Source organism: Camellia sinensis, chromosome 2 (assembly GCF_055761805.1).
Source record: "Camellia sinensis isolate YWXY chromosome 2, ASM5576180v1, whole genome shotgun sequence".
NCBI lineage: Eukaryota > Viridiplantae > Streptophyta > Magnoliopsida > Ericales > Theaceae > Camellia > Camellia sinensis.
Window position 1 is genome coordinate 182839523 of NC_138962.1, and position 72089 is coordinate 182911611.

At 36.0% G+C, this 72089-nt stretch overlaps 4 protein-coding genes and 1 long non-coding RNA gene across 10 annotated transcripts in view; 4 read left to right on the top strand and 1 right to left on the bottom strand.

Annotated features, from left to right (window-relative positions):
• The window catches only part of LOC145819291 (uncharacterized), a 927-nt gene extending 250 nt beyond the window's left edge, over positions 1-677 (bottom strand). The window contains exons 1-2 of the mRNA XM_082913262.1: positions 548-677; positions 1-304 (exon numbers count right to left, since the gene is read on the bottom strand). The exon at positions 1-304 is cut by the window's left edge and continues 250 nt beyond it. Of these exons, the coding sequence (XP_082769388.1) occupies positions 1-304; positions 548-677 (434 nt within the window). The remainder of the gene's footprint in view (positions 305-547) is intronic.
• A 13101-nt stretch (positions 678-13778) lies between these two features.
• LOC114295191 (disease resistance RPP13-like protein 4) lies at positions 13779-14834 on the top strand. The gene is made up of 2 exons (XM_082913263.1): positions 13779-14541; positions 14608-14834. Exons 1-2 carry the CDS (start codon positions 13779-13781, stop codon positions 14832-14834), a joined length of 990 nt encoding a protein of 329 aa, XP_082769389.1.
• A 6322-nt stretch (positions 14835-21156) lies between these two features.
• Positions 21157-29503, top strand: LOC145820489 (uncharacterized). Of its 4 annotated transcripts, none has more exons than XR_014362178.1 (5): positions 21157-21473; positions 24223-24352; positions 26375-26497; positions 27518-27619; positions 29145-29503. It is a non-coding gene; the product is annotated as an uncharacterized LOC145820489 (long non-coding RNA). The 4 variants fall into 4 exon arrangements; XR_014362181.1 differs by having other exon boundaries at positions 26375-26460; XR_014362180.1 differs by lacking the exon at positions 29145-29503 and adding an exon at positions 26191-26252 and having other exon boundaries at positions 27518-27620.
• A 6271-nt stretch (positions 29504-35774) lies between these two features.
• Positions 35775-39863, top strand: LOC145819292 (uncharacterized). The gene is made up of 3 exons (XM_082913264.1): positions 35775-36582; positions 39124-39264; positions 39697-39863. Exons 1-3 carry the CDS (start codon positions 35775-35777, stop codon positions 39861-39863), a joined length of 1116 nt encoding a protein of 371 aa, XP_082769390.1.
• Positions 39864-42990: 3127 nt separating this feature from the next.
• Positions 42991-45726, top strand: LOC114297045 (uncharacterized). Of its 3 annotated transcripts, none has more exons than XM_082916333.1 (2): positions 42991-43260; positions 43368-45726. In XM_082916333.1, the coding sequence occupies exon 2, from the start codon at positions 43387-43389 to the stop codon at positions 45442-45444; it is 2058 nt and encodes a 685-aa protein (XP_082772459.1). In that variant the 5' UTR covers positions 42991-43260; positions 43368-43386; the 3' UTR covers positions 45445-45726. The 3 variants fall into 3 exon arrangements, with proteins under 3 accessions (XP_082772459.1, XP_082772460.1, XP_082772461.1); XM_082916334.1 differs by having other exon boundaries at positions 43016-43260; positions 43379-45726; XM_082916335.1 differs by having other exon boundaries at positions 43020-43183; positions 43379-45726.
• The last annotated feature ends 26363 nt before the right edge of the window (positions 45727-72089 follow it).

Genomic DNA, 72089 nt, shown 5'->3' on the forward strand with positions numbered 1-72089 from the left:
ATAAGAGGATAACTTGTCGACTTTTTTGTTTTTGCCAATATTTGACATAACTCAGAAATGGTTGACAGCTTCTGAAACTCGGGAAGTGTGGAAATATCAAGCTTATAGTTTTCCAACTGATATTTCAAATGCAATTTTTCTTGCTCGGAGAAATCCATGGGATAAAATTTATTTGCAAGTTTGCAAATATCCTCAATTTTGAATGATCTATAACCATCCCTAGGATCCAAAGCTGAGCTATGAACAAGCAATTCCATTACATCTTCCTTAAACCTATTGTTTAATTCTTGTAACTGAGAATCAACTGTAACCATAAAAATATCAACTCAAAAATGATGTTCCATGGTGAGTTGATCTCTTTCAAAATGAGATCGACTTCGGCCTCCTTTATAAGGACAACTCATATTAGGAATCTGTATACCATGATCATTAGAAAATAATTTATTTTTCTCCAACAATGGAACCCATCCATATTCTCTAAATTTTTGAATAAGTATCTTCGTTGTAGACACCAAATGCATTGCATTTAATATATCTTAAGATTTACTTTGCAAAGCTTGGCAAAGATCATCAATAATCTCCATGATATCCCTCATAAGATATAAGATGAAGACAAACTCAAAAGATGTAATGGAATCATAAACTCCATCTGCCTCAGTTCGTTTTGCTTCTATCATTAATTATGTTTCTTAGGACTGCACAAGTAGCACTGAACATGTTTATCAAACTACAAATTGGGGGGGAGGGGGCTACTCTATATAATTTTGAAATTATCTAAAAAAAAAAATTAGAGGTGCGAACTCCAATAATTTTAAATTATTTTAAAATTTTTAGTATAATATATGATATTTTTCAAATTTTTGGGGATGTAACCGCCCCCCCTCTCCCCTAGATCCATCCTTGCTCTCAACCAGGAAAGAAGACACAGCCAACCAGCTAGCCCCATTATAAGAGAATGAGGATGGAGAATTAATATCCACCCCATTAACCCCTATTGTCATCCCTAATTTCTAATCCATCATAGTTTCTTGTAGCATTTCTGATCCACTCTTGTATTTCCTCTTTTGAAGTTTTGACTTTACTGCCCCTTTTCTTAACTCAGATCAAATCAATGGCATATTCTTCAGCACCTTCCACTGAGGAAATTCACCAACCACATGGACTCTCACCTTCTGATTCAGACTTAGTCACATCTCTTGAATTTCTTTCCTTCATGAAAACTGATCAGATCATACCATTCAAAAGCATCAACGATGTGATTATCCCAGCTTTGGTCAATAATCTGTCCGAAGGCAAGCACAACAGCAACAAAGATATTGCTCCAGTGCAACAGTTGTTTGACAAAGTCCAGGGAGATCTTGTTGACATCAATGGAACCTTCAAGAGACTCAAAAAATGGGAAGATCGTCTTAACACGCTTACGAAAAGCTTAATTCTCTACGACTGGGAAGGTTTCTGCAATGCTGAAAGAACAAAATCAGCTGAGGTTTTACAAAACGAACTTTCTAATATCAACAGGATGGTCTCAGATTTGAAAGTCCATACTTTCTCAGCTCAATCTTTAAATTCTAGCCCCTTCTCCCCTAACTCCACCTCCAACTCCAACCTTTCAATACCCGGTAATGAAATCCCAAATCCAAGATTGAGTGAAAATTTTTCCAACACTGCCTTCTTCATTGATTTCCAAGCACGTTATGATAACTTAAATTTGGAACAGAGACAGTGTTTGTTGTATTTCTCAATCTTCCCGGAAAGTTCTCTTATCAGGAAAAAGGTCCAGACTTACTTGTGGATTGGAGAGGGACTCGTAGATTCCACAACTACAGCTGATGGGCTATGAGAGGGTAATTTATATATAAATTGGGCCGAGCTAGGTAATGGGCCGTTCATTGGGCCACGGTAAGAAGGGATGAGTAAAAAGGCCATAAAGTTACTCCGGTCCAAAAGAGGCTTGAAGTTACTCCGGTCCCAAAGAGCTTACAGTAAGCTCGGTCGTCACACACAAAGTTATCTTGGTCGGGACCACGTATCAGTTATCCCGGTCGAGACATACCATGGTTAGCACTGGGAGAAACCAGGGTAAGAGCAGTGAATGGAAGAGCCGAGCTAAATTTAGCTCGATCTAGTCTGCAGCTTAGCACAGCCATGCTTACCTCGGTCATATTGGAGTCCGACCAGGGTAAAACCATCTCACTTGGTTTAAGCAGTGAGGAGGGTGTTGAAGGATAAGCATTATCTTTCAAGAGTATGACTCCTAGGAGGACTCTACGTGGAGGAGTAAGAGTCCTACTAGGATTGTGCCACGCGGAACCTATAAAAGCTTACAACATCACCTATGGAGTGGAAACACAACTTTGATTCTCGAATACACAGAGCTTTTGTCTATTTGTCTATTTTGCTGACTTAGTCATCGGGGAGGTATCCGGCACACACCCGCCGGCTAGCTCACGTTTGTGTTTTCAGGGAGAAAAGCAACGTCGTACGAAGGAGCGCAGACTTGATTAACAGGATTATACGAGAAGGTTTATTTCTTTCCCGTACAATTGGCGCCGTTTGTGGGAATACCAGACAAAGAACAAAACCTCTTGATCAAGTTTCCCTCGCTAATTGAATGGCGCACAACGAAGATTTACCGCAGTCCACCATTGACGGACAAACCCAGAGGGGGGTGGGAGGCACGAAGGGTTGCCCTCTATCCCTCCTATGGCGAACTTAGAGCCCCAGCGACAGAATCCCCGGAGGGATACAAGGGGGAGGCGGAACAACAGCCCCTGTCGCTCTCGCTCACGAAGTCCTGAAAGGCAAAGGCGAAGAATCGACCCTCAAGCTCTGGAGGATCGTGTAAAAGAGCAAGATGAACTAATAAGGAAGATGGCGGCGGACATGGAGGCCATGAAGCGCCAGATCAAAGGAAAAGAGGTGGCGACGAGAGAGGGGCGCAAAGGCAATGCACCGCCTCGCCACTCTGAAGATCGTGGTAGACATATCACGCCATCGCAAGCAGAGAGTAGAAGCCTTAGGACAGGCGACACTCAATCAAGGACTTCCAGAACTCGTTACTCCAGGTCTGAGAGAACGAGATCATTAAGGTCTTACACAAAGGGAAGTACCTATCGGCCCTCACACACGCACCATACATTATCCAGGAAAACGGAGTTGCCTATATCGTCCGACTTACGCACTGTGCTTGAAGAAAGGGCACGACAGAAGGAGGATGCTAGGACATGCGACCCACACAGAGTTTCAACCCTTCAGCGGTTGGCTCCTCGAACTCATGGAAGCGTCGAGGTTGGGATGCCAATACCGCACCTTGCCTACGAACCAACAGATAAAGCATTGGCAAGACTCCATGGCTCGCCGTTCGTTCTGGAAATTGAGAATGCACCATTACCCTCAGGCTTCATCCAGCCTAAATTTACTACGTATGAAGGGAAGACAGACTCTTACATGCACCTAAGTCACTTTCGTCAGGTTATGGCAGTATACCGACGGAACGAAGCTTTAATGTGCATCCTCTTCCCATCAAGCCTTGGTGACCTAGGCTTGACTTGGTTCGAAAAACTTCCAGAAGGCAGCATAGCCTCCTGGGCGCAATTGGCGGAGGCATTCGTGACTAGGTTCAGAACGAACACCAAAACCCCGGTGGAAATTGATCAACTGCTCTCCATCAATATGGGCGAAAAAGAGTCATTAAAATCCTACAATAGCCGCTACTGGGAGACCTTCAACCAGATTGGGGACTGCCCCACCAATCTCGCTATCGCACAGTACAAAAGAGGCATTCCAGTCGGGAACAGACTAAGGGACTCAATCACTATGACACCGCCTCTCACGATGGAGGCCTTAATAGAAAGAGTGCACCAACACATTCGGGTAGAAGAAGATGGCGCCCGTGCTAAAGTAAAGTCTAGCACGACCGCAGTACCAGATAAAAAGACCGCGACAAAGGTCAACGCAGTAGAACGTCCGAACAAAAACGGACGAGGCAGGTAGGACAATGGAGAAGACCAGGATAAAAGATGGTTGAGAGTCCGCACTGCCATTACCACGGTATTCAAAAAACTAATCTATCGGATTCTAAGCGAGATACACGATGAACCTTTCGTCAGATGGCCTGCCAAGCTAGGAGAGGCTCAGAAGGACTACGACGAAAGATCACGGTGCACCTTCCATAAAGAAAAGGGGCACCGCACTGAAAATTGTACACCATTGAGACAACATTTAGAGGAGTTGGTGGCGGTCGGTCACCTGGACAAATACATTGAAGGAGGGGCGCAGCCAGCCCCTCAAAATGACAACCACCTGAACGGAATGCCAATCGACGCCCCACCTCAAGGTGTAATAAACGTAATACATGGGGTATTCGAGCCTGAGCGCGTATGTGAGCTCAGGGGCATGATAAAGAAGGCTGAGCACTTAAGGGAGGTATTAAGTGCCCAGCCCACCATTAAAAAGGGAAAAATAGAAACCACGAACGTCATATCTTTTTCAGATAGAGACTTGGCAAGGATATACTACCCTTACAATGATGCACTGGTCGTCACTCTCCGAGTCAAGGATTTCGACGTCAAGCGGATTTTGATTGACCAAGGGAGCTCATGTGAGATAATGTACTACGACAACTTCAAACAACTGAAATTGGAGGACAAAGACTTGGCACCAGCTGTGTCCCCCCTGATCGAATTCAACTCAATGCCAGAGTGGCTAGTCGGCAAGATCATCCTTCCAGTCAGGGCAGGAAGCGCGACAAAACAAGTGGAATTTTGGGTGTTAAAGGTCTCTTCCACTTACAACATAATCTTGGGAAGAACATGGCTGCATGCCATGCGATCTGTAGCGTTATCCTACCATCAAGTAATGCGGTTCCCCAACGAAGCCAGGGTAATTGAAGAGGTCTTTAGAGACCAAATTATGTCCAAGCAATGCTTTGTCACGGTTAATGGCAGTCGCGCTGCCAAGGGATATGTTCATTCGGTGGAAGAACCTGAGAGCAATGAACTGTTCGCAGATGTCGACAAAGCAGCCGATCAAAAAGCGGTGGAAGACTTGGTAGAGGTAAGAATAGATGAAAAGAACCCGGATAAATTCTTTTTGCTCGGTTCATCGTTGTCCAGCACTGAGAGATTAGAGGTTTTGGAATTCTTGACCTCTAACATCGAAGTGTTCGCCTGGACACCCTACGACATGCTAGGCATTGATCCAAACTTCATCTATCACCAACTCAATGTCCACCCATCCGCCAGACCAATCATTTAGCGCACTCGCAGATCGGCACTTCACCACGCCGAGATAGTGGCGGAAGAAGTGGGAAATCTGCTAGAGGCAGGAGCTATTAGAGAGGTGCACTACCCCAGATGGATTTCCAACACAGTCGTGGTGCCAAAGAAGAATGGCAAATGGCGTGTCTGTGTCGACTATAAGACAGTCAACAAAGCATGCCCAAAGGATAGCTTCCCCCTACCACGGATAGATCAACTAGTAGATCTAACGGCAGGGCACAACCGACTTAGCTTTCTTGATGCGTACAGAGGCTACCATCAGATTGCCATATACGAACCAGACCAAGAGGTCACGTCCTTTACAACTCCAAGAGGACTGTATTGCTACAAGGTCATGCCCTTTGGCCTAAAGAACGTAGGGGCAACATTCTAGAGAATGGTCACCAAGATGTTTGAACCGTTGTTAGGCAGAACAATGGAGGCTTACATCAACGACATGGTGATCAAAAGCAAGGATGAGAACGACCATCTAAGGGACCTGGGTGAGATGTTCCAGATTCTAAAGAGACACAAGTTGCGCCTTAATGCATCTAAGTACGCGTTCGGTGTAGGATCTGGCAAATTCCTGGGCTTCCTGGTGAGCAACCGGGGTATTAAGGCAGACCCCTTCCAGATCAAAGCTATTCAGGATCTGGAGAGGCCTAACTCAGTAAAAGAAGTGTAGCATCTCACCGGCATGGCAGCTGCACTCAACCGATTCATTAGCCAGTCGTCAGATAGACTACGACCATTTTTTCTAGCATTGAAAGCCAAGTTCAAATGGGACGAAGAATACGACCGCGCTCTGGAAAACTTGAAGGAATATATGTCTTCTCCACCACTGCTTGTCACCCCAATACTTGGAGAAGAACTCTTCTTGTACCTGGCAATCTCTCAGCACGCAATTAGCGCAGTGTTGGTCCGTGCGGAAGAAATCCAACATCTGCCCATCTATTATGTCAGCAAGACATTGCTGGGCACCGAAAAGAGGTACTTGCCACTGGAAAAACTGGCCTTGGCCTTAATGATGGCCTCAAGGAAGTTGTCGCACTACTTTCACGCCCACACCATAGTCGTCTTCCCAGCTTTCCCATTAAAAGCTTTGTTTGAGAGGGCGAACTTTTCTGGACGAATCTTGAAATGGGCAGTAGAGTTGGGACAATTCGACATCAAGTTCCAACCCAGAACCGCGATAAAGGCCCAAGCTTTGGCAGACTTTGTCGCAGAATTTACCCCAAGAAGTCATCATATCTGGCCAGTAGACCTGACTAATGCAACCGAACTAGAGATGGAAGTTGACGCCGGAATAGCGCAACCCCTGGTGCAGGATACTCAGTCGGACCCCAAGGCAGACCAGAGTAAAAAAAGCAAGGCAGAAACGAACCATGCTACACCAAGCCAAGACTCACCAACAAATAAAGACTTGGTTCAATCAGATAGTGAGGGGCAGACAGCCAGTATGAACCTTGAAGAAAACACCAGCAACATCCTTGACCCCACGGCATCATCTGATCCCTCCACTTGCTGGAAATTGTTCGTTAGAGAGATGTGAAAGCTCTTTGTGGATGGAGCATCCAACCGGCATGGTGCAGGACTTGGCATAGTCCTCATCTCACCAGATGGCCTGGTTGTGGAGCAAGCAGTCAACCTTGGATTCCCAGCATCTACGAAACAAAGGATGACAGGATGGCCAAGTACCAAGAATTGGTCAGAACAGAGATTAAGAAATTTGAAGTAGTAAGGATAGAACAGATTGACAGGGAGAAAAACAGCAGAGCAGACGAACTAGCAGGCTTTGCTTCAATGGCAGACACATCGATCCCTCACCCACTGCTAATTGACTTCATACCAAAACCAAGCATTGAAGACCCCGAAGCATAAGAGGTATGTTGCGCCGAACTAGGCCCCTCATGGATGGATCCCATCATACTGTTCTTAAAAGACAGCGTCTTACCAGAAGAAAAGAAAGAAGCCAACAAAATTAGAGTAAAGTCGCAGCGATTTTGGCTCTCCCCATCTATGGCATTATACAAAAAGTCATTCTCGAGACCTTACCTAAAGTGTGTCCACCCCAGCAAAGTAGAAGCATTCTTGTTCGAGATACACGAAGGCGTGTGCAGAAGCCACCAAGGAGGAAGTCGTTAACCTACAGAGCCATTTCACAAGGATATTGGTGGCCATACATGCAAGCAGACTCGGAGAAATATGTGAAGAAGTGCGAGAAATGTCAGAAGTTCGCACACCAAATACATCAGCCAGCCAGAGAACTCCTACCATTGACCAGCCCATGGCCTTTCGCAATGTGGGGCTTGGACATAGTACGACCACTTCCAACAGCACCTGATAACAGGAAGTTCTTTCTCGCAGTAACAGACTACTTCACAAAGTGGGTGGAAGCAGAAGCATTGGCATCAATCAAGGAAAAAGATGTGAAGAAGTTTGTCTGGCAGAATATCATTACTCGATTTGGCGTACCTAAAGCCCTAATATCAGACAACGACACTTAGTTTGATGGCAGAATCTTTAGAGGCTTTTGTGAAGAATACAAAATAGAGTTCTACAATTCTACACCGGTATATCCCCAAGCCAACGGCCAGGCGGAAGCGTCAAACAAGGTCATCTTGGATGGACTGAAGAAAAGATTAGAAAGAGCAAAAGACAAATGGGCTGAGGAACTTCCTCATGTTTTATGGGCCTACCGCACCACACCTCAACAATCAACAGGAGAAACACCATTCTCCTTAGCCTACGGCATGGAAGCAGTAATCCCGCTGGAAGTTGGCCTCTCCACAATTAGAAGCGAAAATTTTGATCCAGACTTTAATGGAGAAGCCATAGCATTAGAGCTCGACCTCGCCGAAGAAAGAAGAGAAAAAACACTAGTTCACATTGCCTCATACCAACAAGAGTTATCCAGGAAATACAACAAGACAGTACATCCAAGGCAATTCAAAATTGGAGATTGGGTACTGCGCAAAGTGATGGGAAACACCTTGGTACCAGGAGATGGCAAATTAGGGCCTAATTGAGAAAGACCTTACAAAGCGGTCGGATTAGTAGGAAAAGGTGCTTACCACTTGGAAGACGAAGACAGCAAAACAATTCCCAGACCATGGAACACTGCCAATCTCAAATTATTTTATTTTTAGCTTTTCTTTAGAATACTTGTAATTTTCCTTTTCCCCAATAAAACAAGTAGTTTCCTTTTCAGCATACGCGTTTTTATTCTGTAAAAGTTATTTTTAGTAGTCTAGGGGCATTGAAAGCATAGTTGGCTAGAAAAACCAATCTAGCGATTGGCTGGAAAAACCAACACCCTTCCTAAGCTCAGGATAAGGATCCAGGCTGCAGGACGTTTGGTTGGAATAACCAAACACTGTACTCTAGGTTGGCTGGAAAAACTAACTCAGACGTTGGCTGGATTAAACCAACACCCCTCCTAAGCCTAGGATAAGGATCCAGGCTGCAGGACGTTTTGTTGGAATAACCAAACACTTTACTCTAGGTTGGCTGGAGAAACCAATCTAGAAGTTGGCTGGACAAACCAACACCCCTCCTACGCCCAGGATAAGGATCCAGGCTGCAGGACGTTTGGTCGGAATAACCAAACACTTTACTCTAGGTTGGCTGGAAAAACCAATCTAAAGGTTGGCTGGATTAAACCAACACTTGGCACTCTTCAGCCGAAGTAGGGATATCGGCTAAAGAGTAGTTGGCTGGATTAAACCAACACTTAGTACTCTTCAGCCGAAATAGGGATATCAGCTAAAGAGTGGTTGGCTGGATTAAACCAACACTTGGTACTCTTCAGCCGAAGTAGGGATATCGGCTAAAGAGTAGTTGGCTAGATTAAAGCAAAACTTAGTACTCTTCAGCCGAAATAGGGATATCAGCTAAAGAGTAGTTGGCTGGATTAAACAAACACTTAGTACTCTTCAGTCGAAATAGGGATATCGGCTAAAGAGTGGTTGGCTGGATTAAACCAACACTTAGTACTCTTCAGCCGAAATAGGGATATCGGCTAAAGAGTGGTTGGCTAGATTAAACCAACACTTGGTACTCTTCAGTCGAAATAAGGATATCGGCTAAAGAGTGGTTAGCTGGATTAAACCAACACTCGCCTACCCTTCAGCCGAAGTAGGTATCTCGGCTAAAGAGTGGTTGGCAGCCATAATTATATTGTAAGATTAAGACCAAGATAATTATCTCGGCAAGAAAATGTAATCTGTGTACAAAGCGAATGCAGGCATGGCATAGACCGAATAGAAAGTTGAAAGGTTTTTCATTCAAAAGCACAACAGAGCTACAATAGTTGGAGACTCACTCCGGTTACAAACTTTTTTCCCAACAAAAAAAAAGAAAATACCAAAAGCAAGCAACAAGAAGAGAAGCACAAAATCAGGCGAAAAGATCATCAAGATCAGCATCAAGGTCAACTTGGACCTCGGTTTCATTCGGTAGCACGGTCTCGATTGGAAGCATGATTTCAATAGGCAGCTCGTTGGTCAGGTCTTCCACCATTGGCTCCGACCGAACTGACTGATTGACAGGGTCATTGACAATCGGGGTATCGTTGGGCACGGTTTCTTCTTCATCATCTGAATCCTCTAGAAATTGTTGCTGAAGGGCAGCAGCATATTCTGCCATGGAGCTCGGTATGAAGTATGCAGGAGCGTTGAAAACCTCAGTCTCTAGACCGTGACCAAGCTGCACTACAGCCGCCCTCCACCCATAATTGAAGAAAAGATCCTTGGTAGCTTCACATTGTTTAATATAAGTCGCCTCCCCCTCCTTGTAACCCCGGAGCTCGGCATCATCTACACTTTTCTTCAGCTTCTCAATCTCGGCGTTCTTCTTTCCTTCGAGTTTGGCCAGCCCCCGCAGGTATTTGTCTTTTATCACGGCCGTAGCCTTTTACTTGTCTGCTTCGGCCAAGCTAACCAATCCGGTCAGACAGACATTCTCGGATTGAAGCTCGGCTATCCGCTCCCTGGCTTGTTCTAGCTCAGCAGTTTTTTCAGTCACTTCGGCCATGGCTTGCCTTGTAGTCTTGCGAAGTTCCAGCACACGCTTATGAGCGATGTGGTTCTTCTGCATGGCCTGCAAAAGAATGGGAAAACTTGTAACCAAACCGAGATGAAAGTTGTACAAATTAGAAAGATTAATAGAAGAAGCTACTTACGAGCACCATGGATTTTGTGGCCGAACGGATGGCTTTTAGCTCGGTCAAGTGGTTGTGGTGCTTGGCTAGAGCACTCCGGTTGTGGGCTCGGTAGAGGAGTTGATAGAGTGGTTTGAGGGACCACAGTTTCGTCTTCATCAACCAGACGTTGCTCAGTTGGAGTAGTTCGGGCACGCTTTCTTTGGCGAGATGATGAGGGTTGCCGAGATGGAAGGGCCACCACAGTCTCCTGAGGTTGACCGGCTGGAGGTACCTCGGTTGGGTTTGTTTCGGTGAGAAGGGCTCGCACAGCTCTCTTTTTGGCCATTTCTTATTCGGCAGTAAGTGGGATAAGGTTGATTTGAGGCAAGGATGGGTCCGGTTCAGGAGAGGCTTCTAGCAAGAAGTCAGTTACCCTGGTCCTTCGTTTTCCACTGTATCGGTAGGTCGGTTCAAAATTCAGCAGGTCAGTCCAACTCCAATCTGGATATCGCAGCGCGGCGCGAAGCACGTTCAAGTTGGGGTAGCTATATTGGGACTTAAAAAAGTTCCTATCTGCAAAAAAGAAGACAACATTCAGTACGGTTCACAATCAGAAAACCAAAATAACGAGAAGAATGCAGTAAAACCGAGGTAACCATACCGACTACACCCCCATTCCAGTTTATTCTATGGCCTGGGATCTGGGCTTGGTGGTCTTCAAAATTCCCAGATACCTAGAAAAAATCGTCATCGTTCAAGTCTTTGTCCGGTGTGTCCTTTATTATTTTTTCACGCCGGCGCTTTATTCGTAAGTAGTAAACCCAGCCATCTTCAACTGATCCTATGGAGTATTAATGAAAGAGCTCGGCTAGGCCAAGGTTAAGGCCAGCCCGGTGGTTTAACGCGACAATACCGTTTGTTATACGGTAAGAATTGGTGGATAGTTAGGTAGGGTAGAGTTTGGTTTGCCTAAAGAATTCACAGAGTAGGGGCTGTACAGGGAAACATAGACCGCACTCTACGATTGAAATAATGTTAAAAGGCACAAAACCTTGTTTTCCCCAAGGGACGGTGTCTAGCTTGGCTAGTGAAAGGTAGACATCATCTAGGATTTGGTAGTCCTTGCGAAATTCAGCCATTGCACCAGGTGAGTTAACTAAAAACCTATACTTTCCCATTTGTGGTTTAAGTTATGAATAAATTATACGTGGGTGTTAGCTCGATCGGAGAATGGTGCTGAGTAGCTCGGTTGAGTGCTCAAAGGAGTGCCTGGGCAACCTATGTCTGCAAAGTGAGAAACAAAGGTGTCAAGCATAGATCGTGGGACCGCGCTAAAAGAAACACAGGCAAGATAAATGAAGTCCTAGCTCGGCTATGTGAAGTGCTTCGTGTCTTAGCTCGGTTTGAGCAAGGGGTCTGTTAACTCAGTTTTAGCAAGGGATTTGTTAGTCCGATTGAGCCTCTAGGGGCAGCATTCTTAGTTCGGTCTGAGCTAAGAAGGCTGGTTTAGCCCCAAGTTGTAGCTCGGCCGTGGTTTAGGCTTTCAGGCATACTATTGCGCAAACCTAGTACGGATCGATAGCTCGGCTAAAGTAAGTGAAAAGATGGTTTGACTTGTTGAAACTACTTGTAAAGCAAGAAGAGTTAGTTCGGTTGGTTAGTCCGGCTAGACTGAGGTTGGATTCAAACAACTTCCTAGTCCGGTTACATGTTGATTTTGAATCAAAACCAGTGTTTCTCAGATTATTTCGTGAATTTGAGTGGGTTCTATTACAAGGTTTTTTCAGAAAACGAAAGGCAGAATGAAAAATGGAAGCAAAAGTGGAAAATATGTTTTGAGAAGCAAAACAAGAGCTACGTAACATGATTAAATCAACAGAAATGAAGCATCAAGCCACTTATCGGACTAAAGAAAGGAAACTGAAGATGAGAGTAATGGCAGCAAAACCACGAAGTTTCTTTAGTTGCAGAACAATGGAGGCTCGAAGAGAGAGAAGGAGATGAATAGTGGTGTGAGCGATTCAAAAGATAACGAAAAGGTTTGTTTTGATGGAAGGCCCAAAATTTGGGCGGGACTGTTCAAAAAAAACGAGGTACGAAGACGACGTGACAGCTACCTTCAGCCAATGAGAGTATGCCACGTGTCCTTGGGATAAGAAGGGATTCAGTTGCAGTGATTGAAGAGACACTTTGACCGGACAGATAGAACCCGGTGTAAATTTAGCTCGGCTGGAAAAGCTAAAGAGTTTTAAGCTCGGCTGGAAACACTAAAGAGTTTAGCTCGATCGTAAGGATAAAGTTTTTAGCTCAGCTAGTAACAGGTAATCCCTATCATGCTATGCAGATGGAATTAAGGGGCAATTGAGAGGGTAATTTATATATAAATTGGGCCGAGCTAGGTAATGGGCCATTCATTGGGCCACGGTAAGAAGGGCTGAGTAAAAAGGCCATAAAGTTACTCCGGTCCAAAAGAGGCTTGAAGTTACTCCGGTCCCAAAGAGCTTACGGTAAGCTCGGTCGTCACACACAAAGTTATCCCGATCGGGACCACGTATCAGTTATCCCAGTCGAGACATACCATGGTTAGCACTGGAGAAATCGGGGTAAGAGCAGTGAATAGAAGAGCCGAGCTAAATTTAGCTCGGTCTAGTCTGCGGCTTAGCACAACCATGCTTACCTCGGTCATATTGGAGTCCGACCATGGTAAAACCATCTCACTTGGTTTAAGCAGTGAGGAGGGTGTTGAAGGATAAGCATTATCTTTCAGGAGTATGACTCCTAGGAGGACTCTACGTGGAGGAGTAAGAGTCCTACTAGGATTGTGCCACGCGGAACCTATAAAAGTTCATAACATTACCTATGGAGTGGAAACACAACTTTGATTCTCGAATACACAGAGCTTTTGTCTATTTGTCTATTTTGTTGACTTAGGCATCGGGGAGGTATCCGGCACACACCCGTCGGCTAGCTCACGTTTGTGTTTTCAAGGAGAAAAGCAATGTCGTACGAAGGAGCACAAACTTGATTAACAGGATTATACAAGAAGGTTTATTTCTTTCCCGTACAGGTTATTTGAAGAGTTAATTACAAAGCGCTTCATTGAACCTGTTGAAGAAAAGGACATTGGGGACTTCAAATCTTGTAAGATAAATCCAATGATTCGTTCAGCGTTGATTACACTTGCCCAGAATGCTGACTTCTCTGATTTTGATTCTGACGATAACCCCACTATCGATTTCACCAGGTCTTGCAAAGCATGCTTGCTTAAAGAAGGATCTTTGCAGCAACTATCCACGTACGCGAATCATGAGAACTTGAAAGTGTTGTTCAATGTTCACGTGAGGTACCTTGACTTTCCAACTGAGTGATTTTCGAAGATGAAGAACACTATTGTTCTTCATCTGGGAAATTGGAGTTGCTCCGTAGACAATATCATCGAAGCAGAGAATGCAACATTCCTAGAAGGCTTAAGCAACACAAGACTTCTCAAGTGTTTAAGCCTCAATGGGATCTCAGGAATCACAGAGCTTCCAGGTTTCATTTGCAATCTCAATAGCGATCTGATGATCCTGGACCTGAAAGCCTGCTGGAATTTAGAGAAGCTACCCAATGAGATAGGCTCACTCACCAAGCTGACACACTTGGATATGTCTGGGTGTTACTTGATAGACTGCATGCCCAAGGGACTCGCCTTGCTCTCCAATCTCCAAGTCCTTAAGGGTTTCATTATTGGAGGCCCAAGGACTAAAGGTCAGTGCACACTTGGTGATTTGGAAAAGCTTAAGAAGTTGAGGAAACTCGGCCTCTATGCAGACAGAGAGACTACTGGTGAAAAGGGAGAGCTGAACTGCTTGTCAAAGTTCCAAGCATTGCGCATACTGACAATAGCATGGACTATAGTTTCTTCAGAACCCAAATCAGGAAAGGGTGTTGTGCATAAGATATTGGCAAACACGAAGAAGCACAATAGGGCAATCCCGACAGCACATGAGGCTCCTGCCAATGCAAAGTCTAGAGACAGTCATACAATTCAGATGTACACAGCCTTACCACCGAGTACTAGGAGTGTGACATCTCGATCATTTCCTGCTAGCTTAGAGAAAGTGGACCTGAGGTGTTGGCCTTTGTCGAGGATGCCAAGTAGGATGAAACCCTAGGAACTCAAAAGCCTAAAGAAACTCTACATTAAGGGAAGATCGCTTTCAGATTTGCAGATTCTACAACCGGAGGAATATGGTCCACCAGAATGGACAGTCAAGATTTTACGTCTTAAGTTCTTGAGAGAACTAAAGATGCAATGGCAAGAGCTAACCACAATGTTTCCAAGCTTGGTTTACTTAAAGAAGGTGGATTGCCAGGAGCTCTTGTCCTTTCCATCTGGGGAGGTGCTGAGGCTGGGTGAAATCAAATTTGAAGCAGGTACCAGTAGGTAAGAAGAATAAATCATCTTGTTGTTTGAATACCATGAACTCTTGATCTCAATTACGCTTTCTCAGTAGACTATGTACTTGTATCTTTTGATTTATTCTCTACTTCTATTATCTACAATTGGCCTATGTGTGTGTTTGTTTTTGGCTGAAGGCTTGGCAGATTTGGGTTTATGAGTTTCTGTTTCTGCAAACAACGCAATGTTGTTTCAAATTCTTTAAAATGAACTATGTAACCGTTGAGTCACATACCAATGTATTACATGTACACGCACGAAATTTATGCACTTCGAGGTTTTACATCTTAATTAAAGGAGATTTCATTCGGATCATTGAATGGATTGAGAAATCGACATTGAAACTTAAAGTTTTTTAAATCATTTCTATAGACTAATTCATGCATAAAATAATAATTTATTAAAGTAATTTGTCATATCTTAACGAGACCCACATCATTACTTGATTTTATTTTTCATTGAAAATTTCATTTTGATGATTATATTTGCTTGATTCTTTCTTCTTCTTCTTCTTTTTTTTTTTTTTTAGTTAAATCCCTCCAGCTCAGTACTCACATCAAATACACACTTTGTTATTTAAGAATACTCAAAATATTTGTGCAGTTTATAAAATTTTATATAAAATCTTGAATTAATTTGTTACTTTGATCTGCTATATAAATACATTCTACAATTTAAATTTTAATTAATTAAATATATTTCTGTGAATGTTTTGAATTAACTTATCCTTCAAATTGACATAATTTTTGAGAATTAATTATTTGTATAATTGTAAAGAACACCACCTTTGAACTGTGTCGCATTGAATGTTGAACTACTGTTAAGAATTTACATTTACGTAATATCACATCGCCACAAAAATATATAACATTATTACAAAATATATAATTTTATTTTTAAATCACAAATTATTGTAACTTTCAAAAAAAAAAAAATTTACCTAACATTTGTGATTAAAATGTGTAACTTGTACTATAAAAATGGATAACTAGGTGCATATGTAATGAAGGGATTTCCCAAACAAAAATTAAGCACTGCCACATCCATCCAAGTTATTTAATCCAAATTTGTCTGAATGAGTCTCTTCCCGAAAAGAAACTCATTTGGACAAATTTGAGCTAAACAAATTCGGTGGGTGAACAATTAATCAAAAAATTTATGCATTCTCATGGGTTGGTTTAGGAATTAGTATCAAAATCAATTGGAAATAACGACTTACATGGAAAGAGAAGAAGAGGGACAAGTCACGAACAACGGATCAAAATATCGCCAATGCACTTAGAGCATCAGCATCAACTTCTTCAAAGAAACAAAAAGTTAAAATATAGCTAATAAATCATTAAATTCTCCCTCCATCAATCTCAACAATTTTTTGTTAAATTTGCTACAGTAACTCCTCTGATTAAGTGAGAAACTGTTCATCGTTACAACACGAGGTTTGGGTGTAACCGGAAGTCCGCCCGAAAGTTCGGCCGGTCAATCGGTCACTGGCAAATTTTTTTTTTAGAAATTATTTGGTTGCTCCTCATTAATTTAATAAAAAAAAATAAAGAATAGAAAATACAATAACAAAATAATAGTTTAATAGGATTAAGTTAAAATAGAGAGTTTGAAGCAATGGGTGACTAGCTAAAATAGTAAAATACGTTTTTCAGCTTTAATTTGACTAAAATTTTGAAGAGACTGGTGTAGATGCTCTTACACATCACACTCAAATTAAAAATTTGGACAAATTATAAATATACCCTCTAAGATTTGCTTAAAATACAAATTATCCCTACAGTTCTAAAAATTACATCCCCCTGAAATTTTTAATTTTATAACATATAACCTCTTTTATTAATAAATCGTCAAGTCAATTAACAATTTTTAACAATGTCATAAATTTATTTCAATTAATAGTTTATATAATTTTATTATTGTATAAGAGAACGGTTAGAAATTTTATTTTTCTAATGAATTACGTTAAATAAAAAAATCTAACAATGGGATACTTGTAATTTTGTAAATCACAAAGGACAATTTGTATTTTAAACAAACCTCATGAGATGTATTTATAATTTACTCTACAAGTTTTGATTTTATCTCTATACATTCCACTATTTTATAAATAATACCAAATTACCCTCTTCTCTAGGAAACCCTAACGGTAACAACTGCCACCATCAACCGCCATCAAACACCTTCATCCCAACCCCTTCCCTTCAATCACTACCCCTCTCCCCTACAAACTTCCTTCCTTCTTGTTGTCACTATCAACTATCCGCCATGAACACCTATCCTAGCACACATTGTATATCCTTAGCTCTTGCTAATATCTATGATTGTTGCAACCACCATAGTCCCTCTTTTCCAACCTAATGGACCATTCCTAAACCCTTTGCCCCTCTTCCAGCCCCATCGTTGACCCCTCTGCCAGGGGTGATTTTCCGATGCTAAGGCTGGTTGGCATTGCTGAGAGGTGATTTGTAATAATCGAAAGTGATTGTCAACGATCAAAGGTGGTGGCAGTCGAACATGATTTTTGGCAAGAGGTGATGAGTAAAAGAGATCATAAGCAATGGTGGTCGATGATGGTGATAAGCAGTGGATAGTGCTTGAAATAAGTTAGAGAAAAAAAGAAAAAAAATTAAAATATATTTAAGCTTTTTTTTTTGTTTATAAAAATTTAATAAATTTTATAGACTATTTATAATTTTTTTGAAAACGAAAACAAATACCAAGCTTTAATTTAAGATTTTCAAAAGTTTTGTAAATATTTAATAAAAAAATTAAGGATAAATTATGAACACATCTCCTGAGATTTGATTAAAATATGAATTGTTCCGTGTGGTTCTAGAAATTACATCATGCCCCCTGAATATTTTAATTTCATAACAAATGGCTTATTTTATTAATAAATCATAAAGTTAATTAACAGTTTTTAATGATTTAATAAATTATTTCAATTAATAATTGAGGTAATTTATTATTGTATATGAGAGCACTTAAAAATTTTAATTTTTTAATTAATTTTGTTAAATAAATTTTTTTAACAATGAGGTATTTATAATTTTTTAAATCATAATGAGAAATTCATATTTTAAATAAATTTTAAAAAATATATTTATAATTTATCAATTTTTTTTAATTATAACCATAAAGGTTTTTAAACATAAGAAAATCATTATAATAGAGTTTTCTTTTCAAATATTTTGTGATACGAGATGGAATCTTGCTTTTATTAATGGGACACATGACCAGTTACCGGTCAACTTTTTTCTAGTTGGGAGGAAAGAAAGGATTGACATAAGAATATATTTTAGGGTAAATTGATTTTAGCTGGTATGACCCGTTAATTACGTGTTTTAGTTGAAAAGTTAAAAAATTATTATAAATTATTAAATTATTCTTTTTATTTTTTTACATATCTTTTTATGAAAAGTCAAAAAATTACTAAAATAACTTGTTTCCAAACAAGACGTTAATAACATTTTATTTTTTATCTTTTAAAAGTAGAAACATGCCTTACTTATGATTTTAGATTAAAATACAATCGTTAAGACCGTTAATTATAGATGTAAAATTATTATAATACCCTAAAACCTTATAGTTTTTTTGCTATTTTCTTTCTCTTTTATCTCTCATACATATAAATTATAATATCTAGTATTAATTCAATTAATAAATCACAATTAATTATAAATTCTTATTTATGTATTGTAATTCTTAAAATTTTATTCTAATTCTAATTTTATTATATTTTGTATCACAATTAATCCTAAATTCTTAATTATTTATTATAATTTCTAACATGTTAATTTAATTTTAATTTAATTACATTTTAGATCAATTCTTAATTATTGTTTGTTTTATATTTTATTTAATTATATTTTAAATCAATTTTTAATTATATTTTATATTAATTATAATTTAATTTAATTAAAATATTAATTTAATTTTAGATTTGGAGAAAATGAGAGAAACTTATCCTTTTGTTGTATTAATTTCATTCTAATTTTTCAGAAAAAAAAAATCCACTCTAAAAAATGATGTGTGTAATATACCTTTCGTTAATTTGAATGAAAAATCTAACAATAACACTTTAGTCCAAAATTACATGGAGACTTTACAGTTATATTTGAACGATAGAGGGGTAAAGTGCTATAACCCCTAATCATAAGGTGGTAAAATGAATTTAACCCTATATTTTAATGATTGAATTAGCCCATTATTTATATTCTTGTGTATAAAAAAATATTTAAAAAATTTTGATTGAGTTAATATATGCTCTTAAAGCACATGTTCAGAAGCTAAAAAAAAAAATTATACTCTTACATTGTATATAAAAGTATGTTGTAACAAAGGATGTATAATTTTTTTAAGAAAAATATCAATTAAGTGTATGTAATAAAAAAGTTTTATTAAATTGCAGCCTAGTGGTAAATTTTATAAATAGTAATAATTAAGTTTTAATTTTTTTTTTCAGAAATTTATAATTATTTTGTGAGATTGTCACCAAATTGTATTGTCACTATCATTTTAAGTCTCATTAACCTGTATATGTGTCTTAAAATAAATGTTAACAAAGCTATCATTTGTAAAGTACTGTATATAAATTTAAAAATCAATTTTTTTTTGGTACATCAGAAATAAAAGTGGAAGGGCAAGAGACACACATTGGCTTTTGATTACATCCAGTGGATCTTCCACCACCACCAGTTGATCTGTTTGGTCTACTCTCATGTTGGCAAGCTTGTCTACACACTAGTTGCATTTGCGCATAATGTGACAAATGGAGTAGTTGCATCTGCGAATTAGGTACCATGAGTCATCCACAATACTTCTGAAGGGGTAGTTCTGAGGAGGGCCTTCTCTGAGCAGTTCCTCAACAGTGGTCAAATATGTCTCAATGATAATTTCATTCAATCCTTTCTCTAGCACAATCGTGAGACCTCTGTAGATTCCACACATTGCAGATTCCAAGCAATAGCATGAGTGAAGCTTTCCAAAAAAACCACAAAGCTAAGCCCCTCTCTCATCTCTGAAAACGCCTCCAAATCCACCTTTACGTGGATCACCTCAAGCACACCCGTCAATGTTGAGCTTTATTTTACCTATAGGGCGACCATTTAACTATATAGTAGGTGTGTGCTTAACTAAGGTAACCAATGCATTTGTTTAGGCATTTTTAGGGAATTAGGTTTTTTATTTCTTTGTGTGTTTTTTTTTTTTTTTTTTCTTTGATTTTTTAGTTACAACTTATTTTTTCTTTTGTAAAGTGTTAAACTAAAATAGATTGTTTAATATTATATATAAAATCACATTTAAAATTTATTTTTTTTAAATTATAACTTCTAACTTTTATATTGTATTAGTAGCAGTGCCAATGACAATAGTGGTGGAAGTAAGGACATAATAGTGGTTGTGAGGATGGTAGGGATAATGTAGTGGAGGTAAAAAAGAGTGGCGGCGATGGTGTAATGATAGTGGTGATTATGATAATGATGATACAAAATAAGTGATTTGAATCATCAAAACGAGATTTGGGGTGGATTCCACGGCCTTCTCAAGTTCTCTTGTGTTAAGATGTGAACATGAGATAAGCCAAATCTAAATGTAAACGGAACTTAAGATTCTTTTGAGAATTGATTATTTTAGTTTTTTACCAAAAAAAAAAAAAAAGATAGAAAAATACGAAGAATATGCTCTTTTTTTTTTTTTTTTTTTGTAGATTACTTATTGTTAGAACAAAATGATTTATCCACCGAATTTGACTGTCTGAATCACTCAAATTTATGCATGCTGGTCGTCCTGTTGGTCATTTAGTGCCGACAACAAGGGTGACAACCGCAGTTATAAGGGTTGCACTGGTCTTCTAGGTGGTCGTTCGGACGGATGACTGACATGCAACAATTCGGATAATCTAGGTAAGCCAAAATTCAATGGAGGTAGAGGGTTAGGCTAAAATAGCCTACTAAAAGATCAAATAGACTAAAATAGTCAATAAGATAAATGTTTATTTTGAAAAGTAGGTTAACAATTAATTTTTTGACTTTTTTTTAAAAATGTGTAAAAAAATGAAGAGGTGATGTGACCAAAAAGATATTAAAAACCAAAATGTTACTTTCTAATCTCTCACATCTAATCTGTAATTATTTTATTTTTTTGATACAACCATCAAATCAATTTAAAAAAATTAAGCCTTCATTTGTGATAGATTTTTTGATTTTTTTAATTTTTGTAAGAAAAAAAATGATTATAATTTAGATATAACATTTTATCTTATTAATTTTTTAGTCTATTTTATCAATAAAAAAAAAAAAAAAATTCTCAAACCCTAACTAGTAACTCCAAATCAACCTTTCTCTTCTCAGGCATTTCCACCACCTACTATGGCATCGAGAGATCACTCTGGATAAACTCAATTCTATTCAACTACCGCCACCTCACCTTCTTCCTCTCCTGATTCTCTCAAACTAGGGTTTCCCAAACTCGATCCTGTTCGATCCTCTGGCTTCGCCTCTTCCGCCGCCGCAATCGATGCGTCTCCGTTGGCTGCTGCGTCGGTGTCGAGGGCTAGGGATGTGGTGGACTTGGCTCGCCATTACGGACGGTGTTATTGGGAGCTCTCCAAGGCTCGCCTCAGGTTAGGCTTATTGGATGATTTCAGTCTGTGTTTGAATTTTTATTGAGATTTTGATTTTGATTTCTCTCAACTGATGGAAATGTAGAATATTCACTACAAAATATTGACTAAGGGGGCTTGTTTGATTAGCAGGATTAATAGTGAGGGGATTAACAATCCATGAGATTAGTGTAGGCTTGGTTATCCAGATGGATGGATTAGTGAGATACCTAATTCCCTGAAATAGAAATATATAATCCCAATTATATGTATGTTTTGCGTTACTAGTTGTATGATTAAAAAATTCGTCATTTTTGTTGGATAGAATGACCATTGGAATCTAATCTGGATAATCTTTTTTAATTAATTAGGCTGTGAGGTAGAACTGTAGAAAAACAAGATAATCTTTTTAGTATATAATGACAATTTTAATTGAAAGGCTTAATTAGGATACCGTTATTATTATTTTGTTTTTTTGGGTGTAAAGATTTGGATGCACCTTGGAATCAAACTGTATTAAAAAAAATGGTGCCCCGGAATTTTGATTCCAGGGCGATTCTGTGTGAGAGGAATTCTTATTTTGGACAATATGTGATGACCTTTGTTTATGAACAAGTGTTCAAAGGATGCCTTGTCCAACAGAAATAAATAAATAACAAAATAGATAAGTTTCACCAAATGGTATAGCAGATGCAGATATCAATGATTATAGGACTAAATATTGTACATATAATAGGATCTGACAAGGCTAGACCTACTAAGCAACATAAGTGAAATGCATTTTCAATGACTAATTGATATATATTTCTCATTCAATTGCATTGGCACAAAAAAATCCTCTTCTTGTGGTCCTGCTGTAAACTCTTATTGTCTCTTTAATATCTTTAAGTTGGCTGGCAGCTTCTATGAATAGACAAGCTAGAGTACCTTGGGAGTAAGGGGGAGATTTTTGGAGTTATGATAATTGCCAGTTGTCTATGAAGCACGGGTACTCCAAAAATAGTGCCGTACGAGTACCGGGTACTTACCGGGTGCGGGTACGCGTACCGGTACGGCGGTACGCGTACCGGGTACGGCAAAAGAGGGTCCGGTACGTTTGGCTTATTCGGGTACGGCATGGGTACGCCACGGGTACGGCGTGGGTACGGCGTGGGTACGCCAAGGCCATTTTTTTTTTTTTTTTTTTTTTTTTTTTTTTTTTTTTCTGCCCTTGCAAATTAGAAATTATTATTATTATTTTTTATTTTTTTTGGTGCCCTTGCAGATCAGTAATTTTGATGTTTCTCTGTTGTCCTGTTTGTCTGTATAAATTGTAGAAGCATATCAACAAATGATTTTAATGTTTTTAAAAAGCAATTTGAACCAAAAAAAATAACAAGGCCTATAAAGGGTAGTTCTGTGTATGACTATGCATTATGCTTTTGCTTTAGATCCTCCTAGAATTTCTTTATAAAATCTTTAATCATAACAAACTTTTAAAGTTTATGCACAAAACATTAAAAATTGATACTGTATTAGTTGATTAGTAATTGTTGGGAATGATGCAATTTTATATATTATGCAAATTGCAATTGACAACCTGTACCAATTGAGAATTTTTTTCCTTTATTGTTGGTAATTAACTTTAAATCTTTCTTTGGTCTCCTGTTATTTCTTTGGTCTCACCCTATAAAAATAGCAAATTGATGAGCAAAAAGAAAGATTTTAAAAATAAATTATGATCACAAATTCACAGTGCATAACATATCAAAGTGAGAGATTTCACAAATATTATTTTTAACGCTTAATGGTTTTAAATTATAAGAAAATGAGTAGTTCTTTTTTTAGTTTTGATATTTAATTTTAATTTGTAGGTTGGATCTTTTAATCAAAATTATATTTAAAAAAAAATAAAAAAATATCGGCGTACCGTAGCCGTACCCGTATCGTACTTTTTTTGAGTTTTGCCGAATCGGCGTACCCGCACTCGTACCCGTACCGTACTCGTACCCGCACCCGTGCTTCCTTGCCAGTTGTGGTTATATAACCTATGTGGAAATTTGAAGTAATTGATTGATTGAGTAAATGAATTCAGAGTGCATCTGGACTTCTAAGCACGGATTGTGCTTAGATCTGACTTCTAGATGCTCAATGGCTGATGAGGTGCTCCTGATCTAAGGACATTCAAAGTACTGGAGTTACGCACATGCTCTGGGGGTGATTGGGGATGTTCTGTGTTATTGCAATACATGCTGCAAGTTTTGCCGGCTTTTTTAGTTTCAGGGCTAAGCCTTGTTTAGTCTCCAATTACCGTTGAATGAGGGTTTGGGAGGGGTATTGGATATAGACTTAAAACACTGACTGAGCTGTGTTTTAAACACTGAACTAGTGCCCCCCCTGTTAATTTCAGGGGTATGACTATTAATTGAATCTATGGACAAAATGATTTCAAAGGGCATGAAAAAAAAATCGCATTTCTTTTTCTCTTCATTTTATTTAACTGAGAATACAAAGGATGATGCTTTGATTTGATGTTTGATAAGTAGTAGAACATTTAGCAGCTGTCAGCTTTTTGCATTGCCAGTTTTAAATTTTTATTGATTTGTTCTCTGTATTAGTTGGATTGACCTTAGTACCTCTGCTGTCAGGACTAGTTATTTATGTACATACATTTCTTAAAACCTATCAATTTCGCTGTATGTTATATATCCTTTTAGAACTTCGGGATGCTGGATGTAGGGAATCATTTTTGGAACTTCTGCATCTGATATTTTTTCCACATTCTCTTCAGCATGCTTGTTGTTGCTACTTCTGGGATCGGATATGTTCTTGGGAGTGGCAATGCCATTGATTATGCGGGGCTCTGTTGCACCTGTGCTGGTACCATGATGGTTGCAGCACCCGCTAACTCCTTAAATCAGGTTTTTAAATGATCTACTTGAGAATTTCTAGTTTAATTTGTTTTACAATTGAAAGTTCTAAGTTATTGAATGGTATCTTTATTTGTCAATTTCTTTTATTTATTATTTCATTTAATTTAGTGCCAAAGATGCCAACTCTTTGGTGAAGGTATGTCTTACATATTGTAGCTGACCCTTGTGTTTCCTTTCGCTAAAGTGGGTTTGAATAGAAAATTTTATAGTTACTATAACCATAGTTGTCGAATCAAGATTTGAATTGTGAGTCAAATCGGAATAAAGATACCAATTATTGTTTTGGTATTTATACTGGATTAAATCAATGAATTATGACGAATCAACTGATTTGTGGGTCTACATTTTTTAGACTATAACCATTTCTAATGTGTTTTTTAGTTGCATTTGAAAGTAATTTAAGAGCGTTAATTTCGATTTTGCGTTCCTCTCCCTGTCTCTCAGCTTCAACTGGATTCTCCATGCTCTGTTTTGTTGTTTACTTTAGTTTTTCTTCTGTGTTTGGATCTAAGAAAGCATGTCATAATTTTGGTAAGGGAGAATTAGATCAAACATAAATTGTGAAACAAAAGCATGTAAGGTGTGAAATTCAAAAACTAAATCTGCAAACATAAGTTGTGAAATTTGAATCCTTCATCAACTACTAACATGAATACTTAAATGAGGAACAAAGCAAAAACAAATTTTCAAAAAAAATTAAGAAAACACAAGAAAAAACAAATCACAGGCCATTAAAAGAAAAAAAAAAAAAAGAAATTTTCTGGCTCTACTCTGTAGCATGATGCAATTCAAATTGATACAGAGCAAATCACAAAATCTTCTTCCATTCTTAGCCTTGCTGGAATATTGATTGAAATTCATAATTAGCAACCACATGACAAATTTGCAATTCATTGTGATAAGGAAAATCTGATTTCAATCAGCAACGAATATAATTAGAACAACCTTTTTATGCTCATTTGCCATACTATGAAAGAATAACTTACAATGGGTTCTCTCAATTATGGAGAGTAAACTTACAGGGTAGGTGCTCTGCAGTTTCCTGGCAAGTAGTGCAACGACGGGGTGGAAAGTCGAAAAAATGATTGGTCTGTCCTTAGCATGATCAAACATGATCTGAATTATAAAATTTCAGATGCTTAGCAAGTCCACAACCAAAAAAATAGTAAATTAGGCTTATAATACTTGAGCAAAGACTTGTCAATTACCTTCAAGTCTTCTTCAATAACATGAATGAAATCTTTTTGTTGATAGACAATGTAATCATCAAATTTCAATTTGATTTTGAACCCCAAAGAAGGGTTAATATTATTAAACGCTTCTTCAAGGGTGCAATGTGAGTCATCACTCTCAACATTCCAACTTAAAATCTTGCTATCTTTATTTTTTCTCAAGAGAGACCTGTCCACCTTACCAGGTTCTGTTTGAGGGGCATAACAGAGGAACTCGAACAGACTCAGTTTTGTCACCCTTTTCGCATATACAGCACCCTGGAATTCACAATTCTAAATTATATTAATTGACATCTTTTCAAAAATTACCACTAGAATTTATAAAATAATTGTGTATGAGAGAAAACAGATATAAGAGCTTACATAAAGCTTTCGTGTAAACATTCCTAGAATCTGGCAGAGTTAACAGGAAGTTCTGAATTTTTTTAAGAGAAAAAGACCTGGCTATGTCAAAATTGCAGATAACATTGTGAAATTTTCATACATTTTTTAATTAAGAAATGAGGGATTGCTGATATGCTTTTCTATAGCGTAATTTGAACCTTATAAACATTGAACTATATACAGCTCACACATTGCTATGTGTCTATATAGTTTCTGGGAGAGTTTGAGTTGTTGTAAGATTATACCTGCGAAATGCAGCAGAGTTGGCAGAGGTATTCCTAGCATCATTTTCATCATATCAGAGTCTGCATGAGAATATTAGAATAAAATACTTGTTACATATTTGGTGCTTCACAATAGTATTATAAGCTGTCATTTGTTTGCTCCATTGCAGTTCAAAAGGTTAAAACTTCGGAGAAACAACTGGGATTCAGATACCTATGAGTTTGATGAAGTGCTTACTAAATTTGCTTTACAAAAGTATGTATATGAAGTAGTGGCAAAGCCTGTGATTGAAGTGCGTTTGAATTATTTTTTGATGCTTGTGATAAATTTTTTGAAGCCATTTCCATATATTTACTGAGATTTAAGGGCATGACCTGTGCATGGATAATTGTTCCTTCACAAGTTGTTAATACTGATATGATATTCTAAAAATATAATCATGTCTGAGATGTAAATGGTACTGTTCCAGTAGCTATAATAGTGAACCATTTCACATGTTGTGTTAGAGGTCAATTTATGTCGAAAAATTCCCCCTTTGGAAGTAGAATGATTTAAAGAGTGTTCTGGATGGTTAGATGTCAATGCTTGCTTGTCATTTGTTTCCATAGTGTTCTGGATGGTTATAATGGGATGGTCATGGCATGTAGTCAGACTGGAACTAGAAAAATTTATACACTGGGGCGACTTGGATAAGAAGACACAGCTAATTGTGGGATAATGGTGCGTGCAGTGGAGGATATTTTAGCAAATTGATACACTCGGGTGACCTAGAGAAGAAGACACAACTAATTTAGTCTTGATACACGTGTGGGGGTCCAACTAGTACATACAAACACACACACACACACACACATATATAAGTTAGAATCACATGAAATATACAAATTAGTGAGTAATGCCTATAAAACAAAGTTCCTCCTTGGTAAAACGCTTAGAATTACCCTCATAATGCACCTGCACCCCACACACAAGAAAGCCATGTCTGCCCTTCGTAATGTCATTTGTGTTATTAGAATTCATATGTAATTTTCTTTCTTCACATTCTTTTTGTTTCTTTCGTAGATGATACTAATGTTTGTAATTGATTTCTAGCCTTCAACCCTTGAGGTGTGTCGGAGCATACATCCAGATTGATTTGATTTATGATTTCCTTATTTAGTTGCAAATTGATGCTATCAAATGTTTGGATGTGTAATTCTTTATACCCATTGTTACTATTATTGTTTCAAATGAACTTAAGGATCAGGTAATGTGAACTTCTGGTTTCACCTTTTTCGAAAACCAAGAGACATTTCATTGAGTTTGGTTTTAGATAACTGGAGTGTGAAGGCAATTTGAAGGAAGGCCACTGGAACTGGCCGTATGAGGTATCTCCTTAATGTTCCCCACAGGTTCAAGAATGGCATCAGAGAAGGTAAACCCTTTGCTGCTTTCTAGGGGCAATTAGACTTTGTTTTAATTAGTTACATTAATAGTCTTGAGATTAATCCTATCTTACAGTTTGGAATGTCCCATTTGATGTTTGTTTGAAATCATTAGACATGGATTACATAATGTAAAGCATAGATAAGGGTCATTTTGGTCTTTTCTTGTGTTAGTCCAGATTCCTCTCTTCCTTAATCTCCCGTTTTGTATGTCATTCCCACATGGGGATACCATGCCATGCCCCTAGTCTCATCGTATGCCCAAATGGAATTTCTCAAGGAATGTGTAGTTTTCTTTTTTTATTAAAAAATATATATATATATATATTAGTGGAAGTATCATGGAAGTTCATATGCCCTAATATCCGTTTGTGAAAACTTGTCCTTTAAAACTCTTTTTCGAACTGGTTGACACACTAAAATGGTCAGACGGCATCAAATGTCAACGAAACTTGACACACACGACGAACTAGGCACAAATGAATTGTAGGAAAAGACGGGACTCAAAACTGATTCCCGGTTTTGAATCCAGAGCCTAATGTTTGTTTGTGAAAACTTGTCCTTTAGAAACTCTATTTCCGAACTGATTGACTAACTAAAATGGTCAGACGGCGTCGTTTGTCAACGAAACTTGATACACATGACAAACTAGGCACAAATGACTTGTAGGAAAAGACAGGACTCGAAACTGATTCCCGGTTTTAAATCTAGAGACTAATGTCCGTTTGTGAAAACTTATCCTTCAACTCTTTTTCGAAACTAGTTGACATACTAAAATGGTCAAACGGCGTTAGATGTGGACGAAACTTGACACACACGACGAACTAGGCACAAATGACTTGTAGGAAAAGATGGGACTCAAAACCGATTCCCGATTTTAAATCTAGAGCCTAATGTCCATTTGTGAAAACTTATCCTTTAGAAACTCTATTTCCTAATCGGTTGACTCACTAAAATGGTCAAACGGCGTTGGATGTCAATGAAACTTGACACACATGACGAAATAAGCACAAATGACTTATAGGAAAAGACAGGACTCAAAACCGATTCTTAGTTTTGAATCTAGAGCTTAATGTTCGTTTGTGAACACTTGTTCTTTAAAACTCTTTTTTGAATCGATTGACACACTAAAATGGTCAAACGGCGTCTGATGTTAACGAAACTTGACACATGAGACGCACTAGGCATAAATGACTTGTAGGACAAGACGAAACTCGAAATTGACTCCTGATTTTTAATCTAGAGCCTAATGTCCATTTGTGAAAATTTGTTCTTTAGGAACTCTTTTTCCGAACCGGTTGACTCACTAAAATGGTCAAACGGCGTCAGATGTTAATGAAACATGACACACATGACTAACTATATGTATCTGTATTTAAGCACAATTATTTGGCTGGATTTCTTTTTTTATGTTTATTCGATTATTGTTAGATTATAGCGTAATGTGTTCAATCACTACCTGATTTTAATAGTATTATCATTATTTTAAAATTTAATTAAAGTTTATTTGGATAGTTCATGTATACCAATATTCCAATTGGCAAAGGGACTTCTTATTAGCGACGATCCATTGTGTGAAATTGATGGAGTTGCAATTGGTCCAAATATTGCAAAGTCTTTGTCTTAAAAGCGAAAAAGCCGAACGATCATTTGGAAACACCATCCCGAGGTCTAAAAACAGTTGGAGAAGTTGTTGGAAGATACATTGTGTGGTGCTCGATTCATGTATATGTTACAATCTTATTTATATATTTATTTATTGAAATAAATACCAAATGTTTTACATTTTCTGTAAGCTTGAAATTAATTATATTGTAAATGATTTTGTATTATTTTATTTTTGTTTCCTTTTGCAAATGAAACCATTTTGAGTACGTGATGATATCTTCGCATATCGATATTAGAGCTTACAATCTTATTTATTTATTAAAATAAATATCAAATGTTCAACATTTTCTGTAAGATTGAAATCAATTATATTGTAAATAATTTTTTTTTTTCTTTTATCAGACATTATTAGTATTGTTGGAGGATGTTTTGTATATTTTTATAAAGAATGTTTGGTTGATAGTGTTGTTACAGGGTATTTATATATATATATATATATATTATTTATATGATTTTTGTTGATGTACTTTATTTTATACAACATTAATAAGGGGAATTGACCAATAAATCCTATATTTTGATCTTGTGATCCATGTGGTCCTAAAAAGGTTTTTTTGTTAACTGTGTAGTCCTTGGGGCTATTTGTTTACTAATTTGCCATTGGTGAGATCACTGTCAACAATTGTGTATTTAATTTGGGAGATGAGGGGGTGTGTGTTTTCCACGTCCCCTAAAAAAGCACAGTAATAGTATTTAGTTGTTTAGAATGTTTGAGTTGGAAAAGGAGGGGGGGGGGGGGGGGGTTTGTGATGCGTATGGTGTATCTTGTCTGATCTGAGTGACATCATGACATCATTTAGGGGTACACGAAACACCATGTCACTATTACAACATAATTTTCTATATCCTCCACCCACACCCCACTAATACAATCACAGCAACATCCATTACTCAAATGTGTGGTCCCCTGGATTCAATACGCGGTGCACACACAATCCATCTTTACAATATTGAAAACCCACAATCAAAATAATTAATACAACACATCATATACAATGCTACACATACATTTCTTACTATACCCGTCACGTTATCACATTTAGAAAAAGTACATTAATGAGTTTTTTGTTTTTTATAGTGTCTCATCATACCCTGTCATGTTGTCACATTTGAAAAAAGTATACTAATAAGTTTTTAATTTTTTTAGAATGTCATATCATACCCGTCACATTGTCACATTTAGAAAAAGTACACTAATGAGTTTTTAGTTTTTTTGGAGTGTCACATCATACCTGTCACGTTATTACATTTGAAAAAAGTACACTAATGAATTTTTAATTTTTTTGGAGTGTCACATCATACATGTCATGTTGTCATATTTGAAAAAAGTACACTAATGAGTTTTTAATTAGGTAAACTACCAATAGATCCTAATAGTTAGACTTAATTTCCATCAAATCCTATTGAAAATAATTCTTGATAAAATTCTTGCTAAAAATATTTTTTGTGATAATTTTTTACATACGCCGTTAAAAATTGACAATTGGTGACTTTTTTTTGTAATTATTTTTATAAATTGTTACTAAAACTTATAATTAGTGACATTTTTTAATGACAATATTTTTTCATAGGACCTATTAGACAATTCCACTTATTAGGACCTACACATAAGTATCCATTTTTAATTTTTTTGGAGTGTCACATCATATCTGTCACATTGTCACATTTAAAAAAAGTACACTAATGAGTTTTTAATTTTTTTAGAGTATTATATCATACTTGTCACGTTGTCACATTTAGGTCACGTTGTCATATTTAGAAAAAGTACACTAATAAGTTTTTAGTTTTTTTTTTTGAGTGTCACATCATACCCCCCACGTTATTACATTTGAAAAAATACTAAAGAATTTAAAATTTTTTTGGAGTATTACATTATACCCGCCACGTTGTCAACCCCTTCGTCAACGGAATATCACCTCCTCCCTCCAATTGTGTGATCACGTATTCCAAAAATAAAATAACCTTCCCAATTAACTAGTAAGGATATGTCAATCAAACATTCCAAACGTGGGACCAAATGGTACAAAAGTTCCCAAAATAGGACTTTCCAATAAATTTCCCTATTAGGATAATTTGTATAGCGAATAAATTAATAGAATATATATTTATTTTATGAAAATAAATTTATTGCCACAATAATAATCCATCGCTAATGTAGTCATCATTTTCTTGCATTTTATTAGCGACGGGTTAACCTGCCACATATACGTATTAGTTCAAATCTTTTGCGACGATTTAAACTGTCGCGAATATAGTTTTAATTTAATTCTATTTTTTTGACGACGTTCTAGACCGTCACTAATAATACTTTTCACGACACCACACACCGTCTCTAAAAAAGTTTTTGGTGACGGCAACCTAAACCGTCACTAAAAGTGAAGTTTTTTCTCCCTTTTTTGTGTCAAATTATACTGTCTCAAAAATCATTAATTTGTTGTTGCTACAAGAAAGTGACGGTTTGTAACCGTCGCAAATATCTTTTGTCATGCCTCCTTCTGTCACCCCCCATTCCCCATCGCTATTCCGTCAACAAAAGTCTTCTGCGATAGCATGTGCACATTTTACGATGTTTACGACCATTGCAAAAGTTTTAGTTATTAGCAGTGAAAGTTTTGCTCACTTTATAAATCCAATGATCCATCTCTTTTACACATCATTGAGTCTTAAAGTAAGTCTAGAAAGTGGTTTTTTATATCATCTTTCTAGACACAAATATATGCATAGTAAAAGAAACCCACATGTCTAATAGAAAAATGTTATATTTTCTTTCTTTCTTTCTTATTATATAAGAATTAATTTTATTTTTTAATCATGTGTCCAAACTAGCCTGTGCGCGTCTCTACTAACTCCGAGACTCTAAAATTAATGACCAGACAAACCTCTAGTGGCCCATTGGTGGGACTCAAACTCGAGAACATGAATTTTATCCTCAAGTTTTTACCGTTTGGCCAATTCCTTGGGATTATAAGAAAATCTGTTTATATATAACACTTGAGAAATGCTATGTAATTATGTATCACTTGTTTTTTGTTACCCTTTTGTATCATTACCTATGTGGATACTTGTGATTGGTTTTTTGTTTGGAAACAATCATTAAGGAAATACTAAAGACAAATAATATAGTGTCATGTATCCGTGATATAAAAGAGTGGGAAAAAAAAAAAAAAAAAAAAAAGAGTAATATATAGCAGCCTTCATAACATTTACTCTATGTATATATGCTCAACCTAGATCAAGCAACAAATATTGAATGCAATGGTGACACATGCTAAGAAAATTATTAAACACACAAAATACTATGTGACATTATCTATGTGGTATCCCAACAAATGAAAATCCAACACACATCAAATAAGCCATCTTTTATCTCTAAATTACCTAACAACTGTAAGTCATTATTTCTTACATGTAGAATTTTTATCTACATAATTGATTTGGATCACCACGCAAGTATTGTCCCATGGTATTCTGGGACCACCAAATAATTATCCACCAATGTCATCAACCAATGAAGTACTATAAATGGGATTAGGCTACATGGGAAAAAGAGCATATATACAATGTTTGGGCTCTTTATTTTTTAATATGACACGTCCTCTAGGTACATGTGACATTTTTATTACATGGATCCACAAAAGAAGTAAAAAAAAAGTTAATTTTATTAATAGTTCTCAAAATATGCAATATATTATACTATACCAGCAATGATTCAGAGGACTAATTTTGATATTTTAATGGAACACTAATGACATGACAAAAAAAAAAAAAACAAACAAACAAACAAACAAACCAACCAAGACTAAAACATCACATCACAGTAGGTGGGATCCACTGCTAATTCATTAGAACTGATTTTAGAGCTCAAAAATTAAAACTCCAGGGCATTTTTCTATACTATACTCAATTTTTCAATTTTTCTACTCTAAACTTCAAAGTATGCAATTTATTATATTTTAATTCTTGGTGTCAGAGTGGTTTGAAATTAATAATGGGAACTTTACAAAAAAACAAAATTAAAAGATTGGAGGCTAAATGCAATAAAAGGTGCATACTTTGAAGACAAAAATAAAAATTATACAAAATACATATTTGATAGAGCAAACTGTAAAGAAATACATATTTTACAGATCATATGTATATTTAATCTTTGGGAGATTTTTTTCAAAAAATGCTATTTCTGGTACTTATGGGAAATAATAAGGTAACATTTATGGAAGTAAGAGAGTAACTATAAATTTCTTGTGATGGGTCGTATAGATCTCGTCCAAAGTAAATATTAGATACAACGGTGATATATTATTAAATTAGTAAGAGATATTATTTATCTACTTAATTCTTTATAATTTTTTATTGACCGATAAGTTACAATGAATATTTCTTTTTTGGCGTAAATGGTGTAGTCAATTATAAACTACTAATTCTGACAATTTGCACCTAAAATATTTAAGGAAAAGTCTATTGGTTCTTGGAGGGTCGTTGGTGACTCCCAATCCAAGTAATGTGGGCAAAAGCAAAGCTAAGAATAATATATTAGGGACAAGTTTATATAAAATATGGAACCAAAAAATTGTACGATAGAGACACCAATTTGGATTGTGAAATGATAATTGCATTAGAACCTAACAACTACAAAAAAAAATGTTTTTTTAAATATACAAGGGTCATTTAGCTAATTAAAAATTTTCTTCTTAAAATGGCAAATAATAAAATATATTAATGTAATCAATAAAATATAATGGTAGTATAGATTACAACTACATTATGGCTAGAACAATCTAATTGTAAGAGATTTTTTCAAAAAATCATATTTCTAGTATTTATGGGAAATAATATAGTAACCCACATAGAAGTAAGAGAGTAGCTATAGATTTCTTGTGATGGGTCATATAAATTTCATCCAAAGTAAATATTAGATAAATGGTGATATTACGTTACTGTATTACCATTTAATAAGTAATTTTGATTTGTAATAGACACCGCAATAATATTAAATTAGTAAGAGATAATATTTATCTACTTAATTCTATATAATTTTTTATTGACTGATAAGTTACAATCAATATTTCTTTCTTGGCGTGGGTGGTGTAGTCAGAGGCGGAGGGACGTGAGGCTCAAGGGAGTCACGTGCTCCCCCTGACTTTTGAAACTTTTTTTTTTTTTTTGTAGTGGGGTCTGGCTTTTCACACTGTGCAGTGGCCCTCCCAAATAGATCTCAAACCCGCTAACACACACACACCACACATGCCCATGTTTGTTTTTTTTTTTTTTTTTGGAATCCCAATCCCAACCAAATACTGATACACAATCTTTTTTTTTTGGTGAGTGCATACAACTCCAATTACAGCAAGTCTAAAACTCTAAAATCCTAAAAGTGTATGAAATTTTTTATTTTTTTATTTATTTACAGTATTTGTTAAATATCTTCGTATTTTCTTTGTCTCCTTTTGTTGCTTTGCAATTTACCGACTCGCGATTCACCAAATTAATTAGGATCACACAACATAGATTTGGGACTACACTACAGCCTTGGTATCTTCTCTTCATTGTTTACAGGTAACTTTATTTATTTATTTTACTTTTAAATAAAAATTATGGTTATTAATTTATAGTTATTTGTTTAGTTTTGATTTGTAAATTTTTTTTATTTGTTATTATTTATGTTAAAATAAGAGATTTTGATATGCTAAAATTATGAATCTTAATTAGTGGTGATTTATATTAAAATTAAGATTTTGGTTTGTTGTTGTTTGTGCTAAAATTAAGGATTTAATTTGTGCTAAAATTAAAAATATTAATTTTCAATGATTAATATTTAAATTAGGGATTTTGATTTGTTATAATTTGTGCTAAAATTAGAAATTTTGATTTGTTGTGATTTGTGCTAATTTAAATTTTTTGATTTGTGTTAAAATTGAAGATTTTGATTTATGGGGGTTTGTGATTTTAATTATGAATTTTTATTTTGATTTTCAGTTTTTTCAAATCAAAGTTGGAATCATCTCTTCTTCAAAAAGAATATGATAATTATTCTTCCACAAAACAAAGTCGCATAGAAATCAACTTAGTAGACCTTTCTGCAGATCCAGGACTACGGCCTCTGATTATGGACTATAATGCTAATGATCAAGACCAAATTCGTAAGGCATATCTACAAAGAGGTCCTTATCAACCTCGTGATCATAATTTTTCACAAAAATCATTTGGACAAAAACTGCAGCAATTTAACCAGGCTTGGTTTAGTGAATTTCCTAATTGGTTGGAGTATAGCATAACAAAAGATGCAGCATTTTATTTATGTCGTTATCTTTTCAAACCCGATATTGGAGATCAAGATGGTGGTGATTCTTTTGTTGGTGAGGATTTCTCAAGTTGGAAAGAAAAAAAAAATTTCAGACTCATGTTGGAAGTCCTAATAGTGCTCATAATCAAGCTTCGAGTAAATGTCTAGACTTGTTAAACCAAAACCAACATATTCAAATGATTTTTTTCAAACAATCTGATCAAGCTCGAATTGAGTATCGAACCTGTTTGAATTCATCGGTTGATTGTTTCAAATTTCTTCTAAGACAAGGACTTGCGTTTTCTGGGCATGATGAATCTGAAAATTCAAGTAACCAAGGAAATTTTCTTGAACTTCGCAAGTTTCTTGCTGATCATAATGAAGATGTCAAAGTGGTTGCATTGAGCAATGCTCCACAAAATCTCAAGTTGACATCTCCTGATATTCAAAAAGACATTGTAAATGTGGCCGCATTTGAAACTATTAATATGATTATTAGAGATCTTGGTGATGCACTTTTTTCTAGTTTGATTGATGAAGCCCGTGACATATTAATCAAGGAGCAAATGGCAGTTGTAATACAATATGTTGACAAAAAAGGCCAAGTGATTGAGCGCTTTTTGGGTATTGAGCATGTTGCAAATACGAATGCTCTCTCACTCAAACAAGCTATGGTAAAATTATTCTCCAGACTTGGATTGAGTATTTCCAAATTGTGGGGTCAAGGATATGATGTGGCTAGTAATATGCAAGGTGAGTTCAATGGTCTTAAAACCCTTACACTGAAAGAGAATCCTTATGCATATTATGTTCATTGTTTTTCTCATCAATTACAATTGGCACTTGTAACCGTGGCAACGAATCATAATCAAATTGCCTTACTTTTCACTTTGGTTTCTAATGTGGTGAATGTTGCTGGAGCATCATGTAAACGCCAAGATATTGTTAGGGAGAAGCAAGCTGCAAAAGTTTCTGAGGCACTTAATACTGGTGTCGTGATGGCCAGTAATCCGAGATTACCAAAGGCCAACTTACAAAGGTTCACACACAATTAGAGTATACATATGGGGCTTACATGTGCGGAAGCAATATATTTAAATCTAATTAGTCCATAAGAGCTGTGCATAGATTAAATGAAATAACATACATTTTAACATGATTTACAACTTGGATACAAATAAAATAAAGTACATATTACATCTTGATCAAAAGGCTTCTCAAGCCGACATATACAAAAGAAGTGAATTAAAACTAAGAAAACATAATCTTCAAGAGGCTAGCAAAATGAATCCAAAACAACTTGCAATTAACATCTAGGCGTCACCGCCTTCTTGCTTGCCACCTACATATATATAAAGGGGAGGGTGAGCTTGGGTACTCAATGAATGATATAATTAATAAAGGTTTGAATGAATGATATCCAAGATCTTTATCAAAACAATACATATCATAGCTTGTAACAAAACATGGGATGAATCGAGTTCATCAATCAAATCTTTCAAATCTTCTTGGGATGTTTAATAACATCTACATAATACATGGGGGATGACATTCCGAACAAAACAAGGGAATAATCGACTCGGAATCGATTAGACAAATCCACCCGCACAAGGCCGTCAGTGGGGCCATCCGTACAAGACCGTCGATGGCAGAGATCTCTCAAACATGGTGCTACATGGGCTTAAAGTCCCCTAGCATGGGAGGACTTTTCAAGAATGTCATCAAAACAAGATAATACTTGATACAAAAACTAGGGATAATCATTCATGCTTGATCAAATACTTTTCCGAAACGAAACCAAGCTTTATCAAAACTTTATAACATAGCTTTATTAAAAATACCACTCACATAGCTCTTCGGGTGTAGGGATTAAGGCAAGGATCCAAGACCTACAAATACATAATAAAGTCTACTAAATGCACTTCAAGAAGACAAGAAGGAATGCTCAAAGATGGTTGTGCAATGTATCCTTAAAACAAGCTTTACATGACCTAGCTGGGTGAACTCAGGAGGTCTTGGCCGAGGTCCCACACCTCTTGGCCGAGGTGTGGTTACCTAGGCTTCAGTGTGCAGTTGCCTACCGAGGTGTTACAAGGTGCCGGCAAGGGTGTATCATGGTCGGCCTAGGTGTGCAGTAGTTAGCCTAGGTGTGCATGCAAGATAGGCTAATGGTGCAAGTAATCATGTAAGGTAGGCCAAGGTGAGATACGATACTTGGCCTAGGTGTGAGATCTAGGCAAGAGTGGTTTCGGTGACCACACCTAAGGAAATAGTGAAGTCTGGAAATCTGGGTTTCCTTCCTTAAAGAACATGAAGAACATGAATACTAAAATCACAACTTCTATATTCAAAATCTGAGATTTCATGAGATGAGTTCGAAAACATAGACTTGGGTACCCATACTTGAAGATCTTATGAAAACAAACACAAAAACATGGATCTTGATACAAACTTTCAGATCAAAACATAGTTTTATTTCAAGAACACAAGAACATTATTTTCTCTTTCTAAAACAAGCTTTAAATCAATGCATGGCTCATGAATCATGCTAGATCATGCAATGTGATCGGATCAACATAAAGAATAACAAAAGTAGATCAAGAATCTAACATCAAAACACGGATCTAACGGTTCAAGGTGTGAAGATCAAGCTTGGAAATCTAGCTCTCTCACTCTAAGAACTTCTTCCTCTTCCCTAGAGCTTCTCTCTCTTCCCAGGACAAAGATATGACAAATGATATGTTTTCTCTCTCTGCCGGCTGACTTAACCCTCTGCTGGGACAAGTGGCAACGACTGGTTGGCTTTCCTAAAAAATGTGACAGAATGACAAGACAAGAGTATGACAAGGTGTATACAACAAGTAAGGTGGCATGGGCACTCTGGCAGGTAATGATCTCGGATTAGGACATAGGCTTTGGCAAGTAAGGTCTCAATGATCTCGACTAGGAAGGATAACACTTGACCTAGCTGTGCCACACCTTGGCCTAAATGTGCCACACCTCGGTCTAGGTCATACCAGTCCAGGAACAAGATCACTAGGTGCAAGGATCAAGGATCTAGGACGCCTAGATGATAACATCTCGGCCTAGGTGATGCACACCTCGGCCTAGATGATGACATCTCGACCAATATGCCTAGGTGAAGGTGGAGGTCAACCAAAGTAGTTCCAAGATGGTCCTAGGTGTAAGAGGTTCAAAGGTGTGACCTAGGCTTAAGATGACATCGGCTTGGCATGACCTAGGCTTAAGACAACAAGAAAGGAATAAAGCATGCATACAACACTTAGGCAAATCACATAAGCACAAAACAAGACAGAGACTTTTACTTAGGCAAAACAAATCAAAGTCTACAAATGCAAGCTTAACAAGACAAAATCATGCAAATGCTCATGAACATGACTAAGGCAAGAATGTGGGTTATTACAACTGGAGAGCTATCTAGTGGGCAAGGCTTAAATCAAGAAACTAATCTTAAACGTGCTGGTGATACATGTTGGGGTTCACACTATGGTACTTTAGTCAGCTTGACTAGTATGTTTTCAACAGTGATTGATGTGCTTGAAATGATTTCAGAAGATGGTTCAAATTCAGAACAACGAGCAAAAGCAAATGTTTTGTTGGACTCAATTCACTCATTTGAGTTTATATTCAACCTTCATTTGATGAAAATGATATTGGCTATTACAAGTGAGTTATCGCAAGCACTACAAAGGAAAGATCAAGATATTGTTAACGCCATGAATTTACTTCAAATTTCTAAACCATGGTTCCAAAAGATGAGGGAGAGTGGGTAGACATCTTTACTTGATGATATTTTTTTTTTTTTTTTTTTTTGTGAGAAACATGAAATTGCTATTCCTCAAATGGAAGTTATGTTTGTAACTCGAGGAAGAAAAAGGCGCAATGCTCAAGAAGTTACAAACTCAAATCACTATCTCGCTGAGTTATTCTACATTGTTTTGGATATGCAAATTCAAGAACTAAATACTCGTTTCACTGAGTCGAACACTGAGTTGTTACTTCATGTGGTACGTTTGAATCCATCTAACTCTTTCTCTAATTTTGACAGGAAAAAATTAATTCATCTTGCTGAATTTTATCGCAAATAATTTTCTTCAGTAGAGCTCATGGTGCTTAATGATCAACTTGACACATATATTATCGACATGCTATCCAGTAGTGAGTTCTCAATGTTGAATGGAATTGCCGATCTTGCTAGGAAAAAGGTAGAGACTGGAAGAAACAAAGTATATCTATTGGTGTATTTGCTCTTGACTTCATCATGAATCTTACCTGTTGCAACTGCTACTGTTGAGGGGGTATTTTCAGCTATGAATATTGTGAAGAATCAGTTGTGGAACCGAATGGTTGATGAATGAATGAATGATAGCTTGGTTGTTTACATTGAGAGAGATATTTTTGATGGCATTAACAATGATACTATTATGGAAAGATTTCAAAAGATGAAAACTCGTCGGGGTCTATTGTAAAAGTTTAAAATTAATTTTTTTTTTTTGTAATGAATATAAATTTTTAATGTTTAACATTAGCTCGAAAAATTATTATTATGTTATTGTTATTGATTGGGGAAAAAAAATTTTGAGATTGTAATTAATAAGTGCCCCCTATATTAAATTCCTAACTCCGAGACTGGGTGTTGTCAATTATAAACTACTAAATTTCTCAATATTTCTTTCTTGGCGTTGATGGTGTAGTCAATTGTAAACTACAAAATTTTTCATTTTAATGTTTGTCTTTTCTGACAATTTGCACCTAAAATATTCAAGGAAAAGTCTATTGGTTCTTGGAGGGTCGTTGGTGACTCCCATTTCAAGTAATGTGGGAAAAAGCAAGGCTAAGAATAATATATTAGGGACAAGTTTATATAAAAGATAGAACCAAAAAATTGTACAATAGAGACACCAATTTGGATTGTGAAATGATAATTGCATTAGAACCTAACAACAACAAATGTTTTTTTAAATACACAAGGGTCATTTAGCTAATTAAAAATTTTCTTCTTAAAATGACAAATAATAAAAATATATTAATGTAATCAATGAAATATAATGGCAGTATAGATTACAACTACATTATGGCTAGAACAATCTAATTGTAAGAGATTTTTTCAAAAATCATATTTCTAGTACTTATGGGAAATTATATAGTAACCCACATAGAAGTAAGAGGTAGCTACAGATTTCTTGTGATGGGTCGTATAAATTTCATCCAGAGTAAATATTAGATAAATGGTTATATTATGTTACTGTATTACCATTTAATAAGTAATTTTGATTTGTAATAGACACCGCAATAATATTAAATTAGTAAGAGATAATATTTATCTACTTAATTCTTTATAATTTTTTATTGGCCGATAAGTTACCATCAATATTTCTTTCTTGGCGTGGATGGTGTAGTCAATTGTAAACTACTAAATTTCTTATTTTAATGTTTGTCTTTTCTGACAATTTGCACCTAAAATATTCAAGGAAAAGTCTATTGGTTCTTGGAGGGTCGTTGGTGACTCCCATTCCAAGCAACGTGGGAAAGCAAAGCTAAGAATAATATATTAGGGACAAGTTTATATAAAATATAGAACCAAAAAATTGTATGATAGAGACACCATTTGGATTGTGAAATGACAATTGTATTAGAACCTAACAATTACAACAAATGTTTTTTTAAATATACAAGGGTCATTTAGCTAATTAAAAATTTTCTTATTAAATTGACAAATAATAAAAACGATCATATTAATTAGATAACAACTACAATATAGATTTATCGAACCAAGTAATATTGATTTCAAACAAAGTCAAATACAAATTGAATTCGAGTAATTTAATTTTTGTAGTGCATATAAATTTATCGAACCAAGTAATAGGTTTAAGCTTAATTAAAAAATTTAATGAATTTTAAATGTTCAAGGTTAACTTGTTACATAATGTGTGTTTTTTTTTTTTTTTTAATCGACAAAAGAAAGAATTTTATTGATGAAAATTAACTAACAATAAAATAATACATTAAAAAAAAGTATGAAATGTATCAAAGCATGACAGATCAATCCTTATTACACGATGAGTTTATCTCAAAGAAATTTTTAATAAGATAAACACAAAGTGAATTCAAATAATTTCGTTGGTTTAGCAACGTTAAATAATTTGACAGTCAACTCCCTACACTTTTACTCAGATTCCACTTTGATCCCTACACAAGTGTCAATGTCTCTCTTCTGTTACTTCATTTTTAAATCTTTAACAAAATCCAATCATGTGACAAAAATATGACTACGAAATGAGGGTAAAAGAGGAAAATCATCCATATTTTCCACCAATACACTTTGTCCTACATGATATGCACGTAGGAGTAATATAATACAATATGAATATATATGTCCGTATGCTAAAAATTGGGACGAAGAGATAAGAAAATAGAGCTTTTAAAATAATAAAAATGCAACAAAGAAATCATAGAGAAAGGAAAATGAATTGATAGAAGATTGGATTACCTTGAAAATAGAGTTTCGTGATTCTAATTTATGCAAAATTCTAATTTATCTTCTTAATCGTTCACAATTTGCTTTTTGTTTTAGCCTAATACAGTAATAATTCGATGTAAATTTTGGGACAAAGTGTGAATTGGTGGAAAATGTAGATGATTTTCCTCTCTTATCCCCATGTCGTGGTCACATTATTGTCACATGATTAGATTCTGTTAAAGATTTAAACAATTGATTAACAAAAAGGGAATATTAATACTTGTGAAGAGAGATTTGACCAAAAATACAAGGGGTTAATTGTCACAATTTCACGTGTAGGGACCAAAGTGAAATTTGACTAAAAGTGTAGAGAATTGACTGTCATGATTTTATATGTAGGGGTCAAAGTGAAATTTGGTGTAAAATATAGGGGTACAAAATGTAATTTACTCTAAATTTTAATACAAAATTAATGAGATTTCGAAGTCATACATATCATATGCACCTTTTTAAGAGAATTATATGGTAGTCATGTGACAAATCCAAGTGGTGCTCTAATTTGATTTTTTATTGATTAAATAAGTAAAATCTAATATCTTATATATATTATGTGATAAATGGTGTGGAATAATACTTCAAAACCACCAAATAACCTCTTTCCCTTTAGAGGTCCATATTGTAATTTGCAACATTTTCCAAACTCAACAAAGAGGTCGTACTCAAAGCCTATTTGGTGTAACTTATTATTATAAGATAAAAAACTATAATAAAAAAGTAGAAGCCAAAAGCAACTTTTTCCCAACTTTCATATAATTAATTTTTTTTTAACTTATTTAAGTTATTTCTGCCTATTAAATTATAAGCAAAAATTATATCAAACAATTTGGGACAAACTTTTAAAATAAAAATGTTACAAACAATTCGTATAAATCGCAGCAAACAGCACCAAAGTCTACTCTCTGACATTAATTAGCTCCACAAGACAAGACAAGACATCCTCCAAAGCACCAAAATTAAGCACTCTCAACCAGCGAGGAAGACACAGCCAACCAGCCAGCCCCATTACAAAACCACCAAAGAAAACTCAAAAACACCCTTTTCATAACTAAGACCTTCTCCAATCAGGTAATCAATCATCTTCCCAACCATCTATATATCCATTTCCAGATCCCTAAGCTGTACTTGTTCTTTCAGTTTAAGAGGTAAGAAAATCAAGTGGCAATTAAAAGAAAATTAGTTTTTGATATATGGGTTTTTTTTTGTTTGAAAATACATTGCTATGCTTATATATTTGTATATCTGTCTTTAGGAACTATCCAGAAATACACATGTTTGCTGCGAAGAATATCATGGAGAGGTCAATCTCTCTTCGTCATGAAATTGGGAAATTTTGGAATGCATGGGACATCCAGATCTTTGTTCTGCTGAGTTTGTCTCTGCAAGGGTTTCTAGTCTTGAGTGCATCCTACAGAAAACACGCAGTTAAGAAATGGGTAGTAACACTCATCTCTTTAGCTTATTTTTTGGCAGACTGGGTCACTCCCTATGGTCTTGGACTCATCTCTAGCAGACAACAAATCACAACTGTTACTGCCAATCTTTATGCATTTTGGGCTCCCTTTCTATTATTGCACCTCAGTGGCCCTGATAACATCTCATCTCTTACCCTCGATGAGAATGAGGGGACGACTAAGCAGTCGGTTCAGCTCATCTCACAAACCATAGCAATTTTTTTTATTCTCCAACGATCTTTTCAGCCCAACGACACCCACATAATTCTCTCAGCAGCCCTGGTGTTTGGTGCAGGATCATTTAAGTATGCAGAGCGTATTGTGGCTCGGAAGTTTGCAAGACAAAATAAACGGAAGAATTCCTCAGTACCAACCACGCCAATCGAGCCAAACCCCGGCCCTGACTATGAAAAACTCTCAGGGGCTCACTTGGCAATGAGAGAGGCACACCTGCCCATGGAAGTACGGAGTTTCCAAATGCCTCCAAAGAAATTCAAGGCTTCTTCTGAATGTGATCATCATCTGCCCAATGAGGAGGGTGACAAGTCATTGCTGAAATTTGCTCATTTCTTCTTTAGAAACTTCAAGGGATTCATGGGAGGCACTAGTTTCAGCCCTAAGCAGCGCCAATTCACTCGCCATTTCTTTCTCCGAAAAAGTGCACACGATGCTTTTAAAATATTAGAGATGGAGCTTAGCATCATACATGACGCTCTCCATACTAAGGCTGTTGCAGCTCAAGGAAAGATTGGATCCATCCTCCGGGTGTTCAGTGCCAGTTCAATCCTCGTAGCATCTCTCTTGTTCTTTCTACATGACAAGCGTAGGTTTTTAAAGATTGATGTCATCATCACCTATGTCTTAATCGTTGGGGCTATAGTCCTTGAAATCTTGTCCCTTTTAATGCTGCGCTTGTCAGACTGGTATCTAATTGCCTATAAGCAATATAATTGGGCAAAATGTATTGCTGCTGCTATTGTCAACAAGCGCAGGTGGTCAGAATCTGTCTCCAAATTCAATATCATAAGCTATAGTCTTCATAAAAATCCAACAGTAAATAGCAAATTACCCGGTGCTCAGCAATTTATGGGCAATCTATCGTTCTTCAGAATCATACAAACAACGACCTCTGATTCCGCTCCCAAATCTGTAAGGTATAAGATTTTTGAAGAGTTGAAAATGAAATCAGAAAAAGCAGAAAATGTAGAAACTGCCACAAAGATATGTTCACAAAGAGGTGATTGGGCTCTCATGCAAAGCTGTTGCTACCGTCAATTCAAATGGAGCCTAGGAGAGATTGAATATAGGAAGAGCCTCGTGCTATGGCACATTGCTACTGATCTCTGCCTTTACAGTTGCAGATCATCCCGTGATTACTATGACCTCAGTGAATTCTGTAAGACTATTTCAGACTACATGTTGTATCTTCTTATGATGAAGCCTACAATGACGGTTCCGGTGGCTGGTTGTTGGCTACAAGTATTCTGGGACACCTCTGCAGAGGCTAAGAGATTGTTTCACAAGAGATCAATAAGGGACCACAGGGAAGCCTGCAAAGCAATCCTTTCTGTGGATACTGAATTTGAACCCGTTGTACTAAAAGGGGATGCAAGCGAATCTGTGTTGTTCGATGCGTGTAGGCTTGCAAAGCAACTAATGGAGAAAAAGGAGCCATGGAAGCTGATGAGCAAAGTGTGGATTGAACTGTTAGGCTATGCTGCAGTCAATTGTGAAGCAAATGTTCATGCACAGCAGCTAAGTCAAGGGGAAGAACTTCTTACATTTGTTTGGTTAATGATGAATCACTTGGGTTTGGGTATGCAATTTCGCGATGAGCCTGCATGGACTCGATACAAGGTGGTTGTGAAAAAGTAGGGGAAACTTTCAGTCTTTTGTGTGTATGAGTGTTTTCTTTTTGTTGTTTGAAAATGCTGAATCCTTGATAGATATCAAAGAGTCAGCATGTAATTGTCTCAAAAGCTGCTTGTGTGTGTTCATGTTCTTGCCTCCAATAGTTCTTTCATTGTTGCTTGTTATGTGGCGGCTGCATTGTAGCTCTATGATTATGATGCTATCCAAAGCTGCATTGTACTTTTCTCATTGTAATTCTCTAAGCAACTTGTTATCCAATGAGAAAAGATATAGACACTTGCACTATGTTTGGATCATGAATTTGGATAATAATTTGGAAAGGAAAAGGAAAAGGAAAATGAAAATGAAGAAAAAATTTAGTTTATATTTTATTCACCCTTGCCTCACCTATTCCCTTACCTTTTTGCGTTGAGGTTCATTCGTTAACTCTTCCTTTTTACACTTTAGGGATTAAATTGACACAGTCTACACACTGGACACCAAAAAAATACAAATCTCTTACTTTAGAATTGGAAAGAGTAATTTTTTATTGAATTTTCGTATTTACCCCTAACTCACTTTAAATAGCATCTACAAATGGAGTTAGGTCAGAGGTACAGACCAAAACAGTTCCTATATATGGAAGACTAAATTGACATAATTCATACATTGAGGATCAAATAGAGCTAAAAAATAATTAGTCTAAAATAATAGTATATAATTTCCATGTGTATTCTACTGGATCAATCCAGCTCTCATGATTTACTTGCAAGGCACTACAACAATTTACACTTTTGGTGACTAGATTTGGCAACTAAAAGGAATTAGGTCTCCAAAAGTTAACTTTTTGGCCACTAAAAAATGTATTAGTCGGCTTTGGTTTGGGCTTTAGCTACTAAATTTTTTCAGTCAAAATATATTACTTATTGGAGACTAAAAAAAAAAATTAGTAGCTAAATATGTCATAATGGGCGACTAAAAATATTAGTCGGCATTAGTCCAGATTTTAGGCTACTAAATTTTGTTTTAGTCATTGTATACTAATTTTTGCCGCAAAAGGAAATTTAGTTGCCAAATAACAGCCATATTTTTACTGTTACTCTTTGGCTAATAAAAAATTCCATCGGCAAATATGCACTTTTAGTGACTAAAAAAAATTTTAGTCATCGTGTACACAATTTTTTCCGACGAAAAAAAAAAATTAGTCACCAAATTACTACTTTTAGCGACTAATATTTTAGTTGCCGTTACGTAAGCTTTGGCTACAAAAGTTTTAGTCGTTATATATTAGTATTTGCTGACAAATAACTAATTTAGTCACTAAAGGTATAAAAATGTTAGAGGGAAATAAATTAATATTGGCGCCCGCCAATCTTCTCTGTTTAGACAAACAATTTGTTCTCTCTCTCTCTCTCTCTCTCTCTCACACACACACACACACACAGAGAATCAATCACCACCAAACCTCGCCCCACCTCACCTCAGCGTAGACCACTGTCGCTCATCGTACGTTGCACACCGCCACCACCACCACCACCACAAATCACAAATTCTCTCTCTCTCTCTCTCTCTCTCTCTCTCTCTTTCTCTCTCTCCCTTCCTTTATTTCCCCCTTTCCCACTCTTTCTCTAGGGTTTTATATGATTTATTCAGTTTAATTTCTTGTTGATTTCTTAAATGGGTTTGCTTGAAGTGGTTTGATATTAAAGTTTTATGGGTTTGATTTTACTGATTTGATACCGTTCCCCCTGTTTTTCATTTCTCTCTCATTAGTTTCAATGCCCTAATCTATTGATTGTGTATGTATTTGCATGTATGGCTCCTCATTGATTATATATGTATTCAAAGCCCTAATTTATTGTTTCAAAGCATTGAGGTATTCGACAATAAGAATTTTTTTTTTCTTTTTTGAGATTTTCTTAGTTGAGCCTTACGTGACGGATTTAATGGCGTAATAGTCGAGTGAATTATATCCTAAAGTAAAATTATATCAAAGGACAACTTTTAATAGAACACCCACCCACCAAATGAAAACAATTAGAATGACACTCTCTAATATTGTACACTCACCTTCATCCCAATCTATACGTATTCCTTACCAACTTAAAATCCTAATCGTATTCTTCTTCATTACCATCCTAAATCCACGTAATTGTCTTCAATGGAAAAACATTTGCAACCACCTAATCAGTTACCGTTTTGTTCGGTGGTTCCAAATGTGTTTGGTGTTCCAAATCAGTTAACATTGCAAACAATCCTATTACAAACTCTAAGTTTCTACATTTGTGGTCATTTTTACCATTCATTGATACTTATAAAGCAATGGAGGACGATAACAACAATTCTAATGAGATTGGCGTTGTGTTGGTAAGTTTATCTATCTAGCATTTACGATTCTGGGTCGCTTTCGGCTTGATGCTGGTTTGTCTATTGTTAAGGTTTTGTTCAATAATATAGTGCAGAACAAAAACATTTAGTTCAGCAATACAATGCTGAACATAAACATTTTGCTCAGCACTAGAATGCCAAACGGTTCCATTTTGTAAGATTTTTTCCCTATTTCTGTTTTTTCCTAGGGTTTTTCCCTTTAAAACCCCTGTATCGAAGGTTTTATCTTGAAATAAATATATATAAATATATATATATATATATATATATATGTGTGTGTGTGTGTGTGTGTGATAAAGAGTTGGAGGTTACTTAAGAAAATAAGAAAGAGGACGAAAAAGAGATTTCTGATGAGATTTCGAACTGAGATACCGTCGTTTACGGTGACAAGAAAAAAGAGACCATCATTTATGAGAGAAGGAGAAGAGAGGAACAGTCGATTCGTCTCTCAATCGTTTGTTGTTCTCAATTGTCTCTCAATCGTTCATCGTTTATAGAGAGAAGAGGAAGAAGAAGAAAAACAAGAAGAAGAAGAAGAAGAACAAGAAGAAGAGGAAGAGAGGGTGTGCAAAATTAGGTGGGTGTGCACTTGGGTGTGATGATATTATGAACATGGTAAAATTGATATTAAGTGGAGTGTTTAAAGAAATCTTATTAAAATTTAGGATTTACGGTGGGGGTTCAAAGAAATGGGGAGTCCAAAAAATTAGATAGATGTTAATAGTAGCCCTCAAGAAACAACAAAAAGGTATAGCTTTTTGAAAAATATGAATCCACATAGAAAATATAAAGAGTGAATTCCATGAATAGTTCTCATAATATACAATCAGTTATACTTTATTTAATTTTTTTATTTTCTTAATTTAGTCTCCAAAGTATGCGATTTGTTATACTTTAATTCTTGGTGTCAGCGTCATTTGAAATTAATAACAAGAACTTCACTACATATATATAACACAAATTTAAAAGATTGAATGCCAAAATGAAACAAAATGTGCACACTTCGAAGACAAAAAAAAATTATATAAAATATATGTTTTGAGAGACCACATTGTAAATTATTATATATTTTAGAGACCATATGTGTATCTAATCTTTTAATTTTGTTAAAGTTTGATGTAATATTCGATGATAATAACCGGTCCAGCTATGGATGGTGGAGTACTTAATTGGAAACTATTAAATTTTTTATTTGAATATTGTCTTTACTGACAATTTGCACCTAAAATATTCCAAACAAACTCTATTGGCTCCTAAATTGAATATTAACGGGTAAAATTACACTTTGCACCCTACACTTTGCACCAATTCTCACTTTGACCCTTACACATGAAATCAGGACAGTCGACCCCCTGCACTTTTGGTTGAATCCCACTTTGGTCTCCACACATGAAATTGTGACAGTCAACCCCTTGTACGTTTGGTAAAATCTCACTTTGGTCTGCACAAGTGTCAATGTCCCATTTCTGTTACTCAATTGTTTAAAAACCTCCTTAATTTCTTTGGACCCTCTAATTCTCACCTTTTTTTTTTATTATAATTATATCTTGAAGTAAAATTATATTAAAGAATAACTTTTAATAGAACACCTACCCACCAAATGAAAACAATTAGAATGACACTCTATATGTTGTACACTCACCTTCATCCCCATTTATATGTATTCCTTGCCAATCTAAACCATAAGGCCATGTTTGTTTGGGTGGACTGGATTAGGTTAGATTAGCATTCCCATGACTAATAGTCCTAGGACTACGAATCCCTTTGGATTGTGTATTATATCCTATATTTGAATTGAGTTAGTGTCACGCCCCCAAAAGATACAATGAAATCAACTCATAAAGGGAGTAATAATCCTTCATTCATCAGAGTTTGTATTACAAAAGATAAGACATGCAATACACATTCATAGTTCATCTTGAATCTATAGCATGTATCACCAGTTAATAATCAACCAAATGAATGCCCTACGAGCTTACATCTTTCCAAGACAACAGAGTCATAAGCTCTGTACATATAAAGCCCTAGGCTTGAACAACCATTAAATACAAAATAGCAAAAAGAGCCTTCAACTCCTAAGTCCTCTCAAGCTACATCCTTGGAGGAAAAATGTTACTTGTGTTTGAAAATGGTTTCCCAAGTAGGGTGAGCCAAAGCCTAGTAGAAATAATCTAACACAATATATGAAATTTAACAAAGATATAAGTACAATGTATACAATACTGATGACAAAATATCCACATTTTACATATATCGTAAGCACCCAAAGTTCACGTTTCAATTCATTTCCCTTCATTTCATTTCAAATTAACTCATTTTTCTCAATTCATGAGTCAATTTTATTATCTTTCAACAACCCAACTGAGACTACACCTCAGTGGTTCTCAAATCAACACAATTACTACACAAACACTTCAATCTGTCATTTTACGAAATTTTTGTCCACGGGATCGGCACCCATGTATACACAATATTTCGGGACTTTTACCCTGGACACTCCAGCTAACTTAATTTTCAATGGAGTCCATCCCCTATCTCCGCCCAAACAATGGAGCATATCCCCTTTCTCCTCCCAAACATCATACATATACAATGTATTTAAATATAGTCATATTCAATGACAATTAACAACAGATTAGTTTTAATTTAACCAATCCTCATGCAATTTCTGTAACAATCATAGCTATCCTCAATTGATAGCCCAATACAAATATTTCTAAATAGATATAAAATTTTCTCGATAGATAAATTATTCAAATTTCCATAGGTGAGAGACAACTCGTGTCCAATTCCACCATTTACATCAACAATCATCCAATTGCACATTATCATTATCAATTTTAGTTATTTATACAAAATAAAACTTTGACCCATTTAAGGCAAAACTCCCATTGTTCCAAATATCAGCCCAAATAGCCCAAATCAAGTATTTGGCCACAATACAACCTTACATTTAACCCCATGATCATTTATTTCACATTTACCTAAAACCCCTCTTTTTGATTTTATATCCCAAACCTTAGGTTTGTCCATAATACTCCCAAAGCTCACCATTGTTACACAACCACAAATAACTAAATTAAAAATTATAGCAAAGTGTAGAAAGTCCCTACCTCAAGGAGAGAAGATGAGCCAAGAAAGGGTGGAACTTCAAGGACGCCCAAATCCAACTCTATTCGGATCAAAGTGTAAATCTTAAGATTGTCTATCTTTTTACCAAAGGGATTAGGGTGAGGATATAACTAAAAGTATGTAAAAATGTACACAGAGAGAGAGAGAGATAGAATGTGTCTCAACTTTAGGTTTTAGGATGAAAAGATATGAAAAAGTGATGTAAAAAGTCATTTTCACGATCTAATATACGCACAGTTCGCTCGAGCGCAAGAGTTGATGCTCAAGCATCAGACACAATAAGTAGTTTTGCTTAAGTGCAAGAAAAGCCGCTTGAGTGCCTGACACAATGAACAAGACGCTCACCGCTTGAGCGCGAGACGTGACGCTTAAGCGTAAAAAACACACATCCAGAAGTTTCACAGACAACAAACCAGCGCTCGAATGTAAGGAAGGCCGCTCGAGCATAGAAAATGCCGCTCGAGCGTAGAAATCACTCTCCCAGTAGTTTTGCAGACCTGCCAAAGTAATGAGTGTAAGTGCCGCTTGAGCAAAAACAAGCAATCACCATGTTCCAAACACACAACTACAACCCAAAAGTCAATTTTCAAGAGATACAAGGGAAGAAAGAGGTAAACAACAATATGAAACCATTAAACCCGAGTCCGGAACACCACAAGAGTGGGGTCAAAACCGGGATCGCTATAGTTAGGATTATAAGGTGGTATTAACAAAATATTATCCAATCCGATGTTTGTTTAAGGGGCTTGGAATGGATAGGACATGAAAGGACATGGAACATCCAATAAATTAACCATAATACCTCTGTTATGATCATTTGATAAGTTAGTCCAGATCTTGACTTAGTCTCCCAATTTATATCACACCCCCTATGTGGGATTGAATAATCCATCATATGTAAGATACCATATTAAAATGGATTGTTAGTCCGTACTTCAATTTTTTAACAAACATCGAATTAATAATTTTATTTGACTATTAGTCCAATCCCAACCGCATGTCCGCCCAAACAAACCTGGTCTAACTGTATTCTTCTTCATCACCATCCTAAACCCACGTAATCACCTTCAATGGAAAAACATTTGAAACCACCTAATCAGTTAACGTTTTGTTTGGTGGTTTCAAATGTGTTCAGTGTTCCAAATCAGTTAGCATTGCAAACAACCCTATTACAAACTCTAAGTTTCTACATTTGTAGTCATTTTTACCATTTGTTGATACTTATAGAGCAATGGAGGATGATGATAACAACTCTGATGAGATTGGCATTGCATTGTTAAGGTTATCTATCTTGCATTTACGATTCTGGGTCATTTTTGGTTCGGTACTGTTTGCCGACTATTAAGGTTATGTTCAATAATATAGTGCTAAACAAAAACATTTAGTTCAGCTAAAGATAAACATTTTGCTCAGTACTAGGATGTCGAATGGTTCCATATTGTAGGATTTCTTCTCTATTTCTATTTTTTCTTAGGGTTTTTCTCTTTAAAACCCCTGTATCGAAGGTTTTATCCCGAAATAAACAAAAAATAATAATAATATGTGATAGAGAGATAGAGGTTACTTGAGAAAAAAAGAAAGAGATTGACAAAAAGATTTCTGATGAGATTTCCGATTGAGATACTGTCGTTCACAGTGACAAGGAGAAAGAGACCATCGTTTATGAGAGAATGAAAAGAGAGGAACAGTCGATTCGTCTCAATCAATTGTTGTTCTCAATCGTCTCTCAATCATTCATTGTTTACTGAGAGAAAAAGAAGAAAGAATGTGCAAAATTAGGTGAGTGCGTACTTAGGTGTGATGATATTATGAATATGAGCTAAATTGATATTAAGTAGAGTGTTTAAAGAAATCTTATTAAAATATAGGATTTACAATTGGGGTTCAAAGAAATGGGGGGTCTAAGAAATTAGGAAGGTGCTAATAGCAGCCCTCAAGAAAAAAACAAAAAGTTTAGCTTTTTGAAAAATATGAATCCACATAGAAAATAAAAAGAGTGAATTCCATGAATAGTTCTCATAATATACAATCAGTTATACTTTATTTAATTTTTTTATTTTCTTACTTTAGTCTCTAAAGTATGCAATTTGTTACACTTTAATTCTTGGTGTCAGTGTCATTTGAAATTAATAACAAGAACTTCACAATATATATATATATATATAACAAATTTAAAAAATTGAATGCCAAAATGAAACAAAATATGCACTTCAAAAACAGAAAATTATAGAAAATATATGTTTTGAGAGACCACAATGTAATTAATTATATATTTTAGAAACCATATGTATATCTAACCTTTTAATTTTGTTAAAATTTGATGTAATATTTGGTGATAAGAACAACTAGTCCAGCTGTGGCTGATGGAGTACTTAATTGGAGACTATTAAATTTTTCATTTGAATATTGTCTTTACTGACAATTTGCACCTAAAATATTCCTTAAAAACTCGATTGACTCCTAAATTGAATATTAAAGGGTAAATTACACTTTGCACCCCACACTTTGTACCAAATCTCACTTTGACTCCTACACATGAAATCATGCCAGTCAATACCCTGCACTTTTGGTTAAATCTTACTTTGGTCCCTGCACATGAAATTGTAATAGTCAACTCTTTGTACTTTTGGTAAAATCTCACTTTGATCCCTATACAAGTGTCAATATCTCATTTCTGTTACTCAATTGTTTAAATACCTACTTAATTTCTTTAGACCCCACAATTCTCACATTTTTTTATTACAATTATATCGTGAAGTAAAATTATATTAAAGGACAACTTTTAATAGAACACCCACCCACCAAATGAAAACAATTAGAATAACACTCTATAATATTGTACACTCAACTTCATCTCTATCTATATGTATTCCTTACCAACCTAAACTCTAACCATATTCTTCTTCATCACCATCCTAATCACAGGTAATCATCTTCAATGGAAAAACATTTGAAACCACCTAATCTGTTAACGTTTTGTTTGGTGGTTTCAAATGTGTTCAGTGTTCCAAATCAGTTAACATTGCAAACAATCCTATTACAGATTCTGAGTTTCTACATTTGTAATCGTTTTTACCATTCGTTGATACTTATAGAGCAATTGAGGACGATGACAACAACTCTGATGAAATTGGCGTTGCATTGGTAAGTTTATCTATCTTGCATTTATGATTCTAGGTCGTTTTCGGTTCAGTACTGGTTTGTCAATTGTTAAGGTTCTATTCAATAATACAGTGCTGAACAAAAACATTTAGTTCGGTAATACAATATTGAACATAAACATTTTGCTCGGCACTATAATGCCAAACGGTTCCATTTTGTAGGATTTTTTTGCTTATTTATGTTTTTTCTTTGAGTTTTTCCCTTTAAAACCCCTATATCAAAGGTTTTAAATAAACAAAAAAAAATAATATATGATAGAGAGTTGGAGGTTACTTAAGAAAAGAAGAAGAGACCGATAAAGAGATTTCTGATGAGATTTTTGATTGAGATAGCACCGTTCACGGTGACAAGGAGAAAGAGATCATCATTTATGAGAGAATGAGAAGAGAGGAACAATCGATTCGTCTCTCAATCGATTATTGTTCTCAATCGGCTCTCAATTGTTCATTGTTTAGTGAGAGAAGAAAAAAAGAGGGTGTGCAAAATTAGGTGGGTGTGCACTTGGATGTGATGATATTAAAAATATAAGTAAAACTAATATTAAGTGGAGTGTTTAAACAAATCTTATTAAAATTTAAGATTTATGATGGGGGTTCAAAGAAATAGGAGGTCCAAAAAATTAGGTAGGTGCTAATAACAGACCTAAAGAAAAAACAGAAAGGTTTAGCTTTTTGAAAAATATGAATCTTCATAGAAAATAAAAAGAGTGAACTCCATGAATAGTTCTCAGAATATGCAACCGGTTATACTTTATGTAATTTTTTTATTTTCTTACTGTAGTCTCTAAAATATGCCATTTGTTACACTGTAATTCTTGGTGTCAGCATCATGTGAAATTAACAACAAAAACTTCACAATATATATATATATATATATATAACACAAATTTAAAAGATTGAATGTCAAAATAAAACAAAATGGGCATACTTCAAAGACAAAAAAAATTATAGAAAATATATTGTAACAACCCTCACTCCACCCTAGCCATGCTTGCATATATTACATGATCTTGTCTTGATGTGTTGCATCTTTGCAAACCTTGATTTGTCTTGCTTAAGTGTTTCTCGCATGTTTTGTACCTTGATTGGTGTAAGTTTAGCCGAGGTCGTCTTCAGTCTAGAATTATCTTGGAACCACCTTGTTTGACCTCTACCTTCATCCTGACATATTGGCCGAGATGTCATTATCTAAGCCGAGGTGTTCATCACCAAGGCCGAGATGTGAATTATCTAGGCCGAGATATTACCTTTGCACCTAAGTGATCTTGTCCTGGAATCGTGTGACCTAGACCAAGGTGTGGCACAGCTTAGTCAAGTGTTATCCTTCCTAGCCGAGATCATTGTTCCCCTACTTGCCGATGTCTTGTTCTTAGCCGAGATCATTACCCGCCGGAGTGCCCATACCATCTTACTTGTTGAACACACCTTGTCGTAGTCTTGTCTTTTCGCCCAGTCACCTTTTTGAGTAGAGCCAACCAGCCGTTGCCACGTGTCCGAGCTGAGTGCTAAATCAACCGGCAGAGAGAGAAATGTATCATTTGTTATATGTCTTTGTTCTTGAGGAGAGAGAAGCTCTAGAAGAAGAAGAAGAAGAAGTTTTAGAGTGAGAGAGTGGCTTTCGAGCTTGATTCCTAGAGATCAAACCGTTAGATTCGCGTATTGAGGTTAGATTCTTAATTTACTCTTGTTGTTCTTATTGTTCATCTAGCTGCATTGCATGATCGAGCACGATTTATAAGCCATGCATTGGTTTAAAGTTAGTTTTAGAAAGAGAAGATAGTGTTCATGTGTTCTTGAGGAAAAAGGTCTTGTTTGATCCGAAAGTTTGTCTTAAGATTCATGTTTTTGTGTTTGTTCTCGCAAGATCCTTTAATAAGGGCGCCCAGGTCCATGTTTTTGAATTCATAGCATGAAGTCTCAGATTTTGTAATAGCAAATTATGATCCTTGCATTCATCTTCCTCATGTTCATGTTCTTCATGTTCGACATGTTCTTCAAGAGAGGGAAACCCAGATTTTTCCCGACCTCATTTCCTTGAATGTGGCCATCGAGGCAACACCTCGGCAAGGAGGTGTGGGACCTCGGCCTAGACCTGGCAGTCGCCCAGCATGTTTTCCCGAGATGAGAAACAGTGTTTTGTTTTGACTTAGCTTAGCTTTGAAAGATGCCGAGATCATCTGTATGCATGTGAAACTTGTTTGAAAGTGCCTTCAACAGACTTTGCCATGTGTTTGTAGGACTTGGACTTGCCTTGACCCCGACGTCTGAAGAACTATGTGAGTGGTATTTTTAATAAAGTTATGTTATTAAGTTTTGATAAAGTTTTGCCTTGCTTGTTTTGGAAAAAGTATTTTGTGAAGCATGAATGATGATCCCTATTTTGTATATCAAGTATTAGTCTTGTTTTGGAATGACAATCTTGAAAAGTCCGTACGTGCTAGGGGACTATAAGCATTTGTAGCACAATCTTAAAAAGTCCGTACGTGCTAGGGGACTATAGGCATTTGTAGCACAATCTTGAAAAGTCCGTACGTGCTAGAGGACTATAAGCATTTGTAGCACAATCTTGAAGAGTCCATACGTGCTAGGGGACTATAAGCATTTATAGCACAACCTTTGTTAACGCCATCCCTTGGAATTTGGAAGCCTTGATAGACTTAGATTATTGAGACTTGAAAGATTTGTTAGATAAACTTGATTTGCCCTTGGATTTTGTACAAGATGTGATGTGTCTTGATTTAATAAAGATTTTGGATATCATTCATGTAAACCCCTTTATTATTTATGCCATTCACTGAGTATCCAAGCTCACCCCTCTCTATATATATGTAGGTGATGAGCAGGACGGCGGTGACGCCTAGATGTAATTGCCACTTGTTTTGGATCATGCACTTTTGACGCATCTTGAAGATTATGCTTCTTAGTTGAATTTTATTGTATTTTGTATTTGATGGCTGAGAAGCCTTTTGGTCAAGATGTATTTTTGTACTTCTTTTGGTTGTATTAAAGCTATGTAAGAATGTATGTCATTCCATTTAACTTATGCACAGCTCTTATGGACTAATTATATTTGTATTTATTGCTTCCGCACTTGTTAGCCCCCATATGTAATACTCTAATTGTGTGTGAATTTTGAAAGTTGGCCTTCGGTAATCTCGGATTACTGGCCATCATGGCACCATTCTACTAGGGGCGGAATGGGGTCGTGACATATATGTTTTGAGAGATCACAATGTAATTAAATATATATTTTAGAAACCATATTGTGTATCTAATCTTTTAATTTTGTTGAAGTTTGATGTAATATTTGGTAATAATAACAACTGGTCCAACCGTGGATGGTGGAGTACTTAATTGGAGATTACTAAATTTTTTATTTTAATATTGTCCTTACTGACAATTTGCACCTAAAATATTTCAAAAAAACTCTATTGACTCCTAAATTGAATATTAAAGGGTAAATTACACTTTGCACTAAATCTCGCTTTGACTCCTACACTTGAAATTATGGCAATCAACCCCCTGCATTTCTGATTAAACCCTACTTTGATCTTTGCACATTAAATTGTGATAGTGAACCCCTTGTACTTTTGGTAAAATCTCAATTTGGTCCCTACACAAGTGACAATGTCTCATTTCTGTTACTCAATGGTTTAAATCTTTAATAGAATTTAATCATGTGATAAAAATGTGACTACGACATGAAAGTAGGAAAGGAAAATCATCAACATTTTTCACCAATACACACTTTATCCCAAAATTTACATGAAAATATGACTATATTAGGCTAAAACAAAACGCAAATTGTAAACAATTAAGAAGATGAATTACAGCTTTGCATAAATTGAAATCACGAAACTCTATTTTTTACGGTAAGACAGTCTTCTGTCTATTCATCTTTTCTTTCTCTTTGATTTCTTTATTGCATTTTTTTTAATTTCAAAACCTCTACTTTCTTGCATTTTCGTCCTAATTTTCACCATACGAACATATATATATATATTGTATTATATAACTCTCATATGGTCATCACGTATGACAAAGTGTATTGGTGGAAAATATAAATGATTTTCTTCTCTTGCCCTCATTTCGTAGTCACATTTTTGTCACATGACTGGATTTTGTTAATGATTTTAAAATGAAATAACAAAAGAGAGACATTGACACTTATGTAGGGACCAAAATGGTATTTGATAAAAGTACAGGGGGTTGACTGTCATGATTTCATATGTAGGGACCAAAATAGGATTTTACCAAAAGTACAGAGGGTTGACTGTTATAATTTTATGTATAGGGGTCAAAATGAGATTTGGTGCAAAGTTTCATTTATCCAATATTAAAATATGTAGTGTAGGATGACTATAATGATATTATATATTAACATTGTACTTCTGCTTCTAAACTCAAAGTGTGACATGTTAGCATCTATAGAACAAACGACAACAAATTTTATCAATAAAATAAAATAAAAAATTACTCAATGATGCGACTTATCACATTCACATTATTATTGTAGTGGATCACATTATAAATAGAATTTAAAATTAAGCATAGGAATGTGAAACTATACAATTGTACCAATAATAGCTATTGACAGATATTATAATAACAAAGGGACTATAAATCCAGAATTAGTTCAAATTCATTTTACTCATGCACCAATTTGATCTTCACCGTACAAACTGATTCTAGACAAATTGTAGGACCATAAATCTGGGCTCCTACATTTTCTTTATAATAATAGCCAAAAGAATAGTATTCCATCTTCTACTTTTATGTGTACATATGTAATGTGCATGAATGCTGAGCAAATTAACATTACTTGAATTGATTGGTGGACACCCAAATAAATAAATAAGTAAATAAAAATGTTGAGCAGATTATTTTAATTGATGACTTGAGGAAATCTACATCAATATAGTTGTCATTTAACCAACCTGGGAATAACTCTCTCTCTCTCTCTCTCTCTAATCTATTGTGTTGGGTTGGGATAGTAGTTAGGCATAATTGATTTGGCCTTGTTGGCTTTTCTTCTCTTCTTTTTCCTTTTGTTGGAGTTGTAGACTTGACTTTCATCACTACTTATAGTGCTGCTGGGAAATAGAAATGAATCCATTTCTAATCCATCATAGTTTCTTGTAGCATTTCTGATCCATTCTTGTATTTCCTCTTTTGAAGTTTCGACTTTACTGGCCCTTTTCTCAACTCAGATCAAATCAATGGCATCTTCTTCAGCACCTTCCACCGAGGAAATTCACCAATCACCTTCTGACTTAGACTTAGTCACATCTCTTGAATTCCTTTCCTTCATGAAAATTGATCAGATCATACCATTCAAAAGCATCAACGATGTGATTATCCCAGCTTTGCTCAATAATCTGTCTCCAGTGCAACAACTGTTTGACACAGTCCAGGGAGATCTTGTTGACATCAATGGAACCTTCAAGAGACTCAAAGAATGGGAAGATCGTCTTAACACTCTTACGAAAAGCTTAATTCTCTACGACTGGGAAGGTTTCTGCAGTGCTGTGTTAAAATTAATGCCACATTTACATTAGATACATTGGATACATTGCATGCATTGAGTTCATACATTCTTTGTATTCATGTATTTTTATATTCATGTATTTTATATTTATTAAGTACATTGTCTAGATTATATTCATGTACCTAATTAATTACAAGGTTGTTTAGGTTCATAGATCTTATTCATTGAACTTATGTATAACCTTCTCTATATAAAAGGATGTAAGCCTATGGGCAAGATATATGAATCAATAAGTGATAAAAATTCAATACAAAATATAGTTCATTCTAAAGAGAGTTTTATCAAAAGCTAACATAAGCGGTATCAAAGCTTTGGTTGGGTTAAGAGCAAGCTGGGCGTAGAGATCGGATACAGGAAAACAAGCCCCGCAGAAGAACAAACCGACGTCCATGGCAAATCCCAACAACCAAAATGTATCCACTCCTATCTTTAATGGTGAAAATTTTGATTTTTGGTATGTGAAAATGAGAACTATTTTTGTCTGTACGGAGCTTTGGGATCTTGTTGAGAATGGGTTCGAGGAACCTGAAGATGAAGAAGCTTTGACAAATCCCCAAAAGAACCAATTAAAAGAGCAAAGGAAGAAGGATTCAAAGGCTCTCTCTTTTATTCAACAAGGAGTTTCAAAAGCAATCTTTCCAAGAATTATCAATGCAACAAAAGCGAATGAGGCATGGGATATTCTTTAGAAAGAGTATAGAGGCAACTTGAAGGTAAGAACCATCAAACTTCAGTCATTGAAAAGAGATTTTGAAAATTTAAAGATGAAGGATATGGAATTGTTGAAGGATTATTTTTCTAGGGTTATGGAACTTGTAAATCAAATGAAAATTTATGGGGATAATATTACTAATCAAAGAGTTGTTAAGAAAATTTTGATAAGTTTGCCGGAGAAATACAATCCCATTGTTGCTGTCATTGAAGAAACTAAAGATCTTGCTGATTTGAGTATTGAAGAATTGATGGGTTCAATTAAAGCATTTGAGTAAAGGTTGAGTAGGCAATCTGAAAAGTCAATTGAAAGTGCCTTTCAATCCAAGCTCAATGTTAGTACCTCTAATTCCCAAGGAAGAGGAAGAGGAGGAGGAAGAAATGCAACCGGAATAGTACGAAATGCAAGAGGAAGAGGAAGGTCTAATTTTCAAAGAAAGGAAAATGAAGAGTCCACTCAACAAAAGTGTGGAATTTGCAACCGAAGCAATCATGTTGATAAAGATTGTTGGTTTCGAGGAAAGCCAAAATGTTATAATTGCAACAAATTTGGGCATGTCAAGAAAGATTGCCTAGTCAAGAGCACTCAACAAGCTAATTTTTCTGAGGAACAAGAAAGTGAAGGGCACATGTTCTATACTTGTCACAAGGCATCGGATCAAACCAAGGATGTATGGTTTCTCGATAGCGGATGTAGCAATCACATGGCAGGAGATGAAAGCATTTTTGTAAAAATGGATGCTTCCTCCAGTCCTTAAGTAAAAATTGGGAATGGTGCCTTAGTCCAAACAAAAGGAAAAGGTACTATTGCTATAGAAACCAAGATGGGTACAAGATTCATTTCCGATGTTCTCTTAGTTCCAGACTTGGAGCAAAATTTGCTAAGTGTTGGACAACTTATGGAGCATGGATATCTTGTTCACTTTGAAGACGATTTTTGCAAAATTTTTGACAAATGGAGGAAAAGCCAAGTTGTAGCACAAATCAAGATAGAGAAGAATAGAAGTTTTCCTCTCATTTTTCGGTATAGCAAAAATGCGGCTTTGAAGATGGATGTGATCGATAATTCATGGCTTTGGCATAGAAGATTTGGGCACTTGAATTTTCAAAGCTTGAAGCATCTACAACAAAACAATATGGTTTTTGGGTTGCCAACCATTCATGAAGTGCAACATATTTGTGAAGGTTGTGCACTTAAAAAGCATCATCGGGAGTCATTTCCAAAGGAGAAAGCATGGAGAGCTAAAGCACCATTGGAGCTTGTCCATACCGATGTGTGCGGACCTATAGATACACCAACTCATGGAGGTAACAAATACTTTATTATCTTTGTTGATGATTTTACTAGAATGACTTGGGTGTATTTCATGAGACAAAAGAGTGAAGTTTTCTCTATCTTCAAGAAATTTCAAAATCTTGTTGAAAGACAAAGTGGTTGTTTGATGAAAGTATTGAGAAGTGATAGAGGCGGAGAATACAACTCAAATGAGTTTATGAAATTTTGTGAAGATATTGGAATGGAAAGGCAATTGACTGTTGGGTATACTCCACAACAAAATGGTGTGGCGGAAAGAAAGAATAGAACCATAGAGGAGATGTTCAAGTCTACGCTACATGAGAAGGGGCTACCCAAAACTTTTTGGGGTGAGGCCGTGTATACATCAGTTTACTTGATGAATAGATGTCCTACAAAAGCTCTTAAGGACAAAACTCCATTTGAAGCTTGGAGTGGAAGGAAACCATCGGTGAATCACTTGAAGGTGTTTGGTTCCATTTGTTATGCTCATGTTCCAAAAGAAGTGAGGCACAAGCTTGATGAAAATAGTAAGAAATGCATCTTTGTGGGTTATAGCTCAAAATCCAAAGGCTATAGACTCTTCAGTTTGGATCAAAAAAAGGTGATTATTTGTAGAGATGTTCTCTTTGATGAGAAGGCGTCTTTTGATTGGAAGGAAAAGAAAGTCCAAGATCAAAGCATTGCTTTCAATGAAGAATCGGAAAGTCCACAAGTTGAAGATGTTGCAACTCTCGAATCTCCACAAAGATTGTCACCTATTGCTAGTTCACAATCTTCTCCAAGTTCAAGTTCAAGTCCAAGTTCTTCATCTCCAAGTTCAACTCCAAGTCCAAGTTCTTAGTGATGTGTATGCAAGATGCAATTTATGCATTGTTGAACCTGAAAATTTTGAAGAGGCAATTAGAGATGAAGCATGGAAGAAAGCAATGGAAGATGAAATTCATGCGATTGAGAAGAACAAGACTTGGGAGTTAGTGGAGAAACCGAAAGAAAAAGAAATAATTGGTGTAAAGTGGATTTTCAAAACAAAGTTCAATCCGGATGGCTCTATTCAAAAGAACAAAGCAAGACTTGTGGCAAAAGGGTATTCACAACAACCTGGAATTGATTTCCAAGAAACTTTTGCTCCTGTGGCTCGACTTGATACAATTAGAGCTATTATTGCTTTGGCGGCTCAAAAGGGTTGGTTCTTGCATCAACTTGATGTAAAATTAGCATTTTTGAATGGAAAATTAGAAGAAGAGGTGTATGTTGATCAACCTCAAGGCTTTGTTGTCAAAGGCAAAGAAGAAAAAGTGTACAAGTTGAAGAAGGCTTTATATGGCCTAAAGCAAGCACCCCGGGCATGGTATAGTGAAATTGATGCTTACTTCAATGAAAAGGGTTTTCAAAGAAGCAAAAGTGAGCCAACTTTGTACATCAAGAGGCAAGGTACAATCGGTATTCTCATTGTTTCACTTTATGTTGATGATTTGGTTTTTACCGGTAGTGATGAAAACTGGATTGGAGATTTTAAAAGGGATATGATGAAGAAATATGAAATGAGTGATTTGAGGCTATTGCATCATTTTTTAGGCATTGAAATCCACCAAAACAATGGTGGTGTTTTTATTTGCCAAAAGAAGTATGCTTAAACACTTCTTGAGAAATTTAAAATGAAGAATTGCAAAGCAGTTGCTACTTCCTTGAATGTGCATGAAAAGTTGTCAAAGGAAGATGGAAGCAAAGAAGCTGAAGCATCTTGTTATAGAAGTTTGGTTGGAAGTTTGTTGTACTTAACTGCTACAAGACCAGACATCATGTATGCTACAAGTTTATTGTCTCGGTTTATGCACAGTCCAAGCCAAATTCATTTTGGGGTTGCAAAAAGAGTGTTGAGATACATTCAAGGTACACTTGATTATGGAATTTTTTATGAGAAATTTCTTGATACAAAGTTAATTGGATTTTGTGATAGTGATTGGGCCGGATGTGTTGATGATATGAGAAGCACTTCTGGGTATGCATTTTCTCTTGGATCGGGCGTAATTTCATGGCCATCCAAGAAACAACAAACTGTGGCATAATCATCTGCTGAAGCCGAATATATTTCAGCATCATTGGCAACTACACAAGCAATTTGGCTAAGAAGAATTTTGGATGATTTTGGTGAGAAGCAAGGTGAAGCTAGTCCAATTATGTGTGATAATAAGTCTGCTATTGCTATGGCAAAGAATCCTGTCTACCATTCTCGTACCAAACACATTGCTATCAAATATCATTTTATTAGAGAAGCTGTGGAAGATGATGGGATTCAAATCAAGTATTGCAAGACTGAAGATCAAGTTGCGAACATCTTCACCAAAGCTCTACCAAGGGACAAATTTGAATTTTTTAAAGAAATGTTGGGTGTCACACAATATGGCATTAAGGGGGAGTGTTAAAATTAATGCCATATTTACATTAGATACATTGGATACATTGCATGCATTGAGTTCATACATTCTTTGTATTCATGTATTTTTATATTCATGTATTTTATATTTATTAAGTACATTGTCTAGATTATATTCATGTACCTAATTAATTACAAGGTTGTTTAGGTTCATGGATCTTATTCATTGAACTTATGTATAACCTTCTCTATATAAAAGGATGTAAGCCTATGGGCAAGATATATGAATCAATAAGTGATAAAAATTCAATACAAAATATAGTTCATTCTAAAGAGAGTTTTATCAAAAGCTAACATGCTGAAAGAACAAAACCAGCTGAGGTTTTACAGAACGAACTTTCTGATATCGACAAGATGGTCTCAGATTTGAAAGTCCATACTTTCTCAGCTCAATCTTCCAATTCTAGCCCCTTCTCCCCCAACTCCAACTCCAACTCCAACTCCAACTCCAACCTTTCAATACCCGGTAATGAAATCCCAAATCCAAGATTGAGTGAAAATTTCTCCAACACTGCCTTCTTCATTGATTTCCAAGCACATTATGATAGCTTAAATTTGGAACAGAGACAGTGCTTGTTGTATTTCTCAATCTTCCCAGAAAGTTTTGTCATTAGGAAGAAGGTCTAGACTTACTTGTGGATTGGAGAGGGACTCGTAGATTCCACAACTACAGCTGATGGGTTATTTGAAGAGTTAATTACAAAGCGCTTCATTGAACTTGTTAAAGAAAAGGACATTAGGGACTTCAAATCTTGCAAGATAAATCCACTTATTCGTTCAGCGTTGATTACACTTGCCCAGAATGCTGACTTCTCTGATTTTGATTCTGACTATACCCCCACTATCGATTTCACCAGGTCTTACAAAGCATGCTTGCTAAAAGAAGGATCTTTACAACAACTATCCATGTATGCGAATCATGAGAACTTAAAAGTGTTGTTCAATGTCCACGTGAGTTGCCTAGACTTTCCAAGCGAGTGGTTTTCGAAGATGAAGAACATTGTTGTTCTTCATTTGGGAAATTGGAGTTGCTCTGGAGACAATATCATCGAAGCAAAGGATGCAACATTCCTAGAAGGCTTAAGCGACACGAGACTTCTCAAGTGTTTAAGCCTCAATGGGATCTCGGGAATCACAGAGCTTCAAGGTTCCATTTGCAAGCTCAACAACGATCTAATGATCCTGGACCTGAAAGCCTGCTGGAATTTAGAGAAGCTACCCAATGAGATAGGTTCACTCACAAGGCTGACACACTTGGATATGTCTGGGTGTTACTGTGAATTAATATTGTGGTAGTTTATATTCATTAAGGATAGTTTAGTCCTTTAGGTTGTTAGGGTTTTATCCGATTAGATTATATATTTGTACTTAGCTTTCGATTCATTGAGGCAATCAATATACAAGTTTCTTCTCTATTATCATGATATCAAAGCCAAATTTCATGCACTAGCATACCTTTCGCAGTTTATCATCGACCATCGCTGTGAGAACCTGAATATACAAATCAAGTAAATAATTAAATAATAATACTATTACAATCTCAAATATTTTGGTGGTGAATTTTAAAGTGCAAATTAAATATTCGGAAGGTCTTTTAATTAATTTTAAACCTTATAAAAAATTATGGTCGAAATCTCTAATTTAGAGGCACTATTTATTATTATAAAAAAAATAGAGAAGAGGGTGTGGCTTGAACTCTAAACCGCAAGGTTAATATATAAAACTCTTACTATTTGAGTTGCATATAACTTATATATATATATATATATATATGTTTTGTATATTTTGTTATAATAATAGTTATATTTTATTTAGATTAATGGGTTAGAAAATAAAATAATATAAAGAGATAATAATTTGGAGTTTTGTTTATATATATATATATATATATATAACAACCCTAGGGTTCCTAATCAACACTATAGCAGCAGCAGCAGGAGAAACGTGAGAGAGGAAGAGAGAGCAAGAGATAGAAAAGAGAGGGGAGAGAAAGCACCTTGTGTCTCAACAACTCTCTAAGGTATTAATCAATCTATTCTTGTTCTATTATAATATGTTGTTTACATAGTTATGGTGCTTGTGGGTGTTGTGAGTTGGTGAAAGAAAAAGCAATGGATTGGTTAATTGGGATAGTATATAGAAATTTTAATTGAATTCATAATGTTGCTCCTAAGAATATTAATCTGCCAGCAAACTTTAGAAATCAAGAAACCATATCAAACGAATGAATTTTGAACTAAAATTTTTACAGTAGATTATTTACATATTGAATTGCATATCTGAATTTTTTCATAATTTTTGGGAGTCAAAATCTATATAAACTGATGCGTTCAAATCTGTCCAGAAAACTAGTTTTAAACAGTAAATTCGGAGTGTTGTTCTCTTTAGGTATAGATCCGAAAATTATCAAATTAGTGTCATTAGAACCGGTTATGAGTCTAGTTTCGTACATTTTTTGCCTTGCGTTGATTTCTCATGTATAATAAGAGAACCATTAATTTATTTAAAGTGCTACAGAAAACAACCTGTTTGGGCATAATTAATTGTAAATAATAATTTTAATAAGCAAATCAAGTGAAACCATTTGGGTTTGAAACTTAGGATATATTAGTTAATATCTGGAGGGTTTTGGAATTTTTCGAATGGTGTAGAGTGGGTTTTTAATTTTCAAAGTTAGTGAATAGTTCGGGAAAACTTATCAAAAATTCTATTTTATCTCAAAGTCACATTTAATTAAGTTTGGATTTGAACCCATGTCTTGGGTAATTTTAGAACTTGAAGAACATGAACTTAAGTAATATTTAAGAGTAACGGTGAGTTGGGTTGAGCCGTGTTAGTGCGCTTTAAGTTTGAGGTTACTTAGTTCATATTCTTTAGTATTTTTTAAATTAGTAGTGACGTATAGTTTTCATATTTGGTTTAGGGTACTAGTTGGACTTTCATACTCTATTCGAGGATTATATTATTTCGTTTTCAGGTGAGTAGTTTCATACTACATATTTTAATAAATGTTCCCCTACCCTAAACTGTCGGAAAATTTAATTGTTGTTTCAGGACTAAACTGTTTTGATAAATTATTATATTATCTATGTAATCAAATTATTTCTGAAACATGTGTGAACTTGGCATACTGTAAACTATTTGTTTTGGTCTCATGTTTATAATGATGAACTACCATTTTTTGTGAAACTGATGTGTATTAATTATTGGGACCATATGTGTATTTAGTCCAGAGAAATTATTCCACTGTGTGTGGTGACTCTGGCCACTAGGGAACAGATCCGGGTTGGGCCGTGATGACCCTAGTGCTCAACGATTGTAAGGAAAAGACCTAGGTTAAGCTAGGTGACCTTTAATCAGATCGTCTTAGAGAAAAGGCCCAGGTTGCCACCCTGAGGATGACTCTTAGTTCAATATTGGATCCAACGGGGCTTATAGCCTTGACAACTACGTGCCATATTATTTGTTTTTTTTATTGGTACCTAGAAAATTATTGGTGTTCATGTTGTAATCGGTTTTAAGTGAAAAATGTCTTTTATCATGTTCTTGAGAGACATGAGTATTTTAACTGTTGAACTGTAGAACCTTCTTTTTGAAATAGATTCTCTTTACCAAACTGTATGCCAATCTAGTTTCTGTGATATATATCTTATTTTGGAATTGATCCTTGTTTTCAAAATTGTATGTACTATCCATGTTACTACTCACTGAGCTATCAGCTGACTTAGTTGTTTACCATTTCCAGGTGTTAGAAGGACTTAGAGTGGACTCATGGCGTAACGGGGACTTAATTGCATGGACCTCTAGGACATTCATTTATTTTGTTTTAGACTGTTATGTCAAGTTTGTGCATATTTATATTTATTTTTATTGAGGTTCATTTAGAATTATTTTAATATGTGGGTTGTTTTTATCCCATAAGTTTGGATGGTATTGATTACGATTGATTTTGTCGTTTATACTTGTGGCATGGCACTGGATTGAGTTTTGGTTATTTATTAATGGACTATTTTATAGTTATCCAATGTGTGTGGTTTCGTATTTAGGCTTACGTGTGCCTTGGGCTAAGGCCCTGTGGGCCACGGCCGGTCATACCCAAATTTAGGGTGTGACAATCGCAGCCCCTTTCTCTCTCTTCGCAAGGCCTTCGCTAAGTTCTCTATCCTGTTCATCGCAACCTCGCAGGCCATCTGCTAGTTCTAGTCTCTCAATTGGTTCGATCGACCCCTCTATACAACTCGCTCTGTCTCGCCCTCTAGTGCACAAGATCAATGTAAGGTCTGCCCTCTGGTGTCAACTTCGACTTCTGGTATTTGGTTCAGTCTCTCTCTTTCTTCGTTGCCTTGGTTCTCTCTCAGTTTGATATTTGTGGTGTTGGGTTCATTATAAGTTTGACATAACCTTTTCTTTATTATAGCAATAGCAATTCTGGTTATCTCTAATAGTCACTCTATTTTGATTTACTGTGTTGCTTAACTATAGCACTATGGTTGATGATAAATTACAAGCTATTACTACTAAATTAGATGGTACCAATTACTCTTATTGGTCTCATGTAATGAAAAATTTTATAATGGGTAAAGGTATGTGGAACTATATTATTGGTGTGACTATTAGACCTACGAATCCCAAGAAACTGAGGCCAATGTTGCTAAATGGGATAAGGAAAATGCACAAATTCTTACTTGGTTTCATAATTCAGTTCAAACTACCATTGGTATGAATTTTTCCAAGTATTCTACTTCTAAACAAGTATGGGACTAATTGAAAACTATGTATCTTGAGTCTAACTTTGCAAAATAGTATGATCTTGAGATGTATATTCGCAGTGCTAGTCAGAAAGATAAGTCCATTCAGGAGTTCTACAATGAGATGACTACTTATTAGGATTAGCTTGCTTTGATGGAACCATCAAATTTATAGTTACTTGACAGTTATACCAAGTATCGAGAGAAGCAATGACTTGTTCAATTTCTTATGGCTCTTCATGATCAATTTGAGCCACTTCGGAGAGCTATTCTTCACCGGTCTCCCTTGCCTTCTGTGGATGGTGCTGTCCGTGAGCTTATTGCGGAAGAAACTCGATTTAAGGTGGCTCATGGTGCTCTTGTTTCCCAGTCAGTTTTTGCCACTCCTCCGCTCTTGGCCGCCTCACTTTCTCCTTTATTTCAGGTTACTGGTAAGCCCAAGCCTCAGGTTTCCATGGATGAGTGCAGCTTCTGTCATCAAAAAGGCCATTGGAAACATGCTTGTCCTAAACTTTTGCAGCCTAAGGGTCGTTCATCTAGTCCACCATCCTCTAAGCCGACATCTTCGAGATCTCGCTCATCTGTCATCTTTTTTGCACCAGTTTGTGAGAATGGTCCATCTTCCAATATGCAGTCTATGTTTGAGTAGTTCAAGTCTTTCATGGTGGCCAATCCAAATCTTTCGCCCCAGGCCTCTACTATGACTATCACTCAATTAGGTTTGTCTGGTTCATCCTCTTCAGGTAATATCCACACTTTGTGGATTTTTTATTCCGGTTGTTCACATCATATGACCCATGTTGCATCTCTCCTTAGTAATTGTGTCTCTCCTTCTTTTTCTATCAATATTGCTACCATTAATGGTTCTTCTATCCCTGTAAAATCTATTGGTTCTATTTTCTCTTTCCATTTGTCTCTTTCTCCTATATTTTATGTGCCTCACCTCTCACTCAGTCTTATTTCTATTAGTCAATTATCTGATTCTGGTTTCGATGTTGTTTTCTCTTTTTCTCATTGTGTTGTGTAGGATCGGGTATCCAAGAAGTAGATTGAGATCGGGCGTACAGTTGGAGAACTATATATCTTGGACAACTTGCATGTTCCTCCAAAAGTGTCTTCTACTGCATTGTCTTTTTTTTTTGTTTAAACAATAAGTCTTCTTTATTTTATATTTGGCATTCTTGGTTAGGTCATCTGTCAAGTAATTATTTGAGGATGTTAGTTCAGTCTGGACATTTGGGCAATTTTCCTATTGAGGATATTTCTGAGTGTCGTGGTTGTAAACTGGCTAAAATGTCTGCTCTTTATTTTAATAAAATTAGTTCTATTTCATTTTCTCCTTTTTAATTGGTTCATACAAATGTTTAGGGTCTTTCCCTTATAGTTACCAAGGGTGGTTCGCGATATTATGTGTCTTTTGTGGATGATTACAGTCGGTTTACCTGGGTTTATTTGATGACTCAAAAATCTGATTTTTGCAAAATATATTCTAATTTTCACTCCATTATTCACACTCAGTTTTCCACCACCATTAAAGTTCTCCATTCTAATTTGAGGGATGAGTATTACTTGTCTGAGTTTGAGGAGTTTTTAGCTACTCATGGCACTATTCATCAGTCTTCGTGTTCTGACACTCCTGCCCAAAAGGGTCGAGCTGAGCACAAACATCGCCATCTCCTCGATACAAGTTGCTCTTTGTTGGTCTTGTCTTTTGTCCCTTCTATTTTCTGGGGAGAAGCTGTGCTCACTGCTACATATCTTCTCAATCGAATGCCTACTCCTCTTCTCTCAGGCTTATCTCCGTATGAGCGTCTTTTTGGTGCTACTCCCAATTATTCTCTTCTTCGTGTTTTCGGTTCTGCATGCTTTGTACTTCTTCCTAAACGGGAGTGCTCTAAGCTTTGTTCTCATTGTGTCCTATGTGTCTTTTTAGGGTATGGCATTAATCAGAAAGGTTATCGGTGCTATGATCTTGCCACCAAAAAGCTATAGTTGTCTAGGCGTGTCACCTTTTTAGAAAAACTACCCTACTACACTATACCTTCCACCCATATCCCTATTACCAAGGATGAATTGGTTCACATTGACCCATTTCCTCTTGATATTTCTCCTGATGAGTTTGTTTCTGATCTTGAGGTCTCTACCTTGCCTTTTACTAGCAATTCTGATATCTTACTAACTACTCCTTCTCCTACTCTCACTCTCGTTCCCTCTGCAACTCCTGCTTCCCCTGCTCCTCTTCTTGTTTATCAGCACAACAAAACACTCCCGAGCTCGCCTGTCTCTAACTCTACTGTCCCTCCCACTGTTCCTTTGGATCCCGTTCCTTCTGCACATCGTTTTCCAAAGCGAGACTGTCTTCCTCCAAACTGGTATGGTATTGATAATACATGTTTTTCTCTTTTCTATCAGTCTTTTCTTTCTTATCTTCATACTTATTTTGAGCCTAGGTCCTACAAGGAAGCTTGTAATGATCCTAATTGGATTGCTGCCATGAATGACGAGTTAACTGCTTTGGCTAACACTCAGACGTGAGATTTGGTTCCATTATCTGCTTGCAAGAATGTTGTAGGCTGTAAATGGGTCTATAAGGTCAAAACCCTTTTTGATGGTTCTTTGGAACGGTACAAAGCTCGTTTGGTTGCCCATGGCTTTTCTCAGGAGTATGGGATTGATTACGATGAAACTTTTGCCCCTATTGCCAAGATGACTACTGTTCACACTCTTATCTCTGTTGCTGCTGCCCATCACTGGCCTTTGTATTAACTAGATGTCAAAAATGCTTTTTTGAACGGGCATCTTGCTAAAGAAGTGTATATGCGCCCTCCACCAGGTCTCTCTCACCCTCCTGATGTTGTTTGTCATCTTCATTGTGCTCTATATAGTCTCAAGCAATCTCCTCATGCTTGGTATGAATGATTTCACTCTGTTGCACTTCAACTTGGTTTTCACCCTAGTCATCATGATAGTGCTCTCTTTGCTCGATGCACTTCGGTTGGCCTTGTTCTCTTTCTCTTATATGTGGATGATATGATTATCACTAGCTCTGATTCTTGTACTATTAAGGTGATTAAGCATCAGTTGTTTCAGGAATTCGAGATGAAGGATTTGGGATCTCTTCGGTATTTTCTTGGTATTGAGGTTGCTACTTCTCCTACTGGGTATCTTTTCTCTCGGACTAAATATGCCCATGAATTTATTTCTTGTGCCAATCTCACTGATGATAAAATTGTCGACACTCTTCTTGAGT

Coding starts and splice junctions, on each gene's coding strand:
- LOC114295191 (XM_082913263.1), top strand. CDS start 13,779: ATGAAGAACACTATTGTTCTTCATCTGGGAAATTGGAGTTGCTCCGTA. Junction 14,542..14,607: donor GCCTTTGTCGAGGATGCCAA/GTAGGATGAAAC, acceptor GATCGCTTTCAG/ATTTGCAGATTCTACAACCG.
- LOC145819292 (XM_082913264.1), top strand. CDS start 35,775: ATGATTTTTTTCAAACAATCTGATCAAGCTCGAATTGAGTATCGAACC. Junction 36,583..39,123: donor TACTGGTGTCGTGATGGCCA/GTAATCCGAGAT, acceptor TGTTTTCAACAG/TGATTGATGTGCTTGAAATG. Junction 39,265..39,696: donor AATGATATTGGCTATTACAA/GTGAGTTATCGC, acceptor AATTTTCTTCAG/TAGAGCTCATGGTGCTTAAT.
- LOC114297045 (XM_082916333.1), top strand. CDS start 43,387: ATGTTTGCTGCGAAGAATATCATGGAGAGGTCAATCTCTCTTCGTCAT.